Source organism: Meles meles, chromosome 7, assembly GCF_922984935.1.
Source record: "Meles meles chromosome 7, mMelMel3.1 paternal haplotype, whole genome shotgun sequence".
NCBI lineage: Eukaryota > Metazoa > Chordata > Mammalia > Carnivora > Mustelidae > Meles > Meles meles.
The window spans coordinates 91,309,652-91,377,890 of record NC_060072.1 but is presented as its reverse complement, the minus strand read 5'-3'; the positions used below and the strand labels follow the sequence as shown (position 1 = coordinate 91,377,890).

General features: G+C 43.3%; 3 protein-coding genes across 4 annotated transcripts; 2 read left to right on the top strand and 1 right to left on the bottom strand.

Moving 5' to 3' along the window:
- Positions 1-11,633: 11,633 nt before the first annotated feature.
- NFE2 (nuclear factor, erythroid 2) lies at positions 11,634-18,760 on the top strand. Its single transcript, XM_046012755.1, has 3 exons — positions 11,634-11,859; positions 16,201-16,369; positions 17,546-18,760. Exons 2-3 carry the CDS (start codon positions 16,256-16,258, stop codon positions 18,551-18,553), a joined length of 1,122 nt encoding a protein of 373 aa, XP_045868711.1. The 5' UTR covers positions 11,634-11,859; positions 16,201-16,255; the 3' UTR covers positions 18,554-18,760.
- A 2,235-nt stretch (positions 18,761-20,995) lies between these two features.
- Positions 20,996-27,484, bottom strand: HNRNPA1 (heterogeneous nuclear ribonucleoprotein A1). The gene is made up of 12 exons (XM_046013395.1): positions 27,375-27,484; positions 26,708-26,824; positions 26,270-26,416; positions 25,912-26,122; positions 25,728-25,820; positions 25,554-25,646; positions 25,281-25,355; positions 24,929-25,087; positions 24,202-24,357; positions 23,879-23,944; positions 21,362-21,480; positions 20,996-21,138 (listed from the first exon to the last, which is right to left on the bottom strand). The coding sequence occupies exons 1-10, from the start codon at positions 27,387-27,389 to the stop codon at positions 23,889-23,891; spliced, it is 1,122 nt and encodes a 373-aa protein (XP_045869351.1). The 5' UTR covers positions 27,390-27,484; the 3' UTR covers positions 20,996-21,138; positions 21,362-21,480; positions 23,879-23,888.
- A 565-nt stretch (positions 27,485-28,049) lies between these two features.
- On the top strand, positions 28,050-66,742 carry CBX5 (chromobox 5). Of its 2 annotated transcripts, none has more exons than XM_046011958.1 (5): positions 28,050-28,192; positions 48,034-48,212; positions 52,667-52,853; positions 56,402-56,502; positions 58,384-66,742. In XM_046011958.1, the coding sequence occupies exons 2-5, from the start codon at positions 48,076-48,078 to the stop codon at positions 58,532-58,534; spliced, it is 576 nt and encodes a 191-aa protein (XP_045867914.1). In that variant the 5' UTR covers positions 28,050-28,192; positions 48,034-48,075; the 3' UTR covers positions 58,535-66,742. The 2 variants fall into 2 exon arrangements, with proteins under 2 accessions (XP_045867914.1, XP_045867915.1); XM_046011959.1 differs by lacking the exon at positions 28,050-28,192 and adding an exon at positions 45,946-46,025.
- Positions 66,743-68,239: the final 1,497 nt, after the last annotated feature.

Genomic DNA, 68,239 nt, shown 5'->3' with positions numbered 1-68,239 from the left:
CATTTTCATTATCCCCCCAAAAATACCTGACACCCATAAAGCAGTCGTTCCCAATTTTCCCTTCCCTCTGACCCCTGGCAACCACCAACTTGCTTTCTATCTCTATGGATATTTCAGATAAATGGAGTCATACCATATGTGACATTTTGTATCTGGTTTCCTTCACTTAGCACAATGTTTTCAAGATGCATACATTTCTCACCAAGGAGAAGTATTTCATTTCTTTTCATGGAATGTTCTTTTCATGTGATGTTCCATTGCTTAATGTACCTTGTTTTGTTTATCCATTCAGTGGATGGACATTTGGGTTGTTTCCACCTTCTGGTTATTGTAGATAGAATAGTACCACTATGCACATTCATGTTACAAACATTTGAGTGACTGTTTTCAGTTCTTTTGTTTAAATTCCTAGGATTGGAATTGCTAGGCCATATGTTAATTCTATGTGTGACGTTTTGAGAAACCACCAAGCTCTTTTCCACACCAGCTGTACTATTTTACTTTCCAGGGTACAAGGGTTCTAATTTCTCCACGTTATAACTAAGATTTGTTGTTTTTCTTTTTTTTTTTTTAAGATGTTATTTATTTATTTGAGAGAGAGAGCATAAGAGGGGCGAGGGTCAGAGGAAAAAGCAGACTCCCCACTGAGCAGGGAGCCTGATGTGGGACTAGATCCCAGGACTCCAGGATTATGACCTGAGCTGGAGGCTGAGCCACCCAGGCACCCTCCTTTTTTTTTTTTAAATGACTATCCTAGTTGATGTGAAGTGGTGTTTTGATTTGCATTTCCTTAATGACTAATGATCTGAGTATCTTTTTAGGTACTTGTTGGACATTTGTAAATCTTTTTTTTTTTTTTTTTTTGAAAAATGTCTATTCAAGTCATTTACCCATTTTTTAAAAAGATTTTATTTATTTATTTGACAGAGAGAGCGATCACAAGTAGGCAGAGAGGCAGGCAGAGAGAGAGGAGGAAGCAGGCTCCCTGCGGAGCAGAGAGCCTGATGTGGGGCTCGATCCCAGGACCCTGAGATCATGACCTGAGCCGAAGGCAGTGGCTTAATCCACTGAGCCACCCAGACACCCTCATTTACCCATTTTTTAAAATTGGGTTGCTTGTCTTTTTGTTGTTGAGCACTAAGAGTTCCTTATATACTCTGGATACTAGACTGTATCAGACATATGAGTTACAAGTATTTTCTCCTATTTTGTAGGTTGTATGAAAGAAATTTTAAGACAATTAGTTGGACAACAATGTGTGTAGGAAGGATTCCAGGAGCAATAAAGGGCAGAAAGACCAATTAGGAAGCCATTGCAGTTCTTTGGGTTGTAGCGAACACAGATTAGTAACAATGGGAAAAAACCTCCAAAAGATTGTGTACCACACGTGAAATTAGGAAAAGTCAGAGTGTAATGGTTAAGATTGGCCATCTGTAGAAGCAGCAAATGACCTGCTATAGCTTCAGGAAAGCATAATTCTATCAATATATCTAAAGCTCTAGCAACCTAATCACTTAAAGTAGAATGGCAGGAGCCCTAACACAATCAAACTCTAACCTAATCAATTATAATAAAATGGCTGAAGTGAACATAAACAGAATCAATTATATTAACTTGGCTGGAGCTGAGACTCAATCAATTGAAGTGTACCTTGTCTTCACAAAAGAGGGAGATAATCTGCATAGAATTCCCCCTTACCCAACAACAACAACAACAAAGTCAGTATTTCCCCAGTGACATTTAGGAAAGAAGATTCCTCGTTTGGCCTACACAAGTATCTTACATATTTAAGAAGAAGATGCATGTAGTTCTATTAGTTATTAAAATTATCCAACTAGTTCACTTGTTCACTAAAAAGTCTTCTAATTATAATATTTGACTTCCAAAATTGTCAAGTATTTTGATTGGTCAGTAGATTTGTCTAGGCCACTATAAGGTATATGTGGAACATTAAATCAACCATATGGCTTTTATTTCATGCTCTTTTGAGTTTGGTCAGCATAAATGAGTTCTCCTAAGATGAATTAATTGGACAAAACCAACTTCTCAGCATTCAAACTGAGGCTCAGATCCTCTTAAAGAAGAAAACTCAACAATGTTTCTATCTCTTGTCGCTCTAACATCAACTCAGGCTTGGAAGGAGTCTTCTTTCATGGACTCAGAGAGGTAGTAAGAATTTTTGTTGTTTTGTTTTTCCATTCTAGAGTGGAACAAAGACTTAGAAAGTGCTTACGTCACCTAAGGCTGCTCATAGTTCACCTAAGTTAGGTGCTAAATGCTCCAACTCCCAGCCCAGGGCATGCTCTGCCTCTTGCTAAAGCAATCACTGATGGTTTCTACAGAATGGGAAACAGCACAAACAGGGGGAATTATAGACAGAAGAGTGTCTGCAGCCACAGCTGATGACCGGGAGATACGGGCACATCCCCTCCACAAGATGACTAGTAAGGACCCCAAGATTCTTGGATGCCCAGTAGGGGCACTTTCTGACAGTGAAGCAGGTCGTGGGGAGACAAGAGAAGAAGGTAGAATCTTTCTGACCTAACAGCAGTCTGGCTTTGTCTCTGAAGTATAGGAAATGTCTCCCCAACATACGACTATGATGACACTTAAGACCACAAAGAGGAAGCTTCTTCGGGTTATCTAGCTACTCCTTTCATCTAAGAGAATAGGGTGGGAATTCCACTGGATGAAGTCTTAGGACAGCCACCTTGCAATTCAGCTCTACCTCTGAATTATTTCATTTCTCTTTCTCAGACCTGGAACCACAGAGTCAGCTGTACAGAGAGCAACCTTGCTGTGTGTGGTGCAGAACTGGATGTTAGCTATGCACGCAGAGGAATCAAATTTTCTCATTTTTTTCACAGAGTTGAGAGGGGATGGCCTTAGTAGCAGGGATATTTCTTTCATCTTTTTTTTTTTTTTTAAAGATTTTATTTATTTATTTATTTGACAGAGAGAGAGATCACAAGTAGGCAGAGAGGTAGGCAGAGAGGCAGGCAGAGAGAGAGGAGGAAGCAGGCTCCCTGCGGAGCAGAGAGCCCGATGCGGGGCTCGATCCCAGGACCCTGAGATCATGACCTGAGCCGAAGGCAGCGGCTTAATCCACTGAGCCACCCAGGCGCCCCTCTTTCATCTTAATAAGGGAGAAGGCCGAGGATGTGGAAATACACACAAGTAAGGCAGTGGATTCAGTATTGGAAAAATAAGACAATCCATTTAGCTGTGTCTATTTTATCAATGAAATGTGAGTTGAGGTCATCTGCTGACAGAGAAGTGGGGGGGGGTGGGTGTTGGAAAATTTCAAAGCGAGAAGGTGTGAAACAATTCTTGAGCAGAGTAGAAATGAGAATTTACCAGGGAAGTGTAGTATTAGGTAATGTTGCGTTTTGGGGTCATAAATTTAAGTCATACTAGTCAGCAAGAATCTGTGATTTCCTCTACCAATATTTAGCTGCCCAGGTATAGATGCAAAGAAGCTAAATTGTTGGATTTAACCAGAACTGATTTTTTTTTTTTTATTATTTCCTTAAGTAATCTCTACACCCAACATGGGGCTTGAACTCACAACCCCAGGATCAAGAGTCACATGATCTACAGACTGAGCCAGCCAGGAGCCCCAGAATTGATTGTTTTCCCCCCAGGAAAGTTCAGTGGAGGGAGAAATGGGGCAAGGAAATTAACAGGTTCATAGTTCTAGATATAAGTGGAGGGGGTGGGTTATTTAAAGACTAAAATAAAGGGGAGCCTGGGTGGCTCAGGCAGTTAAGTGTCTGCCTTTGGCTCAGGTCATGATCCCAGGGTCCTGGGATCGAGCCCTGCATCTGGCTTCCTGCTTCACAGGAAGCCTGCTTCTCCTTCTCTCACTCCCCCTGCTTATGCTCCCTCTCTCGCAGTGTCTTTCTCTATCAAATAAATAAATAAATAATCTTTTAAAAAAAAGAAGAAGAAGAAAATAAAAAGATAGTATCAATGGTTTAAAGATCATTGAGAGAAAAGAGGTAATTGGGTGGTAGGACAGGTGTTAGAGTGTGAGAAGAAAAGGCAGAAAATAATGAACAGAAGTTAAGGTACTTGGATGTTTCAGAGAATTTATCTGGACTAAATTGTTCCAACTTTTTTTTTCTTTTCCAACCATTGGTCTTTCCTTATTTCTTCTTTGCACCTCTTCTCCCACCAGGGAGTAAGAAACAATGAAGTCTGCTTTTTGTTTCTTGTCTGGGTAACTGAGCTGCTGGCTCTCCCCCAGTCCTCAATATGGATCTCGCTCTCTTTTTCTGATTCTTCATTCTGGAGAAGGAAAGCTGATAGTTGAGGGAAGATGAGGTCAGGAGCACTACACCTTCCTCCTTGTGGGTGTCTCATTCTCTGCCAAGTGATCGCTTGGGGGAAAATATGGCCAGAGGGGCAGCAAGCAGGTTATGAGTGTGGTTTTAGCTGCAACCAGAGAGAACACAGACAAGAACTGCTGACAGGGCAAGTATGAGGCCCTGGTGCAGAGATAGGCTTTTTGGAAGAAACTTTAAATGCAGAAGACTTTGGGAAGGGGCCCAGAGGCACGTGGAAAATTCCACAACCTTTATTTGGGGGTCTCCATGTGCTATACAGAGGTGAGCCCAGGCTCACCACAGTGAGGAGAACCCCCTTGTCAATTTTGGCCAAGTTGGTCACTCCTAGAGACTAGAAGAACCTCAGTAAAGCCCTGTAAGTTTTCCCAGGGTAGGACATCCCAACTTGCCCCAGGGTACTTGGAGCTCCCTGGGGAGTGGGCCCTGAGCCTCCTCACTAAGACCTACTCTGTGGTCCAGGAAACTTCCTCTCCACCCAAACCTCTTTTAACAACATTGGAGTTCTCATACACTAAAACTGATCAAATCTTATAGGGCTTCCCTCCACAACTGTGCATTTACATATATCGTTTCTTCTGCTCAGAATGTTGTCTCCCATTTTTCTCCTAGGAAATTCAGATTTTTTTCATCTTTCAAGACAAGTTGAAAGGTTACCTCCTCTCTGAAGCCTTCCCAGACACAGTTGCTTCTTTTTTTTGTTTCCCCCAAAACTAATTTTTTAATCTTTTTAAAAAATTTTTTGAAGATTTAAAAAATTTATTATTTATTTACTTGTCAGAGAGGGAGAGAGAGAGACAGCACAAGCAGGGGGAGCAGCAGGCTCCCTGCTGAGCAAGGAGCCCGAGGTGGGACTTGATTTCAGGACCCTGGGATCATGACCTGAACCAAAAGACAGATGCTTAACTGACTGAGCCACCCTAGGCTTCCACTTCCCAAAAACTGATTTATCTATTCTCACATCACTGGCCATATCTACTTACCTGTTTATACCTGTGTCTGCCCCTTCAGACTTGTAAGTGCCTAAAGGCAAAAGATCATAATTTAATCATCTTGGTGTCCTCCAAATTTAGCAATTTGGCAAATACTTTATAAATATTTGTTGATTGAGTGACGGTATTTAAACTCAGAACTAGACACCTTGAGATATACACAAAAAAGACAAAATATAAAATGCAATCCTTCTTAATAAGTTTACCTATTCATTAACAACAATTTAATGCAATAATTTAATATATTTAATAATAATATTAGATGTGCCATATATGTGCCATTTAATAGTGCTTACTATAACCCAGGCACTGAGTCACTGAATTAAACACACATACCTGGTTTTAAACTCATTTACTTCTCACAATAACATATAAATATTGCTATTATCCCCCAAATTACTGGGTGGGTAAAATTAGGCTTGGAGAGATTAAAGAACTTGCTTGTGACCTCAAAGTGATCAGAGTATCAGAGTACAGGCATTTCTGACTCCAAAATTCATGCTCTTAAAAAAACCTTTTTTTAAGATTTTTTTCTAAGTTTTTATATATTTATATAATCTCTACACCCAGTATGGGGCTTGAACTCACAACCCCAAGATCAAAAGTCTCCTGCTTTACCAACTGAGCTAGCCAGGCACCCATCAAATTTATGCTCTTAGCCTTTGTGTTATAGGGCCTGAGTCAAGTTTTGTACAATACAGTTTATACCACCATTATTACAAGGCAATATATTAAAACACAAAATTATATGGTTCAATTTGCAAATAAAACATTTAAATCAGGTTATTAATTATTTGATATGTGTAAGGAACCGGCAGTCATGGATTTTCCACGTAAGTACTGTACGTACATCATCTCATCTGATCCCCCACAGTCACTTGTGTCGGGAGCTCTATTCTGCCCATTTAGGAGAAACTGAGGCTGGAGGAGGTTAAATAATTTGCCTAAACGCACAGTGGCATGTTGAGCTGACCCTCAAACCCAGATCTCTCTTCTACTCCTTACTGCCTCGGGTTGGTAGGAAGGGCCAAGCAGAGCATTCTGGTGGAGGGGAGCGGCTTGATCGAAGACAGAAGGCTGGAATGAGAAGGATGGCTGTGAGAAGGAGTAAATAGTCAAGCATCTGGTTGACTCAGCGGATGGAGCTTGTGGCTCTTGGTCTTAGGGTGGTGAGTTTAAGCCCCACGTTGGGCACAGCGCTTACTTAATTAAAAAAAAAAAAAAGTTAAAGGGATGCCTGAGTGGCTTAGTAGGTTAAGCATCTGCCTTCAGCTGAGGTCATGATCCCAGGGTCGTGGAAACAAGTCCCACTTTGGGCTCCTTGCTCAGCAGGGAGCCTGCTTCTCTCTCTGCCTGCCACTCCCCCTGGTTGTGCTCTCTCTCACTGTCTCTCTGACAAATAAATAAATAAAATCCTGTAAAAAAAAAAAGTCAGGCATCAAGTCTCATCCTCCAAGGAGCAGAGGGTGGGGCTTCCGAGGCAGCTCTGGCCCTGCAGAGGATTGCAACAGGGTGAGGTGGGGGTAGGGGTTTGGGGTTCCTGGAAGGTGACTGAAGCCCAAAAGGCTGGCCCTGTGCCCACTGTGTGGCTAAAGAGGGCCCGCCCAGTAGTGCTGGTGGGAGAGCCATGGCCTGAAGGCTAGTTCCTGGAAGTCTGGCTGCCACCCGCCCCCACAAACTTCTGCATCCTAGGCCTAGATGTCTCCCCAAGTCAGGCTGCCCACTGGCTGGCAGCAGTCCTGTTCCAAGTGTCTCTCACATATGAGTGTGGCTTCCAGATAGATTAGTCTTGTTCCCCAAACCCCTGAGGTGCTCTGGCCTCCAGGCTTTGAAGCTCCCATCTCCTAATAATAATAGACTCACTTTCCTGTAGACTTCTTGTCATCTTCTCAACACCACTAAATAGGTATCATCATCATCATCATCTCCATTTTTCAGATGAGGAGAGAAAGGTTGGGCTGCCCAAGCCCACATAGCCAAGAAATGTTAAGACTCAAGCGTGGGTCTCAAGATGCAGGATCTGGTCCTCCTTCATTCTGCTATACACCATGCCCATATCTCTTTTGAGATTTAGAATGAAGCCCCAGGGGTTATTTCTTCTGGGCTACTCAGGACTCATCTGTTAGCCTTCATCCGTTTTGGGTCAGGGCTAGGCTCTGCTAGCAGGGCACAACACTTAGAAATTCTTTTTTTTTTTTTTAAAGATTTTATTTATTTATTTGACAGAGAGAGATCACAAGTAGGCAGAGAGGCAGGCAGAGAGAGAGAGGAGGAAGCAGGCTCCCTTCAGAGCAGAGAGCCGGACGTGGGACTCGATCCCAGGACCCTGAGATCATGACCCGAGCCGAAGGCAGCGGCTTAAACCACTGAGCCACCCAGGTGCCCCTAATTCTTTTTTTTTTTTTTAAAGATTTTATTTATTTATTTGACAGAGAGAGAGATCACAAGTAGGCAGAGAGGCAGGCAGAGAGAGAGAGGAGGAAGCAGGCTCCCCGCGGAGCAGAGAGCCCGATGCGGGGCTCGATCCCAGGACCCTGAGATCATGACCTGAGCCGAAGGCAGCGGCCTAATCCACTGAGCCACCCAGGCGCCCCAATCCTCTAGGAATTCTTATTGCTGGAAAGCAACCTCCTCAAAGACTTTTTTTTTAATCCTATCTTTCCCCAAACTAGAAGACAAGGAAAAACCCCAGCAGATGGCTTAGGAGATCTGGCTCCAATACCTGGGCCTCGGTTTACTTTAGGAAGAGAGGCCTCAACTATTCCCAGGTCCCAGAACCCCTCCTCTACCTCCCCCAGCCATCCGGGGTAACCGCCAGGCTCTGGTGCCTAGGATAACGCCCAGCCCTCCCCTCGCCTCCTGTGGCTGCCTCCCCTTTCCGTCTGTTGAGAGAGGAAGCCAGGGGGTGGCGGGTGCAACCCTGCAGGGCACTGATAAAGGGCCAGGCCTGCCCCCACCCCCTGGGGCCACTGCGGTCAGACCAGCAGGCAGGCAGGCAACGCAGCCATCTCCCTCTGGGACCCACGGCCCTCCCCTTGTTCCACCTCTGCCCACCCCGCCCTACTCGGGAAGCTGGTTGCATAACCCAGTGGGGTGTTTGGCAACATTGCCTGTGGCTTGACCTAATGCTGGTGGTGGTGTGCACATGCGTTGGGGCGGGGTGGGGGGGGTGGATTGATTGGGGGTGACAAGTCAGCCTTTTGAGAATAGGTGAGCAGCCTGGATGGAGAAGGTGTAACCGTTAAGATATGTTGCCATGTTTTTCTCCACATTCTGTTTGCTACCTTTGCTGAAAGCAGGAGAATCTTGGGATTGGAAAATGTTAGGTATCCTGCCTTGCCAAGCCACAGGCACTATCCAACCCATCCAGGCTCCTAATCCCCTGCTAATCATAAATCAGACAAAGGAGACTGAAGAGAGAAGGCTGTTGACTCTGGACATCAGGAATCCGAGAAGAGGAGACTGAAGGAACCATTCCCACCCCTGAGGGCTGTCAAGGGTGTTCTGGAGGCAGGATGCAGGGTGGGGATGGCAGTCATGGCCTTTTCCTATAGGAGGGGAGTGGGAGAGAGGTGGGAAAGACAATTCTGGCTGGCCAAGGTGCCTCAGTGAAGGCTGTCTGTTCACTTAGTTCACCCTACTTGCTCATGTCTGTCCCCCCCGAAATAAGCAGTAACTGCTTCAGACACTTCTATAAATGCCTATTGCTTACAAGATGAAATATAACCTCTTTAGCTTGACTTTCAAGACTCTTTACAATCTAGCCCCAAACTTCCCAGGCTTATCTTCTACTACTTCCTATCCCCACACCCCACCCTAGTAGACCCAAAGTATTACCCTATGTTTTATGGCTCTGTGCCTTTATATCTTTGCTTGGAATACTCTTCTCCCTCTCTCTCCCTGGTGAACCCCTAGTCATTCTCCACAGCCCAGCTCAATTGTCATCTCCTCTGTGAAGACTTTCCTGAATTTCATCAAGCAGAAATTCAACTTCATAGCCCTTAATTTTTTAAAAAGATTTTATTTATTTATTTGACAGAGAGAGATACAGCGAGAGAGAGAACACAAGCAGGGGGAGTGGGAGTGGGAGAAGCAGGCTTCCCGCTGAGGAGGGAGCCCAATGTGGGGCTCGATCCCAGGACCCCAGGATCATGACCTGAGCTGAAGGCAGACGCTTAATGTCTGAGCCACCCAGGTGCTCTCATAGCACTTTAATAGACATTTATTAGTGTAATTCCCCAACTAGACTGTGAGTGAGGGCATAGACTATGTCTTATCCATCTTTGTGTTCCTGGAGTATAAAACATAGTAGACAATAAATCTTCATTGAATAGATTAATGAATGATGAGGCTTGTGTTATCCACAGTTGTATCTGCAATGCCACAACAGTGCCCTGAGCTGGTAGTTTTCATTCAGTAAATGTTTGTTCACCAGCTGTAACCTGATATCATTATTTAATCAGCCACAAGTGTGACTATCATCACCCCTCATCCCCTCTGAGGGGCCCGAATAAGTATGCCACTGAGAGAGCTATATCTGAATGCCCAGATTCCAGGTATGTGACCTAGATTCATGCCCAGGTCATCAAGAGATTCTGAACCCACAAGTAATATGCCATGAAGCCATGGGTCCCCTCCTGCCCACAAGGATCATGCATATAGAATCATAATCTCCTGGGATAGAGCCAGAATCCAAAGTGTTTAATCATGGGTGTGGTGTGAGGGTTGATCAACACCCACCTCCCCATCTCCCCCACAACCCCAGCCTCCCAACCCCCCGCACAGACACAAGCTGCAAGGAAGCCATATCAAACTGCCTCTTGAGTTGCTTGGTTGTGTTGCTGGTTGTGGAAGGTCCCAAGGGAGAATTGCAGTGCTGATGTAGGGGTGTAAGGGCGGGGAACACTTGGGAGGAGGACTCCCAGCAGCTATTCTTTATGAACTGGGATAGAATATTTTCAATATCTTAACAGTGAACATGATCTTTTTTTTAAAGATTTTATTTATTTATTTGATAGACAGAGATCACAAGTAGTCAGGCAGAGAGAGAGGAGGAAGCAGGATCCCTGCTGAGCAGAGAGCCTGATGCGGGGGGGGGGGGGGGGGGGGAGGGGGGGGCTTGATTCCAGGACCCTGAGACCATGACCTGAGCCGAAGGCAGAGGCTTTAACCCACTGAGCCACCCAGGCGCCCCCAGTGAACATGATCTTATCAGAGAATGTTGGCTGGGTGCCAGCTCTGCCTTGGGGTGACACCCATCTGCCTCCCTGTCTTTAATTATTTCCAATAGAACTTGAACTATTATACAAAGAAAAAAATAGAGAAAAAGTTTTAAGCTGCAGCTGTAAGGACTGAAGCTAGACATGGGAAGGACTTTCCTTACAGCTGAGAGCCACTAACGGGAAACTAGAAGGAAACAAGACTCCTGTGGTCTCTGGAGAGAGAGATCTGTTTGGCCTGGGTCTTGTGCATTGGAGACCAAGAGAGGGTGGAGCAACTTCTGGGGGGTACTTCCTGCCCTGAGAAAGAGCTGCTGTGGGTCCTGGGGGATGAACCCTATATCCTAAGACATGTGCTGGCCTGTCCAGAGGATGAGGCTGTCCTGTGTTTGGGGTGCCCTGCCTGGAAGAAAGGGGGACAAAGGGCACCCAGGGCCCCCTTTAAGAGAGGTGAATACTGTCCCTGCTGGGTGTCCTGTGCACACCTAACTCCCCTCACACACTGACAACAAACCTGGCCAAGAAAGAGGCCTTTGTCCTAGGACATCTGAGGCTGCTGGGGGAGGGGAGAAGGCTACAGGTGAAAGGACACATCAAAGCAGCCACTGCCCCTCCTCCCCAAAATAGCTTCCCTCCCTCTCTCCCAGACCCAAGCCTTTCCTTAAATAAAAGCAATGCCCTAGAAGCCCACTTGCCTTAACAGCTGGGACACTAGACATTGGGTCCCTATCTTCACCAGCTATGACTCAGTTTCCCTGTCCCTAAGAGAGTTAAGGGGGCAGAAGGAAGGAGGTTAGACTTGTATGAAGTTTAGAGGTCACCTTGGAGTGGGCCACCAGGTTGGATTTCATCCTATGCATGGGAGAAACGCAGGCCTGGCTGGACTCCTGGGCTCGGAAGGAGGGCTGAGAGGCGCTGGAAGCCATGTGTGCCCCCGCTGGCCGGGAGCAAGGTGGGGGCGGGGTGTGGGCAGAAACCACACCGGGCTCAAGTTTCCTCTCTTGGCCAGAAGGGGCAGGAGGAGAGGAGGGCCACGGGGAGAGGGGAGGGTTGGAGGAAGGACGGAGAGCTCAGGCCGAGGTCTTCAGAGAGGAGGCTGGTGCGCCACCCGGCGCTCCCGGTGCTCAGGACGAGCCTCCACACTCGGCGTTCAGAAATGGCCCGGGGGCGGGGCGCGGCCCTCCCCCGTTTCCAGAGGTAGCAGGGATCCTCACCCGGGAGGTGTCAGCGCAGGCCCAGCCTCCCCAGAGACAGCACCGGGAGCCACATCTCTCTCCTCGCCCAGCTCGGACCCTGCCACAGGTGCCTGAGGGGCGGGGTGGGAGGTCGATTCCAGTGGGATCCCACGGGCGAGCTGGGGAAGGGTGGAAGGTGGAAGGGGCAGAGGGAGAAAATCACCAACTTTCTGCACACCCCCAGGAGACCTCCGGCCTTCCCTGGCTGCTCCTGGCTTGGGAATTTGACATCTTTGGGAATTCATCTGGGAGAGGACCTAGATGGCTTATTGAGCACTCTTGAGATTCTTGGGGTGAGAGGCTGTAGGTGGGGACCAGATAGTCATCCTCTGAGGCCCCTTTGAGGGGGTGGGGGTGACCCTGAGTAACCCTTCAGCAGGAGGGTGCCCCCCTGGGGGGGAGCCGACAAAATCTTAGGCCTATGGTACCCCCCTTTCCTCTACTCAGTTCCATCATGCTGCCCTGCCTGGCCAGCTGGGAGGATTTGGGGGAAGGTGAGGTACTGGAGACCCTGGATGCCTGGATGGGTGAGGAGCACGGCAGAAGGATGGGATGGTGGGCGCAGAGCTGTTGAGGTCTTGCCTCCTTTGCTCCTTCTGGGCCTGGACAGTTGAGCTCACTAGAACTGACAGGGAGAAGAAGGCATCCTACCCTGGTACAGCTCCTTTGGACTGGAAATCTTAGCAGCTGGGAAAGTAAGAGGCTGGGTAGCAGTGGAAGAGAAGAGGGGAGGTAACAGATCTGCTGGGGCTGGGATTCTCTAGTCATTGGCCCCCAAATGACTGGCGTTTGGTTTCTAGGGACCAAATGAGGATAACAGAAACTTGTCCCTTTCTACCTTGTTCCCATCCACCTGTTTGAGTCGTGTATGTCCTCAGGAAACTAAATCTCACTCTGATCAACTCTCCCTCTCTCTTCCGGTTTCCTCCGTTCTGTTTCTCTATTTCACCTCTATGTGTCTCTCCCTCTTTGGGGATGGTTCCTAATATTTCTAAATAGCTTGCTCACCTGCCACTCCACACCCCAGTTTTTCCTGATCCCTCCCCATCTTTTCACTGCTCCTGTTGACACCGGGAGAGGTGGGTTGACCTAATAAACCTCAGAACAGGATCCCAGAGGCAAGCACCTTCTCTCGTTCTCTCCATCAAGGCACCGCCACAAATGGTCCTCATCTTGAATTCTTGAATATAAAGCTCTGTGTCATTCTGTAAGTACTCAGAGACTGTGATAAGAGCTTTCTGGGGAGCACCACCAGGATCAGAGTAAGGAGGATGGATTATAGCCCCTGGAGATGGCGCCAGTCCTACCTGGTACATGTTGGTAGGGAGGAAGAGGGCTGTGTGACTTCAAAGTGCAGGTTGAACTGGAAAGTGGGAACTGTTTATTGTAAAGCCAAAAGGACACAGGGAGGCCTGCTCTAGTCTCCCAAGAGCTATTGTTTCTGCATCCTCTGTGACATTTTGTTGGAGTCAATTCTGACTACACCGTCCTCCCTGCTCTATACCACTAGCTCCCAGTCCAAGACACCAAGGCCCCCAGGCCCATCCTTAGAAAGGTAGTTTCCTAAGGTCCAGAGGGGCCTATGCCTGGTGTGTAGACCACCAACAACCACTGACTATCTAGGGGAAACCATACTATTCCCTTTTGGCCCGGTGCAAACTTGCCACTGCCCCAGAGAGGTGGTTGGAACTAGCTGATCTAAAGATTCTCATCAACTCCCTCTTCTCTGACCTCCTGCCTCCCACAGGGACCCTTCTGGATTCTCATTTCCCTGTCCCAGAGGGGCATGAGGAGGGGCTGATATCTAGTCTTAGAGACCAGGACAGCCTAGAACCTAGCCTAGCCTGGGTATGAAGCCTGGGTCTGGAGATCATTTGCGAGGCTCTTTTCTGGCTTTGTGTTCTTTCCTGTAAATACATATGATTGGACTAGTTTAGCATTTTTCAAGGTGGGATGGGCCTCTAGCATCAGAAACACTAGGGCGCTTGTTAAAATGCTGCTTGCTGGGTACCTGCACTTATGAATTCAGTTCAGTGGGCCTTGGAGGGGCAGGGGTACTCATAGGAGCCTGTGTTTTTAGAAGTACCACAGGTGTATTCAGTGCATAATCAGGTTTGTGACTTCCTGAGCTAGATGCCGTGTACTGCCTTCCGCAGCATGGAGCTTCTCTGGTCCTGTCCCCATTTGATGGAGGAGACTGAATGGGGAAGTGATTTGACCAAAGTCATGCTTTTGGAAGGCCAGAGAACCTGGTCTCCTGCCTCCTAGGGCAGGATCTTTGCACTGCACCTTATAGTCATCCAGGAAGATACAAGGAGAGACAAAGTTGGGGCGGGGTGGGGGGTACGGTGTGAAGGACTATGAGGCAAGAGTCATTGTCCCTGCCCCCTAACCCCCTTCTCCATTCACTTTGCCTTTGGGCAATTTCCTCCAGAACCTGGGTGGGGGAGGGTGGGGTTCCGGTGTTGAAATGGCATCCTGGACAGACATAAACACCCCACCCACTTTGCCCATGGGCCAAGCTCCTGGGCCTACACCAGCTCCCAGTTCTGGGGATGGCAGTATAACAAAGGGGCAGGAGGCAAGGGCTAGGGAGATCCTCCTTCCAAAAGATAATTTGCAGTCCTTACTAATTTTGGGTTAAGTCAAAGAGTGGATTTCGTATTGGATAGCTATGATAGGCCATCCTTGTGATGATCTAAGGTCATGCAATTTGAGGTCATCCAGTCCTAGCCTCTGTACTTTTCTAAGTGTCTCCCTCTCCCAGCCTGCCTGCCTTTACTTATATGGTAGGGGTGGGGTGCTGTGTCTGTCCAGAAGATATTGGGAGGTCCTTGTGAAATCTACTTGTCATCTGTTATCGAAGGCTGGGGGAGCAAGTGCAGGGACACGGGTGTCAGGGAATAGGGAGGTGGGATGAGGGGCGGATAGAGGGGAGAAGATGACAGGGGTGAGGGTTTGCTGAGAACTGTAAGCTGCCCAAGCAGAAAGGGACCTCTGAGTTCGACTTCTCCAACTCCCTAGTTTTATAAATGAGGAAACAGAAGCTCAGAGCAGTGTGACAGCTTTGCCCAGCCTCACATGGCTGCTCTGTGGCTGAATGGCAGCTAGATCCCAGATCAAACAAGGGTGGGGGTGCTTAAGGGGACTGTATTTTTTTGTTTGTTTTTTAAAAGATTTTATTTATTTGACAGAGAGAAATCACAACTAGGCAGAGAGGCAGGCAGAGAGAGAGGAGGAAGCAGGCTCCCTGTGGAGCAGAGAGCCCGATGTGGGGCTCGATCCCAGGACCCTGGGATCATGACCTGAGCTGAAGGCAGAGGCTTTAACCCACTGAGCCACCCAGGTGCCCCCGGGGACTGTGTTTTTAAGGCTCCAAAGAGATACTCCCCCAGAAGAAAAGAGATACCACAGAAAGAATTGACTGAGGTGAACCGCCAGGAGAGGCTTGGAGTCTGGAGACGCAGGAGTGGGATGGGAAGGTGTCTGAGAGGCTGCTGCCTGCTAACAGAGTTGGCTAGTAGACATTCCAAACCTATGCTGGCTCTTTATTGGGTTGAATCTCAATTTCTGAATGGACCCTATAGGATCTTTGTGAAAATCAGTCTCAAACTAATTCCTGTAAAATATCAGCATAGTTCTTGACAGTGCTTAATAAGCCTTTGCTATGGTTGTTGTATGCCCTTAGGAACCTTGGAAGCCTGGTGGTGTGGGTTGGGGTATGGCCGGGATGACCCTGCAGAGCCATAGGACAGAGGTCCAGTGTCTCCAGAGACCATTCCTCCTCTGCTGCCTCCAGCTGATAAACCTCTTATCAGGCTCAAGCAGGGGAGCCCAGAGTCAGGATAGGAGGAGAAGGCAGAACTGCTATCAGCCACCAGGCCTGGGCCATATCTCGGAGAAGGGGAGGGGCTGTCTGCTTGGCACTTCCCACAACACACTCCTTGGGGATCCCCAAGTACTCACTCTCAACCTTGGAGGATGAGACAGAGGAGGAAAACTGAGGACCGAGGAGGAAAGCAGGAGTGATCCTCGGAATTGCCCCAGAAAATGGGGGAAAACACCCCCAGAAGATTGACTTCTGCCCTGCCCAATGATACAGTTTTGGGGAGCAAGAAGAACAGGAAAGGGAAGGCACCTTGTCTGAAAAAGTAGGTAAAGACCTACTGTGCTCCCAAAGGACCTGACTACAGCCATAGCAGGTGAGGTGGAGATCACACGGCAGGGAAAGCCTTTGTAGCATAAGGAGTTGGTTGATGAGGACAACAGAGCTGGGGGCATGAAGCCTCTCCTTCTCTCACTTGAGGCTGCTGGGAGATCTCCATGGAGGCAGGTCAAAGTTGCTGGCCCCTAGTGGGAGATGCTTTAACCTAGATCTTTTTAAAAACCTGCTTCTCCTTTGACACAGGTTGCTGGGGCCTTTTGGGCTTTGGAGACCCGGGACCAGGCCCTGGCCCAGTAGGATGCCCCCGTGTCCTCCCCAGCAGAGCAGGAACAGGGTGACACAGTTGCCTGCTCTGGAGCTGGGTGAGATGGAGTTGACTTGGCAAGAGATCATGTCCATCACTGAGCTGCAGGTGAGCAGGGTCGGGGGCACCTGGGAGAAGGAAGAGCAGAATATGGAGTCTGGCTGGGACCTGAGGCGGGGGGCTGGAGCAAGCAGGGAATGTTCCAGGCACTGGAAAAGGATGGGCTGGAGTAGGAGGGAGATCTGGATGGAAGACCAGAATATGAAGGGGAAAAGGGTGTGGAAGACAGGGGAAAGGAGTGGTGGGGAAGGAAGGATCTGACTGGTAGTATAAGCTCTCTGGGCAGCCACACTGCTCACATCTCTCTATCCCACCTCCTGCCCCGCCTTTCTTTTCTCACTTTCTTCCCTTCTGAACTCCTCTCCAATCCTGCCCATCTTCTTCCCTCATTTCCTCCCCCTGTCTTCAGATGCTGGGCCCCTTTCCCTCAGGTAGCAGAGCAGTAATTCAGTGGCCTGGAGAAGGGGGGTAGGTCAGACTATGGCGGGGTCCTCGCCTCCTGCTAGTTGGACAAAGGGGTGTCTGTTGGTTTAACAATGATGCCTTTGTCCCATCTGGGCTGGAGTATGGTGTGTCTCCTCCATGTGGGTTGGGGGCCCTGTTTTCCAACATGTTCTCTCCTCCTCTCTGCACCTGGGCAGGGAGAGAGGGACCGAAGAGGAGAGGGTAGAGCTTGTGCTGGCTCCCCAAGGTGCCTCAGCCCCCAGACCTGGCTCTGCCCACTGACCCCACCCTTCTTTTCTCTCCTGTCACAATGCCTGGGCCCTCAGGATCTGCCCTGAGCCCTCCTCCTGCTCAGCAGCTCCCTCTGCTGGGAACCCAGGGGATGGCCAGGGTCTGAATTTGACCCTTTGACCCTAGATAACCACAGCAGGAAAGGGTTGGGGGGGCGGTCATCATAGATAACAACTTCTTGTCTTCCTGAAGGAACTAAAGGAAGAAGTGCCATTTCAACCAATAAGAAATTCTCCTGAAGAGGAGGAGATTCTATATTGTTGCAGCCTTAGATAGTCCTTTCCCAAGTCTGACCTCAGTGATTTCCATTCCTGTTTAAGCTGCTTTCTGATTCACCGCAACCTTACAAGAAGCTTTGAATGATTTTTAGCACTTTTCTGTTCCCCTGTTATCTCACTGTGTCTTTCAGAAGGACCCAGCTTGGTCCCAAGAGAGAGCTGGTTTCTGTCCCTCAGGCTGTCTCCAAAACCTCTCTGTCTTTTCTTGCAGGGCCTAAACGCTCCAAGTGAGCCATCATTTGAGGCCCCAGCCCCAGCCCCATATCCTGGGCCACCACCACCCCCAACTTACTGCCCCTGCTCAATTCACCCAGATGCTGGCTTCGCCCTTCCTCCACCACCTTATGAGCTTCCAGCACCCACATCTCAGGTCCCAGAGCCTTCATACTCCTATGGCAACATGGCCATCCCAGTCTCCAAGCCACTGACCCTCTCAGGCCTGCTCAGTGAGCCCCTTCCAGACCCCTTGGCTCTCCTGGACATTGGGCTGCCAGCGGGGCCCCCCAAGCCCCAAGAAGACCCAGAATCCGACTCAGGATTATCCCTCAACTATAGTGACGCTGAATCTCTTGAGCTGGAGGGGACAGAGGCTGGTCGGCGGCGCACCGAGTACGTAGAGATGTACCCAGTGGAGTACCCCTATTCACTTATGCCCAACTCTTTGGCCCACCCTAACTATGCCTTGCCACCTGCGGAGACTCCCTTAGCCTTAGAACCCTCTTCAGGCCCGGTGCGGGCCAAGTCCACTGCAAGGGGGGAGGCGGGGAGTCGGGATGAGCGTCGGGCCCTCGCCATGAAGATTCCCTTCCCGACGGACAAGATTGTCAACTTACCGGTAGATGACTTTAACGAGCTGTTGGCACGGTACCCACTGACGGAGAGCCAGCTGGCCTTAGTCCGGGACATCCGACGGCGGGGCAAGAACAAGGTGGCCGCCCAGAACTGTCGCAAGAGAAAGTTGGAGACCATTGTTCAGTTGGAGCGGGAACTGGAGCGGCTGGGCAGTGAGCGGGAACGGCTTCTACGGGCCAGAGGGGAGGCTGATAGGACCCTGGAGGTCATGCGCCAACAGCTGACGGAGCTGTACTGTGACATTTTCCAGCACCTGCGGGATGAAGCGGGCAATAGCTACTCCCCTGAAGAGTATGCTCTCCAACAGGCTGCTGATGGAGCCATCTTCCTGGTGCCCCGGGGGAACAAGATGGAGGCTACAGACTAAGCTGGCCCAGAGGGGTGGGACTGGTGATGGAGATTTCCTTTATTCCCTTCTGATAAACGTACTCCCCAGAAGAAGCTGGGTTCTCTAGACCAGAAGGGGACAATGGGAAACCTGGCATTTGGAGGATCCAAGGTGTATTCAGTAAGGCTTGCCTTGAGACAAGTGTATGAGGGGAGGTTGGAATCTCTTTTCCATGATTCAGCTTCGTAGGTCTCCAACCTCCACCTCTTGTTTGAGCTTTGGTATATAAAATGCTCTACACAAATAGCCTTCCACTGTGTCTTCCTTCTCAAGAGAGGGTGATGAAGCTCAGTACTCAGAGTTCAGTGCTTGTTAGTGGTGGGGAGGGAATCCTGCCAAGCTTGTTTCTTTCCCCTACAACTTTGTATGAGAGAGACACAAGAAATTTGGGCTTGAGCAGTGTGATCTACCACCTTTACATCCTTTTTCAGAGCCAGAGATCATGGGTTGATCTGAGGAATCCCGCCCTCCCTGGTGGCCCACTATCTACAGAGCAGGGATTGCTGCCAGCATTGGCTACGCCTCTGTGCAAGGTCCTTGAGGTTTAGACCTCTCCTTTCTATCTTTGGAGCACAGAAAATTCTAGAATGCCTGTAGGCCTTTTTTCTGTTCTCTCCCTCCTGCCTACTACTGTAGGACGTCCTCATCCTCATGTGCCAGAGCTCTCTCATAAGACGGAGATGCTCTTGATTGGAGAGAATTTGACTGGACATCAGTTTCGAGGGACTTCATACCCAAGTCTGGCAAAACCTGCTCCCCTGTGGAGTAGGTTATGCCTTTTGGTGAACTCTTCTCCTTGGTTACATTAGACACACTATCCAATCTTCGTTTCAGGGCATCACTTTTCTAGATCCTCAAAGATCTAGGGTCTCTTACTTCCTTGAAGCACAACACATTAAGTTCTAGAATCCTTTATCACATCGAAGTCCAATCTTCTGACACTACACCTTCATCTCCCTGGATGGAGTTGGGTGGTTCCTGATCTTTCCAGTCACTGAATTAACACAAAATTACCTCTTTGGGGTATTTTACTTCTATTTACACTTCTACTCAACTTTCCTAGCTCCAACAAGGAAAACTTATTTTCACTTTAAGTTCTGATAGATGCTCAGTTGTGAGCTATGAAAAGCAGACGATGATCAAAGAGGTATGGTCTTCATACTTACAGATTCTCAGAAATGTGGTCTCGAAGCTGGGTTAGGGAATGCAAACAGTTTAAAGCTTTTGATTCCTAATAGGTCTGAAAACAGTTCAGACACCTTGTCAACTTTCTTGAAAAATTGAAAATGCAGATCAAGTTGTAAAGGGCAGTGCCTGGGATTATCTGTTCAGAAACTTGTTCACCTAAGGGACATCAGTGAAGATTTCACTTCTAAGCAAACTCCCAAGTGGTAATTCCGAGGCAAATTTAGACCCTTACCCAACGCTGAGCACCTAGGTTCTGGTACCAATCTAGGCACTGGATTTTATAATGGGGAGAAATGCCCCCCTCCCACAGATACACTGTAGCAGGTTAAGACCATATTAAACAGAACTTAATGCCTAACTAAAGCAAAAGGTGGAACAGCTTTGGAGTATGACCTAGGTTCTGATCCAGAGGTTGCAAAAACTTGCAACAGGTAATCATCTGAAGTTAGGGAATTTACCATCAACCTTGTATTTATATAAAGCATGTAGCAAAATATGCAGAATGACAGATGCAGGACCCCATTTTTTTCAACAGCAATTGTTTTGCACACTGGTGGCCTGAGTTGCCATCCTTCTAAACCATGACCGTGAGAGAAACCTGTTTAACTTCAAGCCACAAATGATTCTTAAAATCACAGCAATGGAGACTGCGTATACATTTACACCTTCCTACCCCATCTACCAGCTGAAAATTGAGGCTGGATCTTCTCTTTAAGATGGGAAAGTTTAAGCATTTGCTGGGGGATTCAATTATTGCTCCCAAATTTGGGGGTTACTTCTGAAAAACTTGTTCCTCCCCTCCAGTCAGCTTTACCTGATTCCAGATTTTTTGGAAGCCAGAGATAGCTGGCCAATAAAGGCTTGTGGAACAGTTAAAGTGGGCCAGCAAGAGCCAGTTTCATTTCACTAAACCATGCTGCTGATGGGATAAATTTTATGTATTAATGCATTAGTAGAACCACTTGCATCCCAAAAGGCCAATAAGTATCATTTACTTTTTAGTTTAGGGAGAGGTGGGGTGGGGGAGAACCACTCCCAACAAGCTAATTGTTTCTCCATCTCAATTTCAACCTGTAGTTTTAACATGTTTATGTTGTCCCACCTTTAACATACCTATCTTATTCATTTAGAAGGATCCAAGGAAGCATAAGTTAAGGAATGAAAGGGAAAGACTTCCAACTCTGCTAAAAAATTGATTTACCATTATCATGAAAGGAAAAAAGTGAAACAGAACCAAGTTAAAAGCATTTTATTAAAAAGTCCATTCATAAAACTGAATGATAAATTCAAGCTGCACAGCAGCTAATAACCCCATGGCAATAAAAATGAGGGGCAGTGGCTCAGATAAAGGTTGTCCTCATTAAGGAAGGATGTTGCTGCAAGAAAGAAAGAAAAAAGTAGTTATGAAGTGTTTATATATGCACTTGAAAGAGTCTGTAATTACTCATGCTGTTTACTGGGAACCCAACTGCTTTAGACATTTTGTGGGCAAAATGATAGACTATGAGATCCCATTTTTTTTTAATTAGGCAGCTTGTCATTCTTTACTTTGGTAATACCAAGCACTTTTGCTGATCATTAAGTTCATAAAAAGCTTACCTTTTAGCCATAAATTTGGACAGATGAGTTTCTGATTTTTTTGTTTTATTTTTTTGTTTTATTTTTTTATGTTTTGTTTTTTAAAGAGAGTTGATTAGCCTGGAGTAGCAGACTCCTCCCTAGAAAAGTAAACAACCTTTAGAACTAGCTTTTCTGAGACCAAGTCCCAGCTCAGGGTAAATCCCCCCACCCACCAAAATTAATGGTCCACCCTCCCTCCCACCATGTTTTGGGGAAGATTCTAATGCATTACTTTGAGCCATTGTTTTAAGGAAATGGATTAAAGGAAGGCATGAAATAAATCAAAATTGAAGGGCAAAAATATATTGTCACAGTAGAATTAGTGTTTACTTCCTTCATTTGGGAGCCAAGTCTAGGGTGTCAATTTAAAGCAATCGATCTCCAGAAAAACCAAGTTCAGCTTAACTGGACTAGTATTGGCTCAATACATTAAGGAAAATGTAACAGAAAACTGGATTTTAGGTAACACTATATGGGTGGAAGTAAAATCTGTTCTTACCTACCAGCATAGCAATAAAACCTTTCCTCCTGGTTCTGACTGCTAGTCCTAAGAGTCAGGTGTGCCTTACTCTTGTCTGCCTCCTTTCTTGCGATGGTCACTGAAACTTCACTCCCTCCTAGCTTTCATGGAGCGTGCCGTGGCCTGCCCCTGGCTTATCTGTACTCCACATACCACAAGTGTCTACTCTCAGCTGTAGAGTGTCTGAGCTCGGAGCCATTCGCGCTATACTTGCTAGCAGTTCCTAGTAGCTGAACATCTCTCCTGGATCTTTACAAGGCATTGTCACGAATCCTGAGGTATCTGCAAACTCCCTCAATAGTTAAAGGTTCCACCTGCCATTGCAAACTCAGCCAATATCAAACTCATGGAACTATCAACCACGCTTTCCCACCCACCTCCCCCCCAACTCCCCACCCACCCTCCTCCCCAAACTTCCAAGTAACACACCCACGGGATGGAATACACAGTCCTAGTGATAAACAATTCTCTATGCTACCAGGTACAATGGCACTGAAATTGAGGGTACCAAGGGAGGGCTCAAAAGAACCTATGTAACAAATAACAATGATTGGATATTAAATAACTGTAAAAGGCTTTAAATAAAAATCATTTTCTATACAATTAACATTTTAGGATGGTTGTGTGATGTACCATAATTTAAAGGAAAACTGCAGTTAACGTGAGTATAATAAGGTTCCTCACCATCTCCATAATTTTAATGTCCAAACAGATTCAATAGTATGGTTAATCTATAAACCTCTATTAGGGACCCACCCACCAGAACCAAGTAAAACTGCTGTTTTCCTTTAATGTAAGCCTGTTTTTGTATTAAAAATAGGATATTCTTACTGGTGCTGGTCAGTTTAAAAAGGTCTCCCAAACACTTCTAATCTGTGGACTTATGGGGTGGCATTAGCCAGCAGCTGGTTCCTATTCTCTGGCAGAGTTTTGAACTTGAATTGTGATAGAAGCATTCAACATTATGAAGGGTAGTGGGTAGGGAAGTCCAAAGCTCTGCCAGTCCCAAATCCATACAGTTGTCATTCCATTCAAGAGAATATTAAATCGTTTATTGATTACACATGATAATGGATGATACACAAGCTTTAATCCCATCTATAATTTTATCTGATACCATAATTCAATTTAGATATATTGCATAGGATGTGCCAACAATCATATTAATAACCAAATAAACTCCAGGACTTTGCTTGGGTGACCTTTTAATGGTGAACTCCAGGTCACAACACATTAACTGTCAGTTCAACTACACCAAGGTTTGTGGAGACAATGGCTTCTGTGCCCAAGCAGGTTGCAAATAAATTTCGAATGGAACCTGGCATCACCCTGAAGGAATTCTAACTTCACACTGTTGGGGTAGTATACCAAGATGGCTTCAGAGTAGACTAACTTTACACAGCACATTTAAAAAAAAGACACATTTATTCAGCGTCATGATCAGACTATTACATTTAGCAATCAACAGCATGGGTGCAAAAAAAAAATCTACATTAAAACCCTTTGTTGGAATGCTTTACACTTTCCACAGAACAGAAACTAAAATAACCTGTTATACAATTAGTCACAAATACAGTCCTCGAGTTTTTTTTGCCCATACACATGAGTATTGTCTAAAACATGTCTTCTTTGTAGCAGCTAGGCCCTGCCACCACTGTGCTTGGCTGAGTTCACAAATCTGTTGTAACCTGTAGCTTCCCTGTCACTTCTCTGGCTCTCCTCTCCTGCTAAGCTTTGTTTCCTGTTGAACAATATGGAATAAAGTTGTTAATCTAAACATATTAAGACTCAAGGCTACAATCCAATAGCAAGTTTTGTTTCCCACAAATTTTGCTGATCTGAATTATTAACTTAATATCCAAAATTTTACTGCAATTATAATGTTAACTACTTTGCACTGCTCAGCTACATTAGGGTTACTGGGTTCATTATCATTTACAAAAATTAACTTGAAAGATAAAAAGGTGTTTACTTACCTGGCAGTAATTAAAACCTTCTGCCACTGCCGTAGCTACTGCTGCTGCTGGAACCACCATAGCCACCTAAGAAGAGAGTATGTTCCTGTTAAGCTTTGGAAGTGCCAACAAGATTTTTTATACTGGGGGCAACAGAAGTCCAGATTTTCCAGAGTTTGAGCTCACTTGACTTTGCCAATTTGATTGCACATACCTATCACTTAAATTTCCTAAAAGCTTTGAATTGTCAGCGTTTCACTATCTATACAAACATTACCTAAAAATTAGTATTTTTTACTAGAACTAGCTATAGCTAGCACTTCAACACTGCACATACACAATACCTTGGTTTCGTGGTTTGGCGAAGTATTGGCCTCCACCACCATAAGGGCCAGAGCTTCTGCCTCCAAAATTGCCTCCTTTCATGGGTCCAAAATTTGAGGACTGATTGTTGTAATTGCCAAAATCATTATAGCTTCCGCCACCTCCAAAGTTGCTTCCTAGGAATGAAAAGAAGGCCTTTATCTGCTACTTGAAGATGGCAGTTGTGAATTCTATTTAGTGCTCAAAGCCAAAAAAGCTGCATGTTCTGCTTGCCTTCCTCCCAAACTCTGATGACTCCAACATTTTGATTATCTGTTTCATCCTTTTCTGGGCAAGGCACTCAGTTGAGTAATCCACTACACTTTAAAAAGGTTTACCCAACTTACCACGGGGTTAACAGCATATTGTCTATAGCCTCGAAGGATACTACCCATCGAGGACACTACAAACACATGCTGGATATATCAACTAAGTGCCTAAGATCCCAAAGGAGTTGAAATATTAAATCCTGCTAGAAGCTAATCTAACTCTGATTAAAGACACCGCTATCCACTTAACCATCTATCTTGGGAGTGAGGCGGCCCCAGCTTAAAGCTAGGAGGAGGTAGCATTAGCAAACCCATTAAAAAAGAATACCATGCATTGTACCACATAATGCTTTTAAGAGCATCAAATCCCCTTATGGGCATAAACTCTAAAGGGCTAATCTAGCTGTTGCACCAAGTACTTGGATCACTGGATACCTACCACTACCACCGCCATAGCCGCCTCCGCCTCCTCCGTTGTTATAGCTGTCATAGCTGCCACTCCCGCCATAGCCACTGCCCTGGTTTCCATAACCCTGTCCACCACTTCCATAGCCTCTGCTTCCTCCAGAGTAACCAGGGCCGCCTCCTCCATAACCACCTACAAGAATACAATTCTTCTCAATAAGACAAAAGTATTCAACAATCAAAACCTGTGCAAGTGTAATGCCTAAAAGCCTGCACACAGCATGCTGTTCGTTATCAGAGCTAAGCTTGTCATGCACTAGATTACTAACCTAGTCTAAAGGTTGCCAAAGGAAACTTCACCTATATACTCCTTAAAATAAACTTACCATCATTACCAAATCCGTTATAGCCATCCCCACTGCCACCATATCCACCACCACCTCGACTGCCACCAAAGCCACCTGGAAGAAAATAGAATTTTAAACTACTTTTTGAAGTATATAAATTATACACAATTTCTACCCTTAATTTTATACTCAAGATTTAACCTTCTGGTTAGTTGAGAAGCCAGAACTACACTTGGATAAAATTTAACTTTAGGATAACTGAATCACAAGACTCACTATTAATTCTTACTGGTAAACTTTAACCACACATACCTCGACCACTGAAGTTTCCTCCGCGACCAAAGTTGTCATTCCCACCAAAACCACCTCCACGACCACCACCAAAGTTTCCAGAACCACTTCGACCTTTAAAAGATAAGTTTTAAAGGTTAAATCGTACAGATTATAATTACTTAGCTATCTGTAAGGATTATCAAATAAACCCACCTCTTTGGCTGGATGAAGCACTAGCCATCTCTTGCTTAGATAGCGCTTTCCTTACTTCACAGTTGTGGCCATTTACAGTATGGTATTTTTGAACTAAAAAATTACCAAGAAAACATGATCTCAGGGCTTAGAACAAAACACGGACTTCAGAACCCCTAGCAAAGAGCATGCCCCTGATACTTACTGACAATCTTGTCTACAGAATCATGGTCATCAAATGTTACAAAAGCAAAACCCCTCTTTTTGCCACTGCCTCGGTCAGTCATGATCTCAATCACTTCGATTTTCCCATACTGTTCAAAATAATCTCTTAGATGATGTTCTTCAGTGTCTTCTTTAATGCCACCAACAAAAATCTTTTTCACAGTTAAGTGGGCACCAGGTCTTTGAGAATCCTAATATGAAAAAGCCCAATTAAGTTTCTTGTATCATCTAAGGTATCCTTAATAAAGATCACTAAAGTGTGTTAAGAACCCCAAATGGGAAGTCCACTTAGTGACACACTTCTAAAATCATCAGAAGCAAGAAAAAGTATCACTCACTTCTCTTGAGACAGCCCTCTTTGGTTCCACAACTCTTCCATCCACCTTGTGTGGCCTTGCATTCATGGCTGCATCCACCTCCTCCACAGTGGCATATGTGACAAACCCAAAGCCTCTGGAGCGCTTGGTGTTTGGATCTCTCATTACCTGAAATGTTAACTCATTTAATACACAGTAAAACCCCAGAACCTCTGGTCATTTCTACCCTGGGTAACGTAATAAATTCTTTCAGCCCCTTATGCAAAGTCCTCCAGTTTCCCACTACCCATCTAATGTAAATTAACGAGTACCTTCTAATTAGGTAAAACCACACCTTCCCTTGTCAAATTATTTTCAACCACAATCCTGTTAACAATCTTCATAAGCACAGTAATTACAACAAAATAATCCAAGTAAACGGACTAGTTCTACTGGCCTTTTGTCTCTCCCAAGTCTTACCACACAGTCCGTAAGTGTTCCCCATTGCTCAAAATGGCTCCTCAGACTCTCATCGGTTGTTTCAAAGCTCAGACCTCCGATGAAGAGCTTCCGCAGCTGTTCAGGCTCTTTGGGAGACTAGCAGCAGGGGAAAAACTTGTTACATGTGGGCTATAATGCCAGACACCTTTCAGTTAGGAACTGCGAAACTAGGCAGCAACGTTACGTAGCCCTTATTGTTCCTTCGGGTCACAGCAAGCCACGTGCTACTCCCCATTAGAGGAGACGTATGCTGGGAGCTGGGAACCACGAGCGCATGCGTCCCTACTGTCCCTCCGACGCACGCGCAACAAAAGGACTGGGCTGGAAAAATACATAACCAGCAGGGAACTATACCTGTTCTTTAAGAAACTCGTCCCCTGTGACGAGGTAAAACAAAACCAATCGAGTGTGCCTAACTGTTTTGCCAGGAGGGGCAAGCCTGGCGTGATAACCAAGTGTTGCAGGACGGCGGCCTCATGGCGACGACGAGGACAAAATGGCGACCTGAACTTTGGGAGGGGTAGGCCCTGGCAGAAACCGAAGAACTGCCGAATGAGCTGGCGCAAGCAACCCAACGAGGCCGCAACCTACCGAACTCATGAAGGAGCGAGGAAGAAAATGAGATTGGAGACATTGTGTTACTCACCTCTGACTTAGACATGACGGCGGTGGGAGGGGAGACTTCAACGATGCTTACTCGGCGGCGTCCGCGGGCAGAAAGGAGTAATCTAACGAACGTATCTGCCAGCCTACCTTCTGCCTCGCTTTTTTATCCCGCCTCCTCGCTTTAGGCATTGGTAGACTCCGCCCCCGAGTATCTCTGATTGGATATTTGCAATAGCTTCCCCTTGCTATTGGTCTGTAGTCCCGCATTGCTGTATAACGTCATCCGTTTGGGCGTTCTACGTAGTCTCCACCCCTTAGGGGCCATTGGTTCCCGAGTAATATTACCCTTAACTAGTGTGATTGGCTCGCCAACCAATCATTCATATTTGAATGTACCTAAAGTATTTAAATAAATTTTTAATCCTTCAAGTCCCGAAAGTACGTTCAACTCGCTTGACAAAGCACGGTTAATACTGTGTATTAGGAAAGAAGTTACCAGGTGACTTTTTTTTTTTTCTGCAACGACCGCCTGCTGAGCGCATGTGTAGTAAAATGGCGAGTTTACGCAGGCGCATTAAGATGTTCCGCTTGGCGCTTGGAGCACGTGAAATGGCGGGCGGGAGACGGCGGCGAATCTACAGCGCCTGCGTAGTGGCGGGAGTTGTGCCTCGTTTTGCGCAGGCGTAATGGGCGGAGAAAGGGTCCAGTCCCAGGATTGGTCGCGCAGGCGCAGGGAAGGATCCGTTTTGGCGGGCGGTTGGCGTTGCGCAGAAGGCGGCGGCCGTGGTGTCTTGTGGTCCGGCCTCACCACAGAGGAACAGGGAAGACATTAGCGTGAGTGATCGGTCTCGATCCCGGGTAAGTGGCGGATAGTCTTGCCTACCCATACTAGGTCTTGAACTGACTCCAATTGGGCCCGTTATTGTGTGAAATGAATGGACCCCGGGGTGGGGGCTAGTGAAGGGGGAGCGGTGGGTTCGGCCAACCAATAGAAGAACAGAGGCGGGATGTTTTATTCCTGTAAGTTCTGTGGAGCTTTGCAACCGGAGAGTTTGACTGGCTTATGTATGGGCCAATTGGCTCTACTTTTAGCTGCCGACTGATCGGTCCTTGGGCCATCGGAATGTGGGAGGCGGGTTTTCCGCTTTTGAGCAGCGTGTCCCTAAGCCAATGAGCACGGAGCGCGCGGTAGGTTGGGCTCTTCCGAGAGGCAGCGGGTTGACTCCAATAGGGAATGCAGAAGTCGGGCGGCTAAATGGATGGACCAAATTTGGAGCCAGTAGGCGGATACCCTACGGAAAGCGCTCGGGCAGGTCGTCCAATCAGCGGTCTAGAAGAGGACGGTCTTAAATTTGGGGTTGTGACGAGGATTCAATGCCTGTGATGGCGCGGCCGGCACGTATTTTATTCACAATGACTTCTCTAACGAAGTCTTTAAGGCTTCCATCCCACATACCTTTCTGGTAGGGAAACTATAAGTTTGCTCCTGTGTTGCTTCGAATTTGATATCTTTACTTCTCACCACTTCACACTTTTTGGGTTTTTTTTTTTTTTAAATTAACATATAATATATTTGTTTCAGGGGTACAGGTGTGTGATTCATCAGTCTTAAACAATTCACAGCACTCGCCATAGCACATACCCTCCCCCACTGTCCATCACCCAGCCACCCCATCCCTCCCCGCTCCCCTCCAGCAACCCTCAGTTTGTTGGTTTTGAGAGGGGCAGGATAGGTCTTGGGAACTCACTTCTTTAGGACGACTGACTTGCAATGTTAGAACCAAGAGGATAAATCTCTAGTGTCGTGGAAAGGCGCCCAAGAAAAATCTACATAATGATGCATGTTTCTACGGACAAATGGATATTTGTAAATCCATAGAAAAAGTTTTGGAAGGTTACACACTAAAGTGTGTTATCTTTAGGGAGAGACTAGATATAGGCAGGTTGGATCTCTAATGTTTAAGTCTTTCAGGCATTGTAATTTGTGACTAAAAATGAAAAAGTCAGTTTTTGTGTTTCCAGTCATGATTACCTGCTTCTCATCTTCTCTTTTATCCTTACACCTGGAGAAGGTGCTGTTTTTCCTTAAGAACTAAGGTGATCCTCCGGATAAAAATACAAATTTTAAAAAGATAATTTTTTCGTGTGTATTTAGTACCTGCTAGGGAGACATTGTGCTAAGGACTTTATAAGCATTATCTGTGTCTCAATGCTTTTATCTTAGTCTCTTCTTTGAGAAACTTTTCCCCTATGTATTTCTTTACACCATTAAAGAGTTTCTAAGCCTTCTTTCTGCCCTTCCTTTGAGGATGCCTGAATTTTGATAAGTTGCTTAACAAGGGTGGTATTTAGGGTGTTAGGGACAGGAGGAGTCAGCCATCACCTGGATTATTCCATTGCCATGATTATATTTCCTTCAAAGTGTTTTACAGGCATTGTAATCACCTGTTGGTAACAACCATTGAGCTGATTTGAAGATGTTTTGTAAAAATAAAGAAATTTTCGTTACATGATGGCCTTATCAGAATCTAAATTGCTCTCTTGTTCACTGACTTAAGGTTAATAGAAAAATGTTTAAATACTGTAAGTTCAACTATATATGAAGTACACTTCTGATTACAGACCTTTGTGACATTGTACAAAAGAAAGTTAATTTCAGTTGCTCTTAAAATGAACAAAGGAGAGATTTCTGTGATCTCTGACACTTGCAAGAGGACAAATTAGTTTCGTATCGTTAAAAACTGTTTGTAGGTATGCTAATAATGCAGCTGCTTCTGCTGAGTTTATAAGAACTAAAGGACTCTAGATTAAGGTTATTTGTCCCTAATTTATTTAGGTTCAAAAGGAATACAGTCTTGATCTATAGGGTTTCTTGCAGCACTATTGATGTTTTGAGCTAATAAATGCCTCTCACCTCTTCCCTCACCCCCATTTGTGACTTATCAGAATGTCTCCACACATTGCTAGATGCCCTCGGGGTGTCAGTGGTGGTGGTGGTGCAAAATCACTCGAAAACTCTGAAAACTATTGATTTAGGGGCGCTTGGCTGACTTGGTTGGAGGGGCATATGACTCTTGATCTCGAGGTGGTGATTTCAAGCCTCACGTTGGGTGTAGAGATTACAAAAAAATAAACTGGAAAAAAAAAAAGAAAACCATTGATTTTTTTTTTTTTTTTTTTAAAGATTTATTTATTTGACAGATAGAGATTACAAGTAGGCAGAGAGGCAGGCAGAGAGAGAGAGAGGAGGAAGCAGGCTCCCAGCCAAGCAGAGAGCCCGATGCGGGGCTCGATCCCAGGACCCTGGGATCATGACCTGAGCTGAAGGCAGAGGCTTTAACCCGCTGAGCCACCCAGGTGCCCCGAAAACCATTGATTTAAAGTGACAGATGCTGGGGGTGCCTGCATGGCTCAGCAGAGGAACATGTGATTCTTGATCTCAGGGTCATAGGTTTAAGCCCCACATTGGGTGTAGAAATTACTTAAATTTATAAAAATAAATAAGTAACATAACAGATGCTGGAGTTGATTATCTTGTCAAAATCTTTTATTTTAGTAATTGGAAATTGGAGGGAGAAGATGGGTGAAGTGTCTAGGAAGTAGCCTTTGATAAATGGATCACTAAATCCTAACGGTTATCTCTTTAGAAGTAGAGAGATCATCACTCCATTGGATAAAAGGAGAATTTAATTAAGTTTTTACCATTTCTTGCACTCTAAACACAATTGCATCCTGTGTTTGTTTGGCTGCCTAAAATAATGGCAGATATGTTTTGGACAGAGGTGGACTTTGCGTTAGATGGTTATTAGATTTTCGCCTGCTTTAAGCCTTTCCTTTGCTGGAATTCTTTTGGATAAATGTGTCTCAGACTTTTGATCTTGACCCTTGCTAAGATACACATTTACATTGAACCTATACACATATGGAAACAAGTTTCACTATATGAATATATGTGCAAAGCAGTCTGGTACTTTCTCATCTACAGTGCACTTTCATTTTCTTAAAAATTCAGGTCGTTTTTGGTGGTTTCATGGCTGTGCTTAGACCACAGATGGGGGAAAAAGGAAAACTGATCTGAAGAATAGGTAAATCATGTCGTCTTAGAGTACTCTGAATGGATTCCGCCCATCTCTAGCCCCAGCTCCTTGGATTTATAAACAAATTAACCATGACCCTTTATTTGATTATTTTAATTTGAGAGATTTCAAGATTTCAACATAAGCTTCTTGGTTTACTATGGTGTGCAAATACACACTGCTTTTTTGTGAATTCTCTTACAGTGTTAGAGTTAATAGGTCTGATGAACATTTCTCTCTGGTAGGGAAATTTTAGTGGGTAATTTTTCATTGATATTCTGAGACTATCACATTGAAAACTTTTTTTTTTCCCCTTAAGACTTACTTTATTTGAGGGGTGCCTGGGTGGCTCAGTGGGTTAAGCCTCTGCCTTCGGCTCAGGTCATGATCTTGGTGTCCTGGGATGGAGTCCTGCATCGGGCTCTCTGCTCAGCAGGGAGCCTGCTTCCCCTCACGCCCAGCCTGCCTCTCTGCCTACTTGAGATCTCTCTCTTTCTCTCTCTCTCTCTCTGAAGTAAAGAAATAAAATCTTAAAAAGAAAAAAAAAGATTTACTTTATTTGAGAGAGAGAGAGGGAGCATGTGCATGCTTGTGTGCAGGAGCCAGGGGCTGGCGGGGGCAGAGAGTAGGAGAGGGAGCGAATTCTCAGAGCCAGATGCGGGGCTCAGTCCCAGGACCCTGAGATCATGACCTGAACCAAAATCAGGAGTCAAATGCTTAACTGACTGAGCTCCCCAAGTACATTGAAAATCCTAAGTTTGGACTGACTTTTTGCCTTTGGAGAACCTGGTTTGGTTCATTTATACTGGTCTGTTAACAAGACAAGATGTGTGTAGCCTGTGTTACAAAATTAAATTTCAAGTACTTGTGCTTACAACTTAAGGATGTATTATATTATTGCTGGGACACCTGGGTGGCTCAGATGGTTAAGTGTCTGCCTTCAGCTCACGTTGTGATCCTGGGGTCCTGGGATTCAGCCCCACATCAGGCTCCCTGCTCAGCAGGAAGTCTGCTTTCCCCTCCTCCTTCCTCTCTCCCCTGCTCATGTTCTCTCTCTCTCTCTCAAATGAAGTAAAGTCTTTTTTTTTTTAAAGGATATATTATTATTGCCAAACCTAAAAGGATTAGTGTTTACTAAAAGGGAACATAACACATCTTCACTGGTGTGTCTGAAAACCAGTAAGCAGACAGCTGTCTGGATAGTAGGTGAGCAGGATAATGGTTGGGGCAAAAAGGAACAAGAGAACATTACTCTGCATTGGCTGGATTTTTTTTTTTTTTAAGATTTTATTTATTTGACAGAGATCACAAGTAGGCAGAGAGGCAGGCAGAGAGAGAGGAGGAAACAGGCAGAGAGCCTGATGCAGGGCTCAATCCCAGGACCCCGGGATCATGACCCGAGATGAAGGCAGAGGCTTTAACCCACTAGGCCACCCAGGCACCCCAGTTTTGGTAGTTTTCAGAGCCCTTATTAGTAGCTCTAGAAAAGAGAAAGGTATCTAGGGTACAGAGGTTTCTGAGGAAGATTAGTAATTTTTACTTAGGTATTTTATTTAACTACATAGCATGATTTACATGTTTTACTGGAATAGCACATTTAACAATCCTTGGTAAAGCATTTTTCCTTTTCTTGTTTTGCTTTGTCTATTTTTTTTTTAAAGATTTTATTTATTTATTTGACAGCGATCACAAGTAGGCAGAGAGGCAGGCAGAGAGAGAGAGGAGAAAGCAGGCTCCCTGCAGAGCAGAGAGCCTGATGCAGGGCTGGATCCCAGGACCCTGGGATCATGACCTGAGCCGAAGGCAGAGGCTTTAACCCACTGAGCCACCCAGGTGCCCCTTGTCTATTTTTTTTTTTTTAAGATTTATTTTATTTTATTTATTTGACAGAAATCACAAGTAGACAGAGAGGCAGGCAGAGAGGGGTGGGGGAAGCAGGCTCCCCGCTGAGCAGAGAGCCTGATGTGAGGCTGGATCCCAGGACCCCGGGACCTGAGCTGCTGAAGGCAGAGGCTTTAACCCACTGAGCCACCCAGGCACCCCTTGCTTCGTCTCTTTGTATTTTCATTTACCTTATGTGAAATTGGATTAAAGCTGTGTGCTGTGGATATTGATTTTAAAAGTAGTAGATTACAGGGGCTCCTGGGTGGCTCAGTCAGTTAAGTGGCTTCCTTTGGCGCAGGTCATGATCCCAGTCTCCTGGGATCGAGCCCCACATTGGGCTCCTTACTGAGCTGGGAACCTGTTTCTCCTTTGCCTGCCATTCCCCCTGCTTGTGCTTGCTGTCTCCCTCTCTCTCCCATCTTCTCCCTCTCTCTCCCTCTGTCAAATAAATAAATAAAAATCTTTTAAAAAAAAAGTAGTAATTTACAATGTGAGATACCACTTGTAACTGACTCAGTATGGCTGCTATTTACACATTATTATTCGTGAACTTGAATTCTGAGCAATTATCTTTTTTCTCTGACATAAACTTTGATTTTCCTTTCCTCCTTATAAAGGATGCCTTTTAGCTGATCATTGTACTAATGGGAAAGAGTCCAGGTCATCCTGAGAAGAGTTGGCTTGTGCAGAGTCCAAGATACAGCTTTGTTGAATTTCTGTAAGCTACTCGAAGCCACATATTCATTTCTGATGACAACTTTACACTTGTGTTGGCAGAACACCCACAGTGACAACTGGTGCCTATGTTTAGTCTGTCCAGGAGCTCTATCAGCTAACATGTTTGGGGAAAAACCTACACTGTTCTTGTTAGCAGCTATGTAAATATTAGACCTTGCGGAGTTTGTCTTCCTGGATCTGCCAGTATCTTGTGGGGTAAGTTATATTATCTGATTGCTTCAGTTTCCCTTTGAAAGGAGGGATTTAAAGGTTTTAGGCATTCTTGGGTTACTTGAAGTACAATTCTTTTTGGATCAGTAATTGGGTTTATATATATCCACTTTATGATTTTTTAAAAAAAATTATATCCCCCGTGTAATAGTCTCCTGTGGCTGCTAGCCCAAATTACCACGAACTTAGTGGTTTCAAACAACAGATATTTATACTTAAAATTCTGGAGGTCAGAAGTCTATAATAAAGGTGTTGAGCCCCCTCTGGAGGCCCTAGAGTTGAGTCCCCTTCCTTGCCTCTTCCAGCTTCTGGTGGCTGTCAGCCTCACCTGTCCCTGCTTTTTCTTCTTTGTCTTCTCTGTGTCTCTGCCTGTCATAAGGATGGATGTGATTGTGTTTAAGAGCCAACCAGATACTCTAGGATAAAATTTTCCTTTCACATCTTTTGCCATATAATGTTCATAATTTCAAGAGATTGGGACTTGGTTATCTTTTGGAGGGGCACTATTCAGACCACTACACCCTAATTCTCTATCCCTTATCCATAAATTTTACCTAGTTCACAAAATAAAAAGTTACGGGGCACCTGGCTGGCTTAGTCAGTTGGTCAGACTGCCGACTCTTGGTTTTCATGATCTCGGGTCTTGAGATGGAGTCCCGAGTGGGAATCTGTTTCAGATTCTCTCCCTCTAGCTCATGTCCACTTGTGCACAAGTGCTCACACTTTCCCTCTCCAATAAGTAAAATCTTCTAAAATAAGGAAAAAGTTCTTTAAGTGATTTGTCTTTTTGGTTTCAAGAAAAAATTATTATTTTTTAAAAGATTTTATTTATTTGACAGACAAGAGATCACAAGTAGGCAGAGAAGCAGGTGGAGGGGGGGGGAAGCAGGCTCCCTGCTGAGCAGAGAGCCCGATACCGATACCGCTCCATCCCAGGACCCTGGGATCATGACCTGAGCTGAAGGCAGAGGCTTTAACCCACTGAGTCACCTAGGCGCCCCAAGAAAAAATTATTTTTAAAGGTTTTTATTTTACTTCACTAGCGTACACACAAGCAGGGTTTAGTGGCAGAGGGAGAGGAGAAGCAGGCTGGAGCTGGATATGGGGCTTGATCTCACAACCCCAGGATCAAGACTTGAGCCAAAGACATGATTGAGCCATACATGCACCCCAAGAAAAAGTTACCTATTTATTTTTGAGAGAGAAGAGGGGCAAGGGAGAGAGAATCTTAAGCAGTTACATACCCATCGTGGAACCTGACCCTGGGCTCTGTCTCACTACCCTGAGATCATGACCTGAGCTGAAATCAAGAATTGGACACTTAACCGACTGAGTCACCTAGGTGCCCCAAGAAAAAGTTATTTGAAAAATGAGAGGCAAGTGGGATAAAAAGCTCAGGAAACCTAGATTATTTTTCCTCTTCTGTCATTAACTACTGATATAACCTTGGTTGAGCCATTTGCCCTCTTTGGTCCCTAGTTTCTTCATCTTACATGGAAAGAATTGGATAGGTGATTGCCAACAACTTTCTAGACCAAAGACTTTGATGAAATGGCTCCTGAATTGTCTTGGAGTTTGTTTTTTGAAGCCAGTGATTTTAAATGTGAGCAAAGAACTCATTCTAGTATTTTGGGCCAGTGGAGGCCTTTGCCTAGGATTTGAGGGATAGATGATTGACTTGTTAGCTGGTTGTCAAATGCTTGGGGTATTAACATAAGGTAACAAATTTGTTAATTGTGTGTGGTTTTCTAAAAAAAGATAATGGACAGTTTGGGCCATTTTTCACACTCATCCTACTAGGCTGTGGACTGTATAGTCTGGATTTCCTTTCCAGGAAGAGTAGTTTGTCAAAAACACTGACAGATTTTTCTACATGAAACTAGATTGTGAAGCTGGTTCTAAAATTTTTCACATGCATTCATACTCTTCAGACTTAACTGAGTGCCTGTTCCATTGTACTCCATTGCTAGAAACAACACTTAGAAAATGTGGGATTGAGATGGTGGTGTTGAAGGCACTATTCAAAGGTCAAATTTTTAGTACACTCTTACTATTCCTTACATGGAGAGGAGGAGGAACCAAATTGAATTCAAGTTTTTCTCTGATTATAATCTTCATTTCTTAGAATAAAGCAAGTTCATATATGAGTCAGCAGGCATAATTATGTCGGAATAAAGTGCCCTGCTAAAGAGGTCAACCAACAGGCTGGGAAATCTATCTTAGGTTTGGTTTCTGCGACAGATCTTGAACTCCATGTACCTTCTTTCTCATCCCTAAATCAGTAAGACTCACTTACCTCACAGGGAGTTGTGGAGGGTAATATACTGCTAATTTGTTCAGTATTTCACAACAATAAATTATATCTAGGGATCTGATAAAACATTGGCAAACCCCATTTATATGAGTACTTGGAGACAAGCATAGATATAACTTACAGATAGTTCAGAAAATTTATTAAAGTTATTTTAACTTCCTCTGTTATCAGATATGTTACCTTCTGTTTGCCGTATACTTTCCAAAGAGTTTTTTTCTTGTTTTTTTTTTGTGTGTGTGTGACATGAGGTAGGTAGGGCAGATAGCTAAAGCCTGATTAGATGATAAAGGGATCAATTCGTTACAAAGACACAAGAACCCTAAATTTTACATAACTAATAATAAAACTTGAAAATAAATGAAAGAAAAAACAGTGGAATTGAAATATATACATATATTAACATGCTTCTAAGTAACCCATGGATCAAAGACATCACGAAATTAGGAAAGATTTTGAACTGAATAAAAACGATGACATGACCTTAAAATTTGTGGGATTTAACTAAGACAATGCTTAAAGGGAATTTTATAGTATTAAATGCTTCAGATAAGAAAGCAGAAAGATCTAGTCAGTGACCTACATTTCTATCTTAAGAACCTAGGAAAAAAAGAGTACGTTAAATTCAAATTAAGCAGAAGAAAGACAATACTAAAGATAAAAACAGAAGGTAGTTGGAGAAGTACAAAACAAAAATAGAGAAAATCAATGAAAGTGAAAGTTGGGGTTTTAAAAAATTTACTATTAATTTTTTAAAAGATTTTATTTATTTATTTGACAGAAACACAAGGGAAGGAACACAAGCAGGGACAGTGGGGGAGAGAGAGAAGCAGGCTCCCTGTTCAACAGGGAGCCAGATGTGGGGCTCAACCCCAGGAGCTTGGGATCACGGCTTGAGCTGAAGGCAGAAGCTTAATGACTGAGCCACCCAGGTGCCCCTCAAAGTTGGTTTTCAAAAAGATCAATAAAATTAATAAACCAAGCAAGTCTGATTGGAGGGGGAAAAGACAAAAATGACTAATATCAGGAATAAGAGAAGGGATATCACTACCGATCCTAGAGACAGTGAAAAAGTAATAAGGGACTATTATGAATAATTATGCCAGTGCATTCAGTGTCTTAGATGAATTGAATCACGTCCTTGAAAAGTAAACTGCCAAAGTTCACTTCAGAAGAAATACAGAACCTCACTAGCTCCATATTTATTAAAGGAGTAAAATTTGTAGTTGAAAGTGTTCCCCCCAGTGAAAGCTCCAGGTCTGAATGGCTTCACTGGCAGGTTTCACCAGATCTTCCCCACAACCCCCCTTCCTTTAAGGAAGAGGTAATACCAATTCTACAGACTCTTCCAGAAAATAGGTAAGGGAGGAATAATTACCAAAGCATTCATTATTTTTTTTTTTAAAGAGTTTATTTATTTGACAGACTGAGATTACAAGTAGGCAGAGAGGCAGGCAGAGAGAGAGGAGGAAGCAGGCTCCCTGCTGAGCAGAAATCCCAATGTGGGGCTCGATCCCAGGACCCTGAATCATGACCTGAGCCGAAGGCAGAGGCTTTAACCCACTGAGCCACCCAGGTGCCCCAGCATTCATTATTTTTAACATCATATTTTACCTGGCAAACTTTGATTTCTGTGTGTGTGTACATTCATATAAATACTTAAGATTTTTTTTTTTTTTGAAGATTTATTTATTCTAGAGAGAGAGTGAGCCTGTGGGGCAGGGGAGCACAGAGGGAGAGGGAGAGAAAGAATCTCAAGCACACTCTCTTCTGAGCATGAAGCCTGATTCGGGGCTGTATCCCTAGACCCTGAGATCATGACCTGAGTCAAAATCAAGAGTTGGACGCTCAACCATCTGAGCCACTGAGGCGCCCCAAGATTTTATTCTTTTTTTTTTTTTTAAGATTTTATTTATTTATATGACACAGAGAGGGAGAGAGACTGTGAGAGAGGGGAGACAAACAGGGGCAGTGGGAGAGGGAGAAGCAGGCTCCCCACTGAGCAGGGAGCCGGAAGTGTCAATCCCAAGACACTGGGATCATGACCTGAGCCGAAGGCAGCCGCTTAAAGACTGAGCTACAAAGGCGCCCCCGTCCAAGATTTTATTCTTTTTTTTTTTTTTAAAGATTTTATTTATTCATTTGACAGAGCAAGACAGTGAGAGAGGGAACACAAGTGGGGGAGCAGCAGGGGGAGAGGGTGAAGCAGGCTTTCCTCTGAGCAGGGAACCCAATGTGGGGCTCGATACCAGGACTCTGGGATCATGACCTGAGCTGAAGGCAAACGCCCAACCATCTGAGCCACCCAGTCACCCCCATCAAGATTTTATTCTTAATCTCTACACCCAAGGTGGGGCTCAAACTCAACCTTGAGATCATGAGTCACATGCTCCACCAACTGAGCCAGCCAGCTACCCCCTTTATATATATATATATATATATATTTTTTTTTTTTTTAAAGATTTTATTTATTTATTTGACAGAGATCACAAGTAGGCAGAGAGGCAGGCAGAGAGAGAGAGGAGGAAGCAGGCTTCCCATGGAGCAGAGAGCCTGATGTGGGGCTCAATCCCAGGACCCCGGGATCATGACCTGAGCCGAAGGCAGAGGCTTTAACCCACTGAGCCACCCAGGCGCCTCCCCCCTTTATATTTTTAAAAGTGTTTTTTTTTTCTTCTCTTCACAGCAGACCTACGAGATAAGTAGGGCAAATAACACCGTTAAGATGACCTGAACTGTTCATTGACCTGAAATGATGTCAAACTGTTTAGTTTGACCTTTCAGTTATCAAATTGGGAGAGGATCACATGTCCTTATTCCTGGTCCTCATATTGCTATTGTTACAACAAGCTGCCCCTTCAGTAGCTTTTTTGTAACAGCCTTTGGGGACAAGGCTAACCAGTGCTGACTTCAAGGAGAAACTTAAAATCCTCAGCCCTTAAACTGAAGACTGGGTTAGACTCAGTGCCCATGCAACGCTTGACACTTACCAAGCCCTCAATAAATACGGCAGAACAAGGATAAGAATTGCAATATTAATCATCCCTTCGGCATAGGATTTAAATTAGGATTGCAGTTGGAACTGGATAAAAAGATAGAAACATCTTATTTGGTTTAAGGAACACATCAGAATGCTCAGTGGAAGAGCTGGGTGGTCTGAGATTGGCTATCTCTTTTAGCTGTTAATCTGGTGGTGGCCTTTCTTTGCATTTAACTATCAATATATCTGAAGTGTAAAATACACTTTTATGATATTGTGGCATAGTAACTCACACTTAAATGTCAATAAAGACACTTGCAAAGACCTGCAAGGTTCAATAATTTCTGGTGTGGGTTTGTTTCTCCTGTCATCACCCATTATGTATTTTTTTACAGCTTTTAAATTGCCACGGAGAGAAATTGGTCAGGATCATAATAGATGGCCAAGGAACTGCCAAGGATACCATTGCATGGATGGGAAAAAGTTCAATACTGCCTTGATTTTATTTATCTAAATTGTAGGCTATGACTTCAATATAATTCATGTTGCTAATATACCAAGGTAATGGCAAAGCACAAAATTATGCCATATGTTGAAGAAATGCTTTTACTCCATGAAGTTTTATAGTCTGAGATATGTTTCTAACTCCAATTATATAAAAACTCCTTTTTGTCGGCATGTTTTAATCAGATTTTAGCATATTGACTTAAATTATAATAGCATCTCAACAGTTAAATTAGAGATATTTTAGAGATTTTAGTTTATGGTTATGCAAATTAATTTTTATGTCTCTTGAATGTCTTCTCTAAACTAAGGCTATGAGAGAGCATAAATTGTCTGGTAATAGCAGAGGCTTTTTCTTAAAATAGAGGATTTGTTAGAATAACCTGGAGGGGTCTTGGTAACCCTTAAGCTGCTGATATCCCAAATCTGTGCAGACTGGATGATGCCAGATAAGCACCGAGTCTTAAATTTTATGGCTGTTTGAAAATATGACTGTTATTTTAGTTGGGGGTGGATACTTCAGTTCTCCTTTAACCCTTCCATATTTTGTGAATATGCTCTGCCAAAGTGGTATGTAAAAACCCAAGATTCATAGTAACTATTCCAACATTGCTCTAACGCATTTTTCTTAAGATTTATTTGTGGTGAAATTGCCAATTTCTTCATGAAAGGTGACTGGATCTACTAGTTCATGCTTTACTCCATTTAATTAAGAGAGGAGTGGGTATCAGAGTAATACCCACCTGGGACTGTGGTGCCTTAAGAGGAGTTCAGTACATTGCAAGGACAGAGTTGTTGGAAAGCACCATCTGGAAGACATTTGCCCATAGTGGTGCCAAATACTACTTTCTCATAAATCTTGCAACAATTGCATATCTAACCTTGCCCAGTGATGGGTTTAGGTGTGGCCTAACTAAATTTAAAGAGGACTGACACTTGAGAGAAGAAGTTCAGTAGATTTTAATAAAGGAAAAAAAATACCATGTAAAATTATTTTGTGGGATTGTGATCTTGTAATGAGATATCAAGAATTTGTGTGTTACTTACAAATATGCCAGCGAACTAGACTGATAACTTTAAGCAGTTCTGAGAATTGCTATAGTACACATTCATTTATATTTTTTTAATGGTGATCAGAGCTTGGAGGAGAGTACAGCTAAGTAAAATTTATAAGGCAGCCTTTATCTCTATTTATAATGTATATGTTTCAATCTAAAAGAACAGAAGGCCCTTTACTCCCTTGCTCACTGGAGCAGGAGGCTTAGATAATCAACAAACAGGATACTTTGCCCCGTAATAATTCTGTGACTGGATGAGGTGGTGCCTTGGCCTGATTTTTAAAGATTCACAAACTGGAGTTGCGCTAGCCAAACGGAAAGCAGTTCCTCTCTCCACACTCCTTTCTATTAATAAAGTTTGTGTTGTCTGTATGTGGCTTGTTAATGATAGGGGTGTTAATGACCACAGTTAATCTTCCTCCTCAACTCTTTCCTAATCCAGTCTCTTAAATAGACATTTAAAAAGCTTTTAACTCCTCTTGAATTGGGTGCTCATGGGCTTTTGGTGGAGGTGGAGTGATAGTTATCAGCCCATTTAACAAAACCTGAGACAGCCAGGACAGCTGTAATGTGTATCTCTATGCCCTGTTTTTGTTAAAATGCCACATGGCTAATACTTTGGAAATCATAAATCTAGTGGAAGAAAACATCTTTATGGAGGGTATTTTAGTTTTATGCTGAATGTGTTACAAACTTAAAATCATTGGTGCTTCTAGATCCATAAAGAACAAAGAATACAGACCAGATTAAAATGGTTCTGTAAATTTGGTTTCTTTTCATCTGTTTTATTTATTACAATAAGGCTATATAGAGGATGCCTTGAAGACAGTGCTGCAGCTGACAATCTATTAAGCCACTAACTTTCCCAAACCCCTTTGGGGAGAAATGGGAATTTCTCAAGCCTGGGCCAACTGAAGTCACCCATCAGCAGCATATTTAATTAATACATGTGACACGGAGCTTTGCATATGCCCTCACTCCTTTCCCCTCTTTCTGGAGTCTGTCTTTCTGAAGAATTTTACCTTCTTACTGGGCTTACCGATTTTATATTGGAACTCTATAATAGGGGTGCCTTGTTGGCTCAGTTGGTAGAGCATAAGACTCTTGATCTTGGGGTTGTAAGTTTGAGCCCCACGTTGGGTGTAGAGATTATGTACATATAAAATCTTTGGGGTGGGGGAAGAAAAAAGAAACTCTAAAATGAAGAGAGAGCTCACTAATGATGTGTTTTGACATTTAGTCTGACTACGACCTCCAGATAGTTCAGTGGGTGGTTCAGTGAGGCAGTTTACCATTTGGTTCTTCATTACTTTTTTAAAAATAACAAAGCAAGCTCAGAGAAAGATTTAGAATTATGTTGTATATATACTTTTGCTTGTAAGTAGTGATGAAAATAAAATGTGCTACACCAAGATCTAAGAAAAGCCACCAAGACAGCTGGCATTGCCAAATAGTGACTAGAGGGACTAGAGCAGAGCCTGAACTGGACGAGCAGAACCCAGAAACCCTATGTGGGCGATTCTGTGAATCCAGGATTGACAAATGGAAATAGCTAACCATTCCCTCTGGTCTGGATTGCCCCAGTTTTCTCTAATGGCTTCTCTAACTTCTGGGGACTTACAGTTTCTTACATATTTTTTCTAAAAACCTTTATAACATGTGGAGTTTTTTGTTCCTCCTCTTTCTGCTTCACTTCCTCACCTCTTCCTTTTTTTTTTTTTTTCCTGTAAGATTTATCTGTAAAAAAAGTCTGTCATCGACTTGGAATGTGGGTTCTGCCTGTGCCTGACCACAGTGCTCTTTGATGTTTTTCCAAGGCTGACTTCTCACCAGATCCCTGGTTTAGGGGATTTTTTTGCCCAGCACTGAGAGGCCTGTAAGGTGAATTTGCCTTGTGTCGTTGATATGAACGGTTGGTGGGGCCTGCTCTTTTCTCATGTCCTGATGGGCAGTTAAATTGTTGGAATCTATGTGTTGTTGATGCCTTTACCAGAGAGTTACTCTGTGTCCTTACAAAAGGACTGAGAGCTATTATGTCTGAAAGACTCTAGAACCTTGAGAAGCTGCTCACCCCTTCCTATGGAGATTTCCACAAGGATAGGGTTGCACTCAGAGGCTCATCCTCTCTTCCTTCGTCATGGTGTTGGGATTCTACCTTAATCACTCCATCATCCTGCCAGCCATGCCTCATTTCTTGTACTCACACGCTCCCTTCTCTCAAGCTCAGTGTGAACCACCAGTCTTGATGCTTTATATGGTACAGGCTCTAGCCCTTAAATTGTCCGTCTGGCTTTGTGTTTCATTTGACCCTAATACACTGGGTCGCACTGTCTAAAAGAAAATTATGTCCCCTCCAATGTCTGAGTGCATTTCTCATTTCTTACTGCTGCTCCTGAGCAGATCTGTAACTTCAAGGTTAAGATAAGACACATTCCATCAGAACTATGTCGTCATCCTTGCCAGCTTCTGATCTGTGACTGTCTCAGAGATTTACAAGACAGTTGCGTGCCATTCTTTACAGAATATTATGGTTGGACTCTGACTTCTGGCATCAGGCCCAATTTGATTTGTCAGCTGTTACAAAACCCATTTCCCAAAGAGAAAGGGACCTTAGCCGAGTGCCCTTTAGGCAGTTCTTGAAGAGGGGAAAGGAGGAAATTGATCTGACATTATTTCCGGATGTTTTAAGAAGGGGGTAGACACCAGAATATTTTTGTCCTTTTCCTTGTTGGTTTTACTTTTTTTTTCCTGAAAGGTTTCACTAAAATAATAATGTTGCTGTCATTTTTTCCTTTATCTCTCCACAGAATTACTGTTAGTCTTTTCATATTGCCATTTCCAGTGCTTTTCTGAGTGTTAGGGAGTAAGAATAAGTATTTTACCCTTAAGAAAGAATGTACCTTATTCTCCGAAGCTTTATTAGTTTACCCGTACCTGTACCTAGTTAACAAAGATACTCCCCCTTCTTTCTTGCTGTCTACTAACATTTTGAGCTGCCGGAGTTACTGCATGTGATAATGTTTACCGGCTTAGGAATTTGGAAGGTGACATATTTCCTGCTGCTATTGAATTTGGCCCTGTATTTTTACAAAAGCTTCTCTTTGGGGGACTTACCAACTCTTTGGTCTCTATTTAAACTCAGTTTCCCTAGGAGGTAGGCAGTGGGGATTTGGCCCATTTTAGTGATTCTGAGGTTAGGTCTCAAATTATTTACTCAAGATCATACATAGCAAGTTGATCTGATCTAATTCCTTTGGCATTGTTTTTATATCCCTTAACTGCAAAAGTATTAAAAAGTTAGGATGAGTCAAAAAAGGCCTTTTTACCCAGAGATTTTTCTGACAGGTATATTCAAATTTGAGGAAATCTTCTGTAGTTAAAAACTGTCTACTCTCATACCCTATAATTTCTTCTGTTTGGTAACTAAAATAATCACTGTTCTCCACCTTTTCCTCAGTTGGGGTCTTTGCTTTTGATTGTCCCTTTTTCTTACTCTCCTATGACAGCTGCCTAAAGCTGTCTAAAGACCAGAATCCTAAAGCAGAGGGAAGGCTTTGGAGCTCTCCAAAATGGTCTTTAGGGCCAGGAGAAAAGAATCTTTATGGGACTGCGATAAAGATCTCTTCTTTATCGCAATCCTTTTTTCAAGTATTAGGGATTATTGATATATGGAGTTTTAAATTATTATATGGTAATGCTTTGGGTGGGTAGTAGTTATTTAAAAATTTGTTTCATAATATTACAATAACAATTAATGAAAAGTTTTTTTTTTTTTTTTTTAACATTTTATGTATTTGAGAGAGCAGAGAGTAGTAGCGGGAAGAAGGGGCGGGGAGTAAAGGGAGAGAGAGAAGCCGGCTTCCCACCGAGCAAGGGAGCCCTGTGCAGAGCTTGATCCCAGGACTCTGAAATCATGATCTGAGCTGAAGGCAGATGCTTAACTGACTGAGCCACCCAGGCACCCCGAAAAGTGTTTTTTGTTTTTTGTTTAGATTTTATTTATTTGACAGAGATCGCAGGTAGGCAGAAAGGCAGTCAGGAGGAGGAAGCAGGCCCCCCGCTGAGCAGAGAGCCCCAGGAGGGGCTCCATCCCAGGACCCTGGGACCATGCCGAGCCGCTGAAGGCGAAGGCTTAACCCCCTGAGCCACTCAGACACCCCCCCCAAAACTGGTTTTAATAAAACAATAATGGTTGTGGCTGGACTGCTGTCCTCTTTAAAAACTACTTAAGGATTACATTTTTTTTCTACTTGTAATTTCAGTGGGTAGGTTCTTTGGTAGTGCTTCAAGTGTCTGCATTCTGTTTCTGTATCTAATAATGCCCCAAAGAAGAAAAGTTGTAGAGTATCTTGAAATACTTCCCTTCCCCCCTTCCTGTTATCCCGCATCCCCCCAAGCAATTTTAATTAACTGTTCAGTGACAGATGGTAGAAAAGGCCTTATTTAAAGTGCTTTTGGTGGGCTGGGTTAGGGGTGAGGGGTTTGTACTGATCCTGTCGTAGAGGGACCTAGCTTTTCCCCTCCCCCTTCCAGTTGAGCTATAATCCTGTTAGATGATCTTAAAATGCTATTGATTAATTCCCAGTGCTCTTAGGGGAATAAGCACGGGTTTTGGGTTTAAAACCCAAGAACCAAGTCCCTTGAGCTCTGAATGCCTTAGCTTTGAGGCCAGGAGAGTACCTTCCAACTTCTCCACCCAGTCTTCACTGAAAAGGAAAGTTAAGCCTTTTAACTTTTCCGTTTGCCTCTCCGCACCCCCCCCAAGTCTAGTACTGCTGCCAGTTGCCATGGCAACGGGCTGGGACAGCTGCGCAGTGGCTCCCAGGCAGCTGGGTGGGGGCGGGGGAGCTGCCAGCCCGCCAAGCCCCAGACCTGGGAGGGGAGGCCCCTCCTGTTAGCCCAGAGGGAAAGAAAGAACTGGGGCGATCCGGTAGGTAAAGGAGGGAACCCCCATTCATCTTCTACCTTTGGGGCTCCTCTTGTGCATGAAGGTATAAAGGGAGATTTTCCTCTTTCCTCCCTCAAACTGAAGAACACATATGTAAATCCTTGTTTTTCCTCGTGAGGCAGGGGAGGCCATGGCCACAATGCTTAACTGCATGCATCTAACCCGGGGCTGGTTTTAACCCCAGCGCTCTGACCTAAACTGCTCAGCTCCCGGAAATTCCAAGGTGAGTGGGGGTGGGGGTGGGGTACTCTCTCTGGAATATGACATTTCCTGTCTCTGGTGAGCTCGGAGGCTGTTTGTATTTTAAATAAATAAGATTTTTTTTTTTCTTGAAGCTTAGGACTCTCTTCTAAATTCATGGGAAAATTATTTTGAAACTCCTGTCTACATTCTCCCCCTTCACCCCCTCTTCTGAATAAAGTACTTTAATAAAAACTTAAGTTTTTTTTGTAGGGGAGTAATGGGTACAGACAGTTTTTTGGGAAGGCAGACCTATTTATTGCTAATAGGTTCTGGAGATACGGTTTCCAACTAGATGTTCTTGGAATAATTCCTTAAATTTTGCTAATTGAAGTAAATTGATAAATGCAACTTTTAACGTTACTTGACTTGAACACAATTCTGAGATTAGTAGTGGCCTTCCCTGTTTCTGGGAGTCATCTTCTAGTCAGGATGGAAATATTTTTAGAGAGTGCTGAAAAAAAAAAATATTTTAAGATTACAGAAGAATAAAAATGGAGTTCAGCTAAGAAAACAATTCTGCTACTCTATAATCCAGACTGTAGGCACCATTTAACTTGGTTAAAGAATTCTTAAAAGTGATTATGGAAACAACAATGTGGGAATTTTAAAAACTAGATCTGTGTTGAGTACCCCCTGGTTGTGCATATTTCTGAGCTTAACTCAATTTCCATTTGTGTTGCTTTGCTTCAGCTTTCCTTGGGCCTATGAATGGTTCCTCTGTGTTTTGAGGCTTCGTGTTGATGTGAGTTTGGGGCCAGACTTCTCTTTCCTCCTCTTCTTCCTTTGGCCCAAAGTCAACTCCAGTAAAGAGAGGTACCTCCTTAACCATTTGGATTAGTTGAGCCATGAGAATTACCGCATTTTTTTAGTTTTTGGACTAAAAAGATTTGTTGTTGTTCTTGCCTCTCTACTATCCCTAAGTGAAGAAAAAGGCTTCATGTGTCTGAGATGCCAGCCTTGCTTTTGTGAACTGATGGACACTGTAGGGACAAGCTCAGTTTGTTTGAGGGAAAGATATACTAAGTCACTGAAGACAGTGGAGAAAGATGACTGAGCAGGCCTTTTTGTGCTGCCAAGAGACTAGTCAAGATCCTCAAAGCAGGGGAAGATTACATTTTGGGGCTTTTCTTTTTTCATTTTTATGAAGAACCTTATTCACCTTAAAGGTAGGGTTTTAATTCTGTCACTGTTCTTTTAACCGGTAAGTTTTCTGCATTTCTTTGAGATCCTGGCTTGTTAACAGTTACAGAAGTACCCAGGAGTAACATACCACACCACTTGTCTTTTGGAATCTGAAATTAGAGGATTTAGTTGTGTGTATAACTTGGTCTTGTGAGCTGAAGAAAGTTGTGTTTGGGAAAGTGGGGATTGACCATTTTCTCCTTATATTCTTAGGAACCGTTTATAGAATGCTTCAAGATCCAAGAGAAGTGTACATGGCAACTTTGTGTTATTCCCTCTGCATTCCATCAAGAAAAGACAAAGTTTTTTTTTTGTTTTGTTTTTTTTAAAGATTTTATTTATTTATTTGACATAGAGAAATAACAAGTAGGCAGAGAGAGAGGAGGAAGCAGGCTCCCTGCGGAGCAGAGAGCCCGATGGATGCTGGGCTCTATCCCAGGACCCTGAGATCATGACCTGAGCCGAAGGCAGCGGCTTAATCCACTGAGCCACCCAGGCGCCCCAGAAAAGACAAAGTTTTAACTCCTTGCGTGGATTTCGATCATTTTTTCCTTCCTTTTTGCAGGAACCCGGTAGCCTTAGTCCTTCAGGTGGAACAGCGTGCAACATGGGAAAGAAAACCAAGCGGACAGCTGACAGTTCTTCTTCAGAGGATGAGGAGGAGTATGTCGTCGAGAAGGTGCTAGACAGGCGTGTAGTTAAGGGGCAAGTGGAATATCTACTGAAGTGGAAAGGCTTTTCTGAGTAAGTGTTTTCTTTAGACCTTAGGACTCTGCAGAGGTGGACACCTTTAGTTTCCTTCCCGATGAGCCGCTGCCATCTTTGTCTTTTTCTCTCCTCACCTGTACTCCTCCTAAGAGTCAGAAGACACAGCAATAAACTAAATAGTCTCTCCCTTCGAGCTGGTGTTCTAATGATAATGCTTTTGAGAGATAGTATAATGAATTGGTTAGGTGCTTAGACGAGGAGCCAGATTGCTTAGGTCCAGATTCTTGTTCCACCACTTATGAGCTGGGTGACCTTGGTTTAGTTCCTTAATCTTTTCCCTCCTCAGTAAAATAGGAAGAGGAAATAGTACTTGTCTTAGAGATGTTGGGTATATGTAGAGACTGACAGGTAAGCTCAGTGCAAATATAAACTATTATTAGGGTACCTGGCTGGCCCAGTTGGTACAGCATGTGACTCTTGAACTTGGGATTGTGAATTCGAGCCCCATGTTGGGTGTAAAGATTGCTTAAAAATAAAATCTATTAAAGTATAAACTGTTACTGTTAGTATTCTTTTGGATGTAACCAAACTAAAATATATACATTGAAGCAGAAGTCATCCATTCCATAGCCCATAGCTTTCCAGAATGATCCTTGGATCTCACAAGTGACCTAGAGTGAAGGACTCCTCTTAATGAGAAACTTAAATCTGAGGCCACCTTTTTTCCCTCCCAATACTTATTTTTTTTTATTTCAAATCTACAGCTTAGGCAAAAGAAATTGAACACTCAGATACACACCACCTAGTTTCTGCAATTAATACTTTAATAAAATCTGTCTGGCTTTTTGTTTTTGTTTTTTTGAACACCTTAAAAACCCTTTTTTTTGTGTCAATGAACTTTAAGAACGATACTGAAGTATTGACTAGAATGTCTGTTAGGAAATAACTGGCTTTAAGCTGAAGTGCTAAAGGTGATTATTCTTTTTCCTTGGAATAAACACAACTAGACACATTGAAGCACAGAGGAGGTAGCTTGAAAGGTAAAATATGTGTAATTGTTAGACATTTTGCCTCAGTTTTTGATTAATTCTCTTCCTCAGGATGCCTGATAACAAAGAATGGATTTTCCAGAACCCAATGCACTGGTAGGAGCTGGTGCAGGCTTCTTGGAGTGGCTTGGAATAGAAATATAATGCAAGGCACATAGGGAATTCTACATTTCTGGTGGCCACATTAAAGAAATTTTTTTTAAACGATTTTATTTATTTATTTGACAGAGAGATCACAAGTAGGCAGAGAGGCAGGCAGAGAGAAAGGGGGAAGCAGGCTTCCCGCTGAGCAGAGAGCCCGATGCGGGGCTCGATCCCAGGACCCTGAGACCATGACCTGAGCCGAAGGCAGAGGCTTAACCCACTGAGCCACCCAGGCGCCCCAAAAGAAATTTTAATAATTTATCTAACAGTGTATCAAAATGCTTTTTCAACATTAATCAGTATAAAAATTAAGGTATTTTACATGACTTTTTTCATGCTGAGTCTTAAAAATCTCATGTATTTTACATTTTATAGCACATCTCAGTTCAGACTAGTCACATTTCAAGTGTTCAGTTAGCCACATGTGGCTAGTAGTTAGCACATTGAACATCACAGCTTTAACATGTAGGACTTATATGTACTAAATGGTTCCAATTTTAACGATACCTTTGGACAAAGGTCTGAATCAGGAGCCTTTGGAACATACCTAAGGTTTTTTTTTGTTTTTTTTTTTTAAAGATTTTATTTATTTATTTGACACACAGAGATCACAAGTAGGCAGAGAGGCAGGCAGAGAGAGAGAGGAGGAAGCAGGCTTCCCACTGAGCAGAAAACCCGATGCGGGGCTCGATCCCAGGATCCTGAGATCATGACCTGAGCCGAAGGCAGTGGCTTAACCCACTGAGCCACCCAGGCGCCCCAATACCTAAGGTTATTTTATTACAGAAGTCAGCATTTCTCATTTGGAGCACTTTTGGCATTTTAGGTGGGACAGTGCATGCACTACAGGATGCTTAGGATCTCTAGCATAGAGAGCATGAAATGTGGGTAGCACAGCAATCAGAGTATGCCCTCCATGTTTCTGAAGAGGAGTGGTATCACCACATCCTTTAGAGTTGAGAAATTATGAGTTTGAGACACCTAGAAATAGGAATTAAAATAACATTGAACGATTTTAAGGATGTTTATTGGGCCCATTGAAACACCATTGGAAGTTGTTGGTCATTTCGAAGGTTCTTGAGACTGTGTCTGTATTTGAGTTATGGGTAACTTGATAGATTAAAGAGGGAAAGGAAGTTTGAGGTGGATGGATTAAAGCACTTGTCCTTACTTTCTCAGAAGTGCCCAGGATTTCATTAAAAGACTAAAACAAATTTTGCCCTGTTAGCATTAGCAAAGATTGGAGTTTTAGTAGGAACTAAGTACTGCTTGTTGGACAGTGGTCAGATTCTTCTACCTCATGTGTTTTCTTTCATTCTCATAACAGCCTTTAGAGGTATTTTCAGTTTACAGATGAGGAAGTTAGCGAAGCTATTTGCTGAAGATGGCGTAACTGGTAAGTGCTGGCACAAGGATCTAGTATCAGATTTCTTTGGCCCTAATGCCTAGGCTCTTTTTAAATTATACCATGCTGTCTTTTGGGTGAAAATTGGTTGTTGTAGAAGCAGCAATACCAATATGGTAGGAAAAGAGAGAATCCCATTATGGGACTGGCTTTCCTTGCTATCCATAGAGATTTGCTCCTCTCCCTCCATGTCTGCTTGCTTGTGTTCAGTGTTGGCACGCCTCTTGCTTTTGGTGTCTTAATTTCTTTTGGTATCCTAGAAGAAGCTATGTGGATTGTAGATTTGGGGGAAAGTTACTGTAGGAGGTGGGGTTTTTGTTTTTTTTGCCTTTTGCTGAACAAGAGCTATGAAGGAGAGGCTTTTCTAGTTTTAGCTCAAATGATTTTGAAATAAATCTTGTCTCATTCTCAAGCTCTTTTTGCAGAAAGTTTTAAATCTAGAGTAAATACCATATTTTTCCATTATTCTCCTTATTTGAGTCTAGTTATGGTGTGTGTTCAAACCACGCTCATCTAAAGATACCTTATTTGAAAACCAAAATAAAATATTATAAATGGATAGTACATATATTAAATAATTTTTACCCAGGTCAATGAAAGGATTGTAGAAACTTTCTGATATATTTCCAGATATACTTTAATATAAACTAGTCCTTACTATTTAACCGAAAGAACTTCTGCCACTGGCTAGGAGTGAAGAGGATGCCTGGTCTGGTTTTTCCCACAGAGGTATATCTCATGATTTGATTCCATAAGCTTATAATGTAGTTGGTAGTTTGGTTTTCTGAAACCCCTGCTGGGAATAGAGAACAACTTTGTGAATAATAACTGTTTTCCTCATAATAGGACTCCCTTGATTCAATTTAGTTAGATTCAGTTATTTGGGGGGGGTTAAAATTAATATTAATATTTGTTTTTTGTTAATATAAAAATGTGGTTTGACTGCCTGGTAACAGTAGACTTGATTCTACAACATCGAATTAATGTACTCCAATCCCACTTCTGAGCCTTCTTCTTACTGTTCACCTATATTCTAATGATTTAAGCCCTTATACTACCTTTTTTCTTAATAAAAATCTTGCAGTATTTCCAATCTTGAAATAGTTTATTGACATTTGTTCAAAATGTAAGTAACATGTTAAAGATAGTGTAAACTAGGGATGCATGTTTTGTTACATTATTCTCTCAGGATTTGCATAGATGATTATATGAAATCACATTATTTTATAAAGCAGAATTCATATTTTGAGTTTTAAAAAACTTTTTTGAGGTATAATTTAGATACTATAAAATTCATTCATTGAAAGTATACAATTCAGTGAATTTTAATAAATTCATAGAGTTGTCAACCATTACCACACTCCAGTTTGGAATATTCCCATAATTTCCCCAGATTCCCTTGAGCTCATTTATAGTTAATCTCAATCCCACATTTTGTCTCTAAATGTGTCTTTCCTACATTTCATATAAATGGAATCAGACAATACATAGTCTTTTGTATCTTGTTTCTTAGCATATTATTTTTGAGATTCTTTCATATTGTGGCATTTATTAATTAGTATTGTGTACCTTTTGTTGCCGAGTAGTATTCTCCTTTATAAATGTACCACATTTATTCATCCATTCACAAGTTGATGGACATTTGAATTGTTTTCTGTCTTTGGCTATTGAAATGCTGCTACAAGAAATTGTAAGTTTCTTTGTGGATATATTTTTTCATTTCTCTTATCAAGATTCCTAGATCAAATTTGTTCTCTTTTAAGTGTAGGTTTTTTGTTTTTGTTTTTTGTTTTTGTTTTTCATTTTGCCTACTTGTCTTTAAAAGAAAGCACTGGATTTTTTCCCCTCCTCATTCTTTTCCTTCCTTTTTTTTTTCCATTCTTTGTGCCCAGGGAGCACAATACTTGGGAACCTGAGAAAAATTTGGATTGCCCTGAGCTAATTTCTGAGTTTATGAAAAAGTATAAGAAGATGAAGGAGGGTGAAAACAACAAACCCAGGGAGAAGTCAGAAAGTAACAAGAGGAAATCCAATTTCTCGAACAATGCTGATGATATCAAATCCAAAAAAAAGAGAGAGGTAAGCTTCTCCCCCTCCCCTTTCCCACAAACAATTGTTTTTGCCTCTTGCTGGACCCCCCTTTACTCCCCAAGTGGTATTTTGGTGGTTTCTGTTCTCATGATGGCCTGCAAGGTAAATTGTTGAACAAAAGAGCTTGCAGGGAGGTGTGTTGGTTGACTATAGCGCCCCCTCCTGGCTGAATGAGAAATGTACTGTATATTTCACTGAATTGTATTAAAGTGGCAAAATTAAGAACCTGTAAAACAGCAGCTATTCCCTATCTTCTCCATAAATAGGCAGCTAAGTTATCTTAGCAAGGGAGGGACTTGGTGAAGTTTTTAAGGGTAGAAAATGGCATTTAAAAGTTTAGTACCTTTTGGAGCACCTGGGTGGCTCAATGGGTTAAGCCTCAAATACATAAATAAAATCTTTTTTTTTTTAAAAGTTTACTAAGTCTTTCTTCCTTTTGTTTCAAAGATAGCACTTATTTTCAAACTTTTATATTCCCTTTTTAAAAATTGATGTGAAATTCACATAACACATAATTAACCATTTTGTTTTTTACTTTTTATTATTTTAAAGATTTTATTTTTTTACTTTTTATTTTTTTAAAGATTTATTAGAGGGGCGCCTGGGTGGCTCAGTGGGTTAAAGCCTCTGCCTTCAGCTCAGGTCATGATCCCAGGTCCTGGGATCAGGCCCTGCATCGGGCTCTCTGTTTAGCCGGAAGCCTGTTTCTCCCTATCTCTCCATCTGCCTCTCTGCCTACTTGTGATCTCTGTCAAATAAATGAATAAAATCTTAAAACAAACAAAAAAAAGATTTATTAAAGAGCATGTGTGCGAGTTATTGGGGACGGGCAGAGGGGGACAGGATAGAGTCACAAGCAGACGCCACCCGAACTTGGAGCCCAACGTGGGGCTTAATCTCAAGACCCTGAGATCACAACCTGAATCAAAACCAAGAGTCGGATGCTCACCTGACTGGGCCACCGAGGCGCCCCACAATTAACCATTTTAAAGCATACAGCTCAGTGGCATGTGTATTCTCTTTTGATTCTATTATTTCTGCATCTTCCAAATAAATTAATTTTTATCTTCCTTTTGAATCTTTTTATTGTTCAGTTTGAAAAGTATACTTATGAAATTTTGGTTTGATGTAGTTGCTTTAGTTCTTCTGATCATTAATTCTCAAGTAACTTGTGTAAGCACTGTTCTTGCCTTTCTTTTTTCATCTGTATCTTTTTCATCTTTGTACACACACAGACACACACACTCCCCCTCCCAACTTCCATTCCTTTCATTTATTTCAAGGTTATGAAGCCTTTTGTGGTGAAGCATGTATCATACCCTTAACGTTTAATAAAATAAAAGCATAAGTCCACTTCTGAATCTTCTAGCATCACTGCCATAAACATCTCTATTTATCTTCATTCTGCTTGATACCCATCTTTCTAGAACATTCATTCTCAGCCCTGGCTGCACATTAGAGTCATCAGGATAGGGTGGGGGGATTTTTAAAAAGACCCAGTACCCAAGATTCACCCCAGACTAGTTAAATTCAGATTTCTGTAAGTTGGACCTAGGCAGAATTTTAAAAGACTGACATAAGTGATAGAGAAAATGGGAGATCAATGTTCCAAAAAGAATTGAAGTAAGAGTGAAAGATTGAAGGCTGCAAGTGGAAGTGGACTCTAGGTTTGTGTCTGTCTCTTTGTTTCCCTGATTAATTTTATTTTTTACAACCTTATTTTTAAAACCACTCTATTCTGGTGAGGTGTGTATATCATTATGATATAGTTTACTGATAAGGAATTTTAGAGTGCCTTCTCTAAGGAGCTAAGACTTGGTTCTTTCTATTTTCTTTTTTATTAGTCCTTTGTATTCTGGCTTTTGTCATTTGATTCATTTTCTAAGTAAAGAGACCAAAAAACAGCACAGCAGAAGACTTGTGACTAGCCATTTGTGACATACAGTGTGTATTTCCTCAATCTAAGGTTTCTGTCCTTTCAAAAAGGAGCAGTCTGGCTTTAGACCTGCTAGCCAACATAGAGAGTTTCATTCCTAGGCCAGAGGTTCTGATGCTGCTGACCTTGAAAACAGTCCCCACACGTCCTTTGTAATGTTCACCCAGGGCCCCTGGCAGCATTCTCAGCAGTGCTGGTGCTGTCAGGTAGGTAGCCTGGAAGATAGGTGATTGTATGTTTTAAAGGTACAGGAGGGGATTGCGTTTCTTTCTTTAGACCACTGCAGAAGAAATTTGTTAGTCGGCATTATGCCTGATTTAAGATTACTGCCTGTGTGATGATTTTAGCATTTTCCTCGCCTCGGCTCCTTTTCAGCAGCTTGAACATTTTTCTTCCCTTCCCTCTCTATGTGGCAAACTGTTTTCAGCCGCCGCCAGCTATGATTTACGACTCAGTTCGTGTGCCAGCATTCCAGCTGTGAGCAGCTGTGTGCACATCTGGGAACCTCCTCCCCTTAAGCGTCCCCAAAAGAGGCTGTGTTTTTGAGTCAGTATCTCCCCTGATCCGTGGATGGAATTTCCTTCCCAGTGTGGGTTCTGGTATCTTTGGGGACCACCTGGATCCTGAATACTTTGTATCTCTCAGAAAAAAGCAGGGTGAATGTCAGATCAAAGAGATTTTATTATGAAAATCAGACATCAGAGATTTAGTTCATTTGGGCAGTCTTACTAAATCTTTTTTATGTTGCCACTAGATAACTTTGCATTATATTCCATAATAAGGTTTTTTAAATTACCTGGTTTGTTTAAAATGTCACTGTTTTGTGGCTTAGCAGTGCCAGCACACCTGAATCGGACTCTGCTCCTTGTCTCAGTGGTATGATTGCATTTTAAATAATCTTCAAGAAAATTGCCAGTTTGTTTTTAGTCACTGTCCAGTTCTATTCTATAGTGCTAACAACTCATCCACATCAGGAGGGGAGAGGCGCAGACCAGGGCCTCTTCTCCCAAGTGTGTGGGTATTGTAGTATGTGAGCTTGAAAGAAATTGCTGTTTTATGGTACTGCCTTGAATGATTCTCAACCTCTGTTCTTTCATTAGTATAGACAACTGTGTGAAAAGAAGTATTAAAAATATTGGTCAGTGTTAAGGTAAATTAAATGTCTAAGAAAATTAAGATTGAGAGGTGGTATATTTGAAGTTTGTAAAATGAAAAAGGGTTTAGTTCAGGTAAGCATGGACTTGTTTATTATCTCAGAAGCAACAGTTTAGGGGTATCAATTCATAATATCAAGGAGATAAGAGAGTTAGAGTTCTTAGATGATGCCTCCAGAATATCTTAAGGGCTATGAATAAGTTTTAAGGGCTGCTTCTAATTCTTGAAGGAGTATGGAAGAACAACTGCATCTTCTTACAAAAATATTTCTTGGCATCACTGTCACTGGCTGGCCCAGTACTGTATTTCTTAAGTTCTAAGAATTCTTTGAATTGGTGACAAAAATGAACTTAGATTGTGCTTTGTTGAACTGAGAAACAGGTTTTTTTGTTTTGTTTTCTTTTTTTACTCTAAGCTGTAACCTTTCTTTATCTTCTATTTATAGCAAAGCAATGATATCGCTCGGGGCTTTGAGAGAGGACTGGAACCAGAAAAGATCATTGGGGCGACAGATTCCTGTGGCGATTTAATGTTCCTAATGAAATGGTGAGAGAGAGTGGGCCTCACTGGATAGTTGTCTTCTTTGCTGGTGGCTTGAATTTGTATGGAAGATAGGGAGGGAAGATGGAGTATTCCCCAACTAAGAATTTTGATTATCAAGGATCTTTGGCTAATATCACCTATTAGTAATCTGTTAGTATTAATAGAAATTATGGTTGGAAGTGGACTTAAGACATTCTTAAGCTTTGGTGTTAAGCCAAATTATTTTAGCCCCAGTACCTAAGATAGTTTTGAGGTAGGAAACATAAAGACATGACCAAACCATTTATTTACACAGTTCTGAATCATTTACCATCAGACCATGAGCCTGTGGCCATAGGATAGGAGTTGAGTGAGGCTTTCTGCCATCACTGAGGATCAGAACAACTGAATAATGTCTAAAGAAGAATAATCTCAACAAAAAGCATTAAGACTAATACTAGCCGAAGTGTAAGTTATTTCATCCGGTGGAGGGGGCATCTCAGAGGAAAGCGTAGTTACTTCCCCTCAATTGGGTTTCTTAAAGACAGGGTGAGATTTATGGTGTGGCCCTCACTGCCTCTCTGTTTCCAAGTGTTCTGGGCTTGTGATTTAAATTTGGTCTCTAAATAGAAGCTTCATGCTGCATTGCTACTGAGGAAGCTAATTTACCTTAAAGTTGTAGAATCAAAAAGTTTAATATTGGGCGCCTGGGTGGCTCAGTGGGTTGGGCCGCTGCCTTCGGCTCAGGTCGTGATCTCAGGGTCCTGGGGTCGAGTCCCGCATCGGGCTCTCTGCTCTGCGGCGAGCCTGCTTCCCTCTCTCTCTCTCTGCCTGCCTCTCTGTCTGCTTGTGATCTCTCTCTGTCAAATAAATAAATAAAAAAAATCTTTAAAAAAAAAAAAAGTTTAATATTTTATCTGATCAAAATTTTGCTGGTAAATTACCCAAAGCCTCGATTTGAAGAACCATTATACTCTGTCAGAAGTAAGGAGCTGTACTCTTTTTTTTCCACTCAGCCATATGTGTTACTTACGATTTACATTCACATACTAACTAGCTTTTTTTCCCACCGCAGTCCAAATTTGAGTGTCTGCTCTGAGCTGTGTGTTTTCCCCTCCTCCTCCTCACTCATAATACTTACCTCTATGAATTAAACGTCTCAGTTTTCTCATAAGGGAGGTAGTTGTCTTTGCTCAAATCTCAGTGGAATTTTAATTTAAGATACTTTTTTTTTTCTCGATTTGGAATACTGGTTAAGGGACTTGCTAGATTTTTTTTGTTGTATATGGTAGTAGAGCCTTTGTAACTTGGATAATTGAAATTTCCAGCTAATTCCTACATTTCACTTTAGTGACTAGATTTTACATTCTCTCTTCTTTTCCCATATGTGAATGTTGTAGACTTGAGTTTCTGTTTTCTTATTATTCCAATCCATAGTTCTCACCAAAAGGATAATGAGTGTTTAAAAGGCCACAAGATGATGAAGGTTAAGACCCTTTCACTCAGATGATCCGGAAACTGGATTGACCATTCTCTGCATAATCAATAGGACTGAGTGTAGGTTTGATTGTGTTCACTCAGTACCTGCAAATCAAAATTATAGGAATAAATTTATATAACTTCATTTCCAGCCTTTTGATTAAGCCTGCTATGTTTTCCATCTAAGTTCTAGCTGAAGACTTCTGGTTCTGTCTGATGTGGTAGTTAAATGATACTCACTGATAATTTATTCACTTGAATTTCTCCTGGAAAATATTAAGCTGTTAGGGTCCTTCTCACCTTGAAATCAAGACGGAGAGGAAATCAAATCGGTTAAACTCATATAATAATATAAACCTTGGTTTAGGTAGATTCTCTCTCACTCTCACTTCCTCTCCTTCTAAGTCTCATATTCTCTCTCTCCAGGAAAGACACAGATGAAGCAGACCTGGTTCTTGCGAAAGAAGCGAATGTCAAATGTCCACAGATTGTGATAGCATTTTATGAAGAGAGACTGACGTGGCACGCATATCCGGAGGATGCGGAAAACAAAGAGAAAGAAACAGCAAAGAGCTAAAGGAGGGGGTGGTCTCTGTCATTTCTCTTTGTATATAATACATTCACCTCCCTGCCTCCTCTCCCTTCTGCCCACCCCCTTCTCTCCTAAACACATCCATAAAAAATGTGCTTATCACTGTGCTCCACAGGAGAAATGTTGGTATTGGTTCTCTTGTAACATAGCTGATGGTCTGATTCATGATAAGTGTCTCTCTGTGAAGACCAGGCATTTACATACTGTGTGTAATTCCCACAATATTTTCCTTTGCCCTCATCTCTTTCTTCTGCTTCCCTGTGACCTCAAGATGAGTTTTAACTTTTTAATCACCTTAGAGTCTTGATCTTTTCAGGGTTGGTTGTTTTTTAGATTGGGGGATTTTGTTACAATGATGATGAGTTTTGGTTTCTTGCTTTGGTTCTTAGAACATGTTGATGACCAGCTAGCTTTTGTTTTGAGATGTTGGGATGGAAAAGATGTTCCCATCTTTTTTAAAAAGCCAATAGCAACTGCCTACCTGTTGGGGCTTTCCCAACCTCATTCAGCTCTACCCAGTAGAATACAGGGTTCCTGGTGTGGTCGTCTGGGCCACCCTCTGCTGTTCATCCCCACTCATCCTCCCAGAATAGCTCCATTCCTTGGAGGACTTGAAATGTTACACTCAGATTTGTCAAGACACTCTTAGCCCCAGGACTTTTGGCCTTGTTTCATAGCAATCCCTGATTCTGCTTCTGCAAGGTGGTGTAGTCTGTCATAAAATGACAGATTATGAACTGTGGAGATTTTTAGCTATTCGTACATGAGGATGATGGGGTAGGATACAGTTGTCTTTATGATCACCTTTGGTATATATGTATTTTTTCCTCCATCCCTCACATTTGGACTATATATTTATGTAGGTGTGAGTGACTGCCTGGTGTTTGTTTGTGCCAAGGTGCTAGGCACCCTCCAGCCCTGCCAGCTTTTGTGGCCTCCCAAAGCATTCCTGGTACCAAAGAGGCTTCAGACCTGACCCTCACTTCTCAGTGGACCCAAGTTTCCCCTCCATGCCATTATTTTCAGTGGGGAATTCTTGGAGGGGAGTCATCGGCCACAGTATCAATTTTAGATATTCATAGCATTTGTAGTCGTAAATTTCTTGCTTTGCTGATTCTTGCATTTGCCACCAAGAGTCCCCAAAGTATTACTGCTCTTCCCTTTTTCCACCCTCAAATTCTTTGTTGTATTTTATTTTTAAAAATACTTTTCTGTGGAAGACTATCGCCTCAGAGTGACAGGCCCTGGCATTAGCATGTTGACACAACCACCTGTCCCTGTTCAGAGTATTTCCCTTTTGCTTCCTTCTGCTTTGCCATTATATTGAGAGATTATTACCTAATCTTATCCTTCCATCCTTTTCCCCCCAAGAAATGCCCTACTTCTCTTTAGCCATTTTCTTTTAGTTGGGGGGGAGGGGTTGGCTAGAGAATCAAGACTAAAAGTAAGGAAATAGCAGGGTTATGAGCATCCGTGTCCCAGTCCAAAGCTGAGGAATTAAGAATAAATGCTTGAACTAGCCTTAACTCTAGATTTCACCAGCCATTGAGGTTGTTTTTGTTGTTGCTTTTGATTTTTAAAACATAAAGCTTTCTGGCCAGGAGCAGTCAGCCATTTCTAGATTATTCAGAGTAATCAGGGGAATGGATAGATTGCTCCAGTCCACAGATGAGCTGAATAATATGCAAATCATATACCCATTCATAGCATTTGTTACCATTGCTTTCCTGCTCAGCTGCTGATTGAATTCTGTGTGCTTGTATAAATTATGTCAAAAATTACACTGCACAGTTGAGAAGACAGCTGTTGCTGCAGTGACATGACAGACTGGAACAATGAAGCTTTTGGTTTAAGTCACCCAGGAAAATCCTTCTGAATGGTAATGTGATTGGGTGAGAACTCCTAACCCATACCTCAAGTGGGTAGGAGTTTTTTTAATCTCCATCTTTCTTTACTCTGAAAGAATTCAAGGCCTAGATCGAGTGCTAGATAATTGACAGTTGGTTAGTACTTAATCCGATGGGCATCTGAAAGAAAGAAAGGATAGTCAGGAAACAGATTTGTCATACAAGTAGCCAAGGATATAATTAGGGTAGACAAGAATAAGACAGAAGTAGGCCAGAGCCCCCGAGGAGGTAATCTGGGCCTGTTGATTTGCAGGTGGAGAAAATGACAGCTTGTCCACAGAGCCAGTTCTCCCAGGGGCAGTGGGCATGTAAACTACAGTGACTGTTTTTTCAGACCAAAATCAACATGTGAACAAAGAACACAACAGAATTAGTTGGTGCTGAGATTGGTCCTGGAAAATCTGGGGCACGTGTTTGCTGTGGTTATAGGTGATATTTAAGACATTCATCAAAATGTGATTTTCTTTTAGCAAAGGAAGTACCATCTACTTGTCAGCTTTTTAATATCTCACTTTTCACTCCATCTTTTCTGTTCACAGTTTACTGAATCATGATCTTGTACTGAATGCTGCCAGATCAGTTGTTTTCTCCCTGCCTACCCACAACTACTTCTGTAGGAATGTAGGGAGCCAGAGGCCAGCTCTGGCTTTAGCCCTCAGCAGAAAGGAAACCAGATGCCTGCCTTGTGTCTCTGGCATTTGTTAGTTCTGAGCAGCTATCCTGGCCCTTGCACAATTGCAACCTCAAATGGAAACCTGCCTTCATGGGGCTTTCTCCTCAGAAGAGTTAGTAGCCATGGGCTAAGCACTCTTAAACATCTAGGTTTATGGTGCTTGAAGCACATTTTTGCTGTATTTATTTAGTCTTCTTCCAAAACATCTTTCTAATGCTGAATTTCTTTTAGTAATCAATGTTCAAGGATCTCCCTTTCCATAGGAGGTAGCAGAACAGAGTTTACCAAGGTCATTGTAGCTGCTTTTTGAGTCCTGCACTGGGCTAGTACCCTCATGTTAGGATTAGCTGTTAGGAACATCAGCCCTAATGGAAGCATCCATTTTTAACCTGGAGAGAGCCATATCATTTTTCCTCCCACAGTCCAGTTTTTGTCTGCCCAAGGGAGCATTTGAGCCTGTGGTGGTTCCTTAATACAAGTCTAGGTGGTCCTTGGCTGTCCCCCAGCCATATCTGTGTACTGCTCTTTGTTCATGATGACAGGTTAGTCCTGTGTCCATAGCTTGAACAGTTAGGTTATTCTTAACTCTCTTCATTCTTATTCTGTGGCTACCCTGCAGTCCATTTTCCTGCTGTTAAGGTCAGATCCTAGGACTTTTTGGAAGGTACTTGGCATTTTCATCATGCCATTTTTGGGATCTCTGTTTAGTCCAGCTCACCGAAAGTACAGTAGGAGTCAGAGGGATCTATCCTGTGTCTGAGCTGGGGAGCAGTTGTCTTTGCCCTTAAGGTTTGAGTTCAAGGGCCTAAGATACTGCCTTTGAATGACATGAGAACCCCAGGCTGGGTTAGGGCATTAGATTTGAAATGTGGAGGTTTCTCACCAGTGAGGTCAAAGGAAAAGCTCATTTTCCATCTATGATTCCATCCTTTTGGTTTAGGTTTTTAGATGAAAAATTGTAGTGTGGAGGTCTGTACCTTTGTAATGAGATGGCCAAGCAAGCATACCTGTGGCTAGGTAGAGAGACGAATGGTTTCGATCCAGTGTATTCTAGTTTCATGCTGGCTTTATGGCTAATCATAAAAGTTATATTTTCAAAAACAGAGATGTTACCAGCCTTGCACCCAGTAGTATATGATATGATCAGAATTCAGTGTCCCCACCCAATTAATAGTGGTGGATTTGTATTGAGCTGTCCATACTGCGGCCATCTTAGTGCACATCAACATTTTACTCCACGAGCATTTTTTTTGGCCTTGGGGGTACAAAGTACAAGAAGATACAGTCCCTGACCTCAAAGAACTTTCATACTGATGTGGGATGAACTGACTGTTAATAGTTCAGTGTAGTAAATGCTACAATTGGGTACACATTTCTGTGGGGGGACAGTAGGAGGGTGGTGGTTCACAGGGGGGTAGACCTGGACCTTGGATGAACTGAGCTAACTGGCCATAGATGGACTACAACAAGGGCTTGTTTTATTCTAGAAAATAAGGATAACTGAAGGTTAGTTAGCAGTGCTGTTGCTGAAAAATAACAGGTGAGTGGGGATTGAGAGCCCCTCATTTTGATCCCTGTTGTGGGCTCCTTGCCAAAGTATTTAATGGTCTAGTTAATCCTTGCCTGTGGAAAGTATTATCTGTGTTGCAGATCCAGTTCTGTGGTGTTACATTATCATGGGTTCTATAACATTTATTCCTTGTGGACATTTTATCAGAGTTGCTCACACCTTTTTCAGTTTCTCATCCCTTTTGGAAAAATAAACATGAGGTTGGCTTTAAGCCTTAAACAGAGGACATACTTTTCAGTGACAAGGGATTTGCTCAAAAGAAGGCTTGGGGATGCAGGTCTTAACACGTGAACATCTCCTGTGTGCAGTGTAGTTTTATTCAGCACTGCAAGGTGGTGATTTCTAGGCAGACGTGTGTTAGTTATGTGAAAACCTCTCCTGGAAGTGTACATACCCTGGCATTTCAGATTTAAGCAGTCTAGGGAAGTCTAGAGGGAGGCCCAACCCTGCTAAGAAACAGTCTGACTTTAAGAAGTTTCTTAATTCTGAACTGTGTAACAACAGAGTTGACTAACTTTGGAAGTCAGAATTCCCAGGAATGAAGAGTAATTGTTCTGGAAAGTTAAAATGTGAAGGTTCTGTGGATAGCTTCATAAAACAATTCTAATTTCTTTGTGCTTGCGCTGGATTTCTTGAATTTTAAACTACCTCATCTTGTCTTTTTAGAGTTAGCTTCAGCTTGTCATTGCCACTCTAACATCATGCTTGACTTTGGTTGTTTTCTGGCATGAAATTTTTTTTATGCCTTGGCAGCATGTTCTCTTGCCTTTTCATCCTGATCCTCATTTTATCATCTCATATAGTTCTTCTGTCAGAGAAATGTTTTAAAATAGTTTAAAATCTTGGCTTATGGGAAGAAAGTGATCCTTCAATGCTATTTGTCTCTGGCATCAGTAAGAAAAAAGAGTTAAAACAAGATGGTTGGGGGAGGGGACAGAACCTGCACTGAAGGCAGCTGAGGAGGGAAGAGCCATTAATTAAGACAATTTCAAAGTCAACTGATTGTGATCATTAATGTCACAATAGATCAAAACCTAATTATCACAGCCTAGGTAAGAGCCATCAGTATTAATCGGAAAATCTAATAGGAAACTATTATCAAGAAATTAGGCTAAATTGAATGCAATGAACTTTTTATCTTGCCATTCTGTGTGTGTGTGTGTGTGTGTGAGAGAGAGAGAGAGACAGAGAGAGATGTCCCCTGGCATTGGCAGGTGTGACCCTCAGCTGATCTATATTCCAGTGGCTAGTTCATCACACTTTTTGAGGAATTCCAAACAGACTGAACCTGAACAGTCTTTGTCATTTTAATGTCTTGAACGTTATCGTCACCTGGACTTGTCCATTGTGATCAGCAGTTAACGAAAAAAGGTTAATACTTAGGTCTCGGGATAGTTGGTCCTTCCTGGAATGAGAGCATCCCTGGTGGACGTTATACTATGTGTTGGCAAATCATTCTTTGAGCTTCTGATGTATGTAGAGTCGTGCTGCTCTGGCTATTGCGAGGGGGTACAGAGGAAAAGAGGGGCTTCCTGCCTGGAGATTCTTCAAGGAGACCCGAGAAGATAGAGTTTAAATTGTGTCACAGGGCTTTTAAAGCTCAAGTCAGTGTGTTGCAGTTTCTGGTAGCTTTAGGATGTGATTCTAGCTAGGGCTGACTGTGGTTTTAGTTTTTTCCCCCTAGTTTTAGGAGAAGGGTCATAATGATTACTACCGGAATCCAGTTGTAAGTTCAGAGGTGGGGAAGGTGTTTTTTCTTTCAAGCTTGATTTCATCCAAGAGTTACGTGCCTGTCGGGATGTTAAAGAATATTACAAGAGTCTTAGAACTAGTTCTAGAGAACACTTCATCCCCTCTCTCTGAATGGAAAACTAGGGGTCACCTTTTATATCCTTATTCTCCAGAACCATTCATGAAGATCCTGCCAACTCCTGCAGTTGGGCTGGCGCAGAAAGGTTGGAAAGATGCTGCCTTGTGGGCATTGACGGGAGGGACAGGTGGCAGCAAGAGGGTGTCTGGTGGCCAGATCCTGCCGCCTGGCTTAGCCTGTACAGAGTGCTGCGGCCACCATTGCTAGTTGCTAGCCTTGCGCCCCGACCTTGCAGCTCAGAGCACTACCAAGACCACCACTGGGGACAAAGGTTCTTGCTCGAATGAGGTCTTGTTCTTGGATTTTAGGGCTTAGGAATAGGAGTTACTCAGTATAGAACTTTGGAAAATCAGTATGACTTACTCCCTCACTTCTTATGATAAAGTATTTCTTTACAGAAGAATTCATGCCCTTAATGCTTAAAATGTAATTTTATTTACAAAACATCCTTTAACACATGATTTTCAGAAGCAGTCTGTGTCTCCAAGGTTCCTTACATTGGCCAGATAAATCATAGGCCTTCTGTTAATACTCATGGGTTGGTTGAGTTCCTCTAATTTGCAGAGTGATGTGTACCTGCTGACTTCCTTTTGCTCGCACATGTACTCTAAGAAGTAAGGTGCCCTAGGGAGTGAAACAAGAATTGAGTGGATGCTGACTATGTGTGCCAACCTCAACTGACTCATAATGGCTGACCTTGGGCAAGTCACTCCTTTCAATGCCTCAGTTCCCCATCTGTCAAATGGGGTTGATGATACTGACCTACCTCACAGGGGTGTTGTGAGGCATTGTAAATCAAAGTTGGTAGAATACTTTAGCCGAAGTCTAAAGTCTAGCCCTGACATAGGCTTTAGTCCTCACTGAGCTGTCCCAAGGTTGGAACTCCTAGTGACCTCGGCAAGTTCTCTGCCCCCCACCCCTCATCAAAGCTGCTAGTTCAGATGTTGACAGTGTTTTTGTGAATGTTGGAGTCTTAATAGTCCAGACATAGGATGTTACAGGGGAAGGCACTTGGTATTTTCTACGTCTTGCATCCACGAAGAGAGGCTGTTTCAGACCCAAGAGCATTGGATTAGGGAACTATGAGGCAGGTTGCTACTGCTTGTTTCTTTCTGCAGGTTGGGAATTAAGGTCCCATTCCCCATGGGATTGGAACAGACTTCAGCTGTCTCAGGAGCAAAGTGAATACAGTGGGCTTAATTTATATCATTGCTTTTATCACGTCCTCCCCCTATCCCCACCAAACTAAGTCACTGCACCCCTTGCTTCCCCATAGGAACGAGGGGGTTCAATAAACATAACCACTTTCTCCTTCCCCTACCAAAAAAGAGCCACCTTGGGAAAATTTTTTTTCTAGAGGTGTGTTTAACACTCTTAAAGTTTCATCCAACTTAACTGTACTCATTTGTCATCTTTTCTCAGTGTCCACAGTCTGAACCTGACATTGACCTATTTTTCCCTCCGGTTTGGGAAAAGTTTGGACACTTATTCCTATTTGCCCAGATGTGGGCTCAGCCAGCTCCTCTTCCCAACAGGGCTCTTTTTCCTTTCCCTCTCCTTGGCCCTAGACGTGTAACCCATTCAAAAGCACAAGGTCCTGGCCCCTTGCTGCGGTCACATTCCGGTTCTCCGAGCTTTGTGGACTTGCTCTGTTCCCCAGCTCTGGCGGCACCAGGTAGTTCTGTGGTGTTCTGGAGGATGGAGAGCACAGTCTGACTTCCTGCCAAGTAGCCAGGAGTTGATTTACCCATGGCCCAGCAGCCTTGCCGCCCTTTCCCACAGGATGGGATGTGAGAGACTGAGAGGCTGGGCATCTTTGCGCACTCTGTCCCATCCTGAATAGCAAAACACATCACATTTGGTAGCCAGATTTCTAAGTGGAAAAAATGGGAAATTGAATTCTCTATGGACCTCTTTGGTTTGTGGGGGAGTTTTGGTTGTGTTTCTTGGTTTTAGTTCAGCCAAACATGTCGGCTTTTCATTTTTTTATTTTTTTAGGATAAGTGATATATATATATGTTCGCCTTTTAAATGTAAATGTTTAAAAGTAGGCAATTTATGTGTTTCCACAACTGACATTGATGCAGACCTCATTCTCTCCCCCTCTTCCACCCTCCTCTTTTCCCTCTTTTCATACTCTTGTATTGGTTCTAATAAATGGTTGCTTTTCAAATACGGATCCTGAGTGGTGGTTTGAAGATGTGGGTCTAGCACCCTTAATTTGGTCCCTGGAATGTCAGCCAGTTGTCACACATGCCTTTCTGAAAGAGCTCCAAGACTTCCAGAACAAGGGCTTTCTTCTAACAATTGCTGGTCTCTGACTTGCCACAGGGTGGCGTAAGCCTGAGGGGGTAAGAGACTGTGTTTCCTGTTTAGTCTGTTCCCTTAACCTGTTCAGACTGTGCCTTCCTGGTCTCTGCACTCATCTCTGCTGCCAGGTTCTCAGAGCATAAATACTAACCTTCAGTAACCCAGAGACCCCAGAAGAGTCAGCTCCTGGTTATTAGAATTTGTGGAAAACCACATTGACAATCTAAATCAGGCTTAAAAATCCCAGTACATGTGAGCTTACAAACAGAGCTATTTTATTATCTTTTCTGATTTGCTTCACAAATATCAAAGAAACTATTTCTCTGATGACCTGTTGATTGTGGGTCAGGAACGTGATGTGTCTGTGTGGGGTGGCCAGGGGGAGCAACTGGAAGTTGGATTAAGAGGGAAATATGTAAGTAACTTACTGATTGGTAAAAGCCTGGTGCAGTTTTAAATCTCATGGATACAGGCAGAAACTCTCACAGAAGAGCAGTGAGGAAGGCAGAGGGGTCCCAGAACATAGACCTGCTCCCACCGAGATAGAACACCCCTGAAGGCTGAGCCCTTTCCCACATCTCTTGTCTGCAATTCTCCCCTCTTATTTTCCCTTCTTGCTGCTGAGTTATAGGGTCTCCCCAGTCTAATCTCGTAAAGTCTTATGAAGACATCTGTAGGTTGGCTGGTTTAATGGTCCATGACCCCATAAACATGGGACAGGAGAGCCATTTGGTCCACTTCAGAGCCAGCCCCTTCTGGACATTATTTATTTCCCACCTCTGAAGCCTGGGACTGTTTGCCCCCTTCCCTTTCCTAGTTCTCTCACCCTCACGCCACTTTGTCTCTGCCTAGAGCCTGTGCAAGGCACGGCTCCAGGCGTTTGACACCCGCGCTCCCACTCCTAAAACAACTGTGTCTCGGTTTTTGTTTCCCTCTAGTGTGTCAGGGGGGACGTCTGCATGGCTCTCATTCAGATGAGCTCATCATCGCTCATAACTCTTCTCCCAGGAATGTTGCCTCTCAGTGTGCTGGAGGAGTCTGGAGCCCGGCTGTTTTGCCTTCCTTTTGTCTCCACTAAAGGGCTGCAGAGCTAGTGAGATCCATGCAGCACCGGCAGCCTGGGGAAAATGGAGGACCAAGTGCAGGGGTTGGGGGGCCTGTGCTTAGGTGAGCTCCCATGGGGCATGCGCTCTGTTAGAATAAAAGGCCCCCCAGGCAGCCTCCACCTTTGGAAGGAAGCGGGAGCCCTGGTGTGGAGGGCTGCTGCCCATGAGTTCTTGCAGATGGGAGCCCATTACAGCCTGCAGACATGCCACGCTGCTCCCCAAGCCTTGACGGTGACCTGTGGAGGGGCATGGGG

Coding starts and splice junctions, on each gene's coding strand:
- HNRNPA1 (XM_046013395.1), bottom strand. Junction 26,123..26,269: donor AGAGGGCTGTCTCAAGAGAA/GTGAGTGATACT, acceptor TTTTCATATTAG/GATTCTCAAAGACCTGGTGC. Junction 25,821..25,911: donor TTCTGTAGACAAGATTGTCA/GTAAGTATCAGG, acceptor GTAATTTTTTAG/TTCAAAAATACCATACTGTA.
- CBX5 (XM_046011958.1), top strand. CDS start 48,076: ATGGGAAAGAAAACCAAGCGGACAGCTGACAGTTCTTCTTCAGAGGAT. Junction 48,213..52,666: donor AAGTGGAAAGGCTTTTCTGA/GTAAGTGTTTTC, acceptor CTTTGTGCCCAG/GGAGCACAATACTTGGGAAC. Junction 56,503..58,383: donor TTAATGTTCCTAATGAAATG/GTGAGAGAGAGT, acceptor CTCTCTCTCCAG/GAAAGACACAGATGAAGCAG.
- NFE2 (XM_046012755.1), top strand. CDS start 16,256: ATGCCCCCGTGTCCTCCCCAGCAGAGCAGGAACAGGGTGACACAGTTG. Junction 16,370..17,545: donor TGTCCATCACTGAGCTGCAG/GTGAGCAGGGTC, acceptor CTTTTCTTGCAG/GGCCTAAACGCTCCAAGTGA.